The following is a 72089-nucleotide window of genomic DNA, read 5'->3' as shown; positions in this document are numbered from 1 at the left end:
AGTGAGATGCAGTGTTTTTCACCATTACAAGTCGGGAACTGCGAGATATAATGTGAAAGCGCATGAAACCATCGTAATCTTGTAGACAACATTGTAAAGTAGTGAGTAAAACGTTTTCTAACGATAGAAGTGCGAAGGTTATATTAGGTTGTTATGTTAGTTTAAGCTAGGTAGCGTCGTGAAACCACCAAAAAGGACGTAATCTAACGAGATAGTGTTGTTTTTTGCGAGAACGAAACTGCGATAGGTGAAATATTGTGAAAGCACACAAAATGGCATGAACTAGCCACATACTGCGTCTTGTCCCTTTACAAGTGCGAAACTGCTTTATTGTGATATTCTCGTTAAAGCGCATGCAAGCATCGTGAAACCTTAAAGAACGATGTCATTTAGCGAGAGACAGCGTTCTGTACTGCAATAAGTTGGTGAAAAACTGTGAGGTCATGTAAATATCGTAATTGTTAACGAAAACGTGTAATAGAGCGTTTTTAGATACAAGTGCGAACGTTAGGTTAGGTTAAGATATGAACCGTCGTGAAACCGCATTAAACAATGTCACTTAGTGAGATGCAGTGTTTTTCACCATTACAAGTCGGGAACTGCGATATTTAATGTTAAAGCGCTTGCAACCGTCGTTACGTTAGGTTAGGTTAGGTTAGGTTACGTTAGGTTAGGTTAGGTTAGGTTAGGTTAGGTTAGATTAGGTTAGGTTAGGTTGGGTTAGGTTAGGTTGGGTTGGGTTGGGTCAGGTTAGGTTAGGTTAGGTTAAGATATGAACCGTCGTAAAACCGCATTAAACATTGTCACTCAGTGAGATGCAGTGTTTTTCACCATTACAAGTCGGGAACTGCGATATCTAATGTGAAAGCGCTTGCAACCGTCGTTAGGTTAGGTTAGGTTAGGTTAGGTTACGTTAGGTTAGGTTAGGTTAGGTTACGTTAGGTTAGGTTAGGTTAGGTTACGTTAGGTTAGTTTAGGTTAGGTTTGGTTAGGTTAGGTTAGGTTAGGTTGGGTTGGGTTGGGTTGGGTTATGTTGGGTTAGGTTAGGTTAGGTTAGGTTACGTTAAGTTAGGTTAGGTTAGGTTACGTTAGGTTAGGTTAGGTTAGGTAAGGTAAGGTTAGGTTAGGTTAGGTTATGTTAGGTTAGGTTTGGTTAGGTTAGGTTAGGTTAGGTTAGGTTGGGTTAGGTAGTTTAGGTTAGGTTAGGTTGGGTTGGGTTGGGTTGGGTTAGGTTAGGTTAGGTTAGGTTAGGTTAAGATATGAACCGTCGTAAAACCGCATTAAACAATGTCACTTATTTAGATGCAGTGTTTTTCACCTTTACAAGTCGGGAACTGCGATATCTAATGTGAAAGCGCTTGAAACCGTCGTAATGTTGTAGAAAGCAATGTAAAGTAGCGAGTAAAACGTTTTCTAACGATAGAAGTGCGAAGGTTATGTTAGGTTGAGTTATGTTAGTTTAAGCTAGGTAGCGTCGTGAAACCACCAAAAAGGACGTCATCTAACGAGATAGTGTTGTTTTATTGCGAGTACGAAACTGCAACAGGTGAAATGTTGTGAAAGCACACAAAACGGCATGAACAAGCCAGATACTGCGTGTTGTACCGTTACAAGTGCGAAACTGCTATGTTGTGATATTCTCGTTAAAGCGCATGCAAGCATCGTGAAACCTTAAAGAACGATGTCATTTAGCGAGAGACAGCGTTCTGTACTGCAATAAGTTGGTGAAAAACTGTGAGGTCATGTAAATATCGTAATTGTTAACGAAAACGTGTAATAGAGCGTTTTTAGATACAAGTGCGAACGTTAGGTTAGGTTAAGATATGAACCGTCGTAAAACCGCATTAAACAATGTCACTTAGTGAGATGCAGTGTTTTTCACCATTACAAGTCGGGAACTGCGATATCTATTGTGAAAGCGCATGAAACCGTCGTAATGTTGTAGAGAGCATTGTAAAGTAGCGAGTAAAACGTTTTCGAACGATAGAAGTGCGAAGGTTATATTAGGTTGTTATGTTAGTTTAAGCTAGGTAGCGTCGTGAAACCACCAAAAAGGACGTCATCTAACGAGATAGTGTTGTTTTATTGCGAGTACGAAACTGCAACAGGTGAAATGTTGTGAAAGCACACAAAATGGCATGAACTAGCCAGATACTGCGTCTTGTTCCGTTACAAGTGTGAAACTGCTTTATTGTGATATTCTCGTTAAAGCGCATGCAAGTATCGCGAAACTTTAAAAAACGATGTCAATTTACGAGATACAGCGTTCTGTACTGTAATAAGTTGGTGAAAAACTGTGAGGTCATGTAAATATCGTAATTTTGAACGAAACAGTTAAATAGAGCGTTTTTAGATACAAGTGCGAACGTTAGGTTAGGTTAAGATATGAACCGTCGTAAAACCGCATTAAACAATGTCACTAAGTGAGATGCAGTGTTTTTCACCATTACAAGTCGGGAACTGCGATATCAATTGTGAAAGCGCATGAAACCGTCGTAATGTTGTAGAGAGCATTGTAAAGTAGCGAGTGAAATGTTTTCTAACGATAGAAGTGCGAAGGTTATATTAGGTTGTTATGTTAGTTTAAGCTAGGTAGCGTCGTGAAACCACCAAAAAGGACGTCATCTAACGAGATAGTGTTGTTTTATTGCGAATACGAAACTGCAATAGGTGAAATGTTGTGAAAGCACACAAAACGGCATGAACAAGCCAGATACTGCGTGTTGTATCGTTACAAGTGCGAAACTGCTATGTTGTGATATTCTCGTTAAAGCGCATGCACGCATCGTGAAACCTTAAAGAACGATGTCATTTAGCGAGAGACAGCGTTTTGTACTGCAATAAGTTGGTGAAAAACTGTGAGGTAATGCAAATATCTTAAATGTGAACGAAACAGTGTAATAGAGCGTTTTTAGATACAAGTGTGAACGTTAGGTTAGGTTAAGACATGAACCGTCGTAAAACCGCATTAAACAATGTCACTTAGTGAGATGCAGTGTTTTTCACCATTACAAGTCGGGAACTGCGAGATATAATGTGAAAGCGCATGAAACCATCGTAATCTTGTAGACAACATTGTAAAGTAGTGAGTAAAACGTTTTCTAACGATAGAAGTGCGAAGGTTATATTAGGTTGTTATGTTAGTTTAAGCTAGGTAGCGTCGTGAAACCACCAAAAAGGACGTAATCTAACGAGATAGTGTTGTTTTTTGCGAGAACGAAACTGCGATAGGTGAAATATTGTGAAAGCACACAAAATGGCATGAACTAGCCACATACTGCGTCTTGTCCCTTTACAAGTGCGAAACTGCTTTATTGTGATATTCTCGTTAAAGCGCATGCAAGCATCGTGAAACCTTAAAGAACGATGTCATTTAGCGAGAGACAGCGTTCTGTACTGCAATAAGTTGGTGAAAAACTGTGAGGTCATGTAAATATCGTAATTGTTAACGAAAACGTGTAATAGAGCGTTTTTAGATACAAGTGCGAACGTTAGGTTAGGTTAAGATATGAACCGTCGTGAAACCGCATTAAACAATGTCACTTAGTGAGATGCAGTGTTTTTCACCATTACAAGTCGGGAACTGCGATATTTAATGTTAAAGCGCTTGCAACCGTCGTTACGTTAGGTTAGGTTAGGTTAGGTTACGTTAGGTTAGGTTAGGTTAGGTTAGGTTAGGTTAGATTAGGTTAGGTTAGGTTGGGTTAGGTTAGGTTGGGCTGGGTTGGGTCAGGTTAGGTTAGGTTAGGTTAAGATATGAACCGTCGTAAAACCGCATTAAACATTGTCACTCAGTGAGATGCAGTGTTTTTCACCATTACAAGTCGGGAACTGCGATATCTAATGTGAAAGCGCTTGCAACCGTCGTTAGGTTAGGTTAGGTTAGGTTAGGTTACGTTAGGTTAGGTTAGGTTAGGTTACGTTAGGTTAGGTTAGGTTAGGTTACGTTAGGTTAGTTTAGGTTAGGTTTGGTTAGGTTAGGTTAGGTTAGGTTGGGTTGGGTTGGGTTGGGTTATGTTGGGTTAGGTTAGGTTAGGTTAGGTTACGTTAAGTTAGGTTAGGTTAGGTTACGTTAGGTTAGGTTAGGTTAGGTAAGGTAAGGTTAGGTTAGGTTAGGTTATGTTAGGTTAGGTTTGGTTAGGTTAGGTTAGGTTAGGTTAGGTTGGGTTAGGTAGTTTAGGTTAGGTTAGGTTGGGTTGGGTTGGGTTGGGTTAGGTTAGGTTAGGTTAGGTTAGGTTAAGATATGAACCGTCGTAAAACCGCATTAAACAATGTCACTTATTTAGATGCAGTGTTTTTCACCTTTACAAGTCGGGAACTGCGATATCTAATGTGAAAGCGCTTGAAACCGTCGTAATGTTGTAGAAAGCAATGTAAAGTAGCGAGTAAAACGTTTTCTAACGATAGAAGTGCGAAGGTTATGTTAGGTTGAGTTATGTTAGTTTAAGCTAGGTAGCGTCGTGAAACCACCAAATACGACGTCATCTAACGAGATAGTGTTGTTTTATTGCGAGTACGAAACTGCGATAGGTGAAATGTTGTGAAAGCACACAAAACGGCATGAACTAGCCAAATATTGCGTGTTGTACAGTTATAAGTGCGAAACTGCTTGTTGTGATATTCTCGTTAAAGCGCATGCAATCATCGTGAAACCTTAAAGAACGATGTCATTTAGCGAGATACAGCGTTCTGTACTGTAATAAGTTGGTGAAAAACTGTGAGGTAATGCAAATATCTTAAATGTGAACGAAACAGTGTAATAGAGCGTTTTTAGATACAAGTGTGAACGTTAGGTTAGGTTAAGACATGAACCGTCGTAAAACCGCATTAAACAATGTCACTTAGTGAGATGCAGTGTTTTTCACCATTACAAGTCGGGAACTGCGAGATATAATGTGAAAGCGCATGAAACCATCGTAATCTTGTAGACAACATTGTAAAGTAGTCAGTAAAACGTTTTCTAACGATAGAAGTGCGAAGGTTATATTAGGTTGTTATGTTAGTTTAAGCTAGGTAGCGTCGTGAAACCACCAAAAAGGACGTCATCTAACGAGATAGTGTTGTTTTTTGCGAGAACGAAACTGCGATAGGTGAAATATTGTGAAAGCACACAAAATGGCATGAACTAGCCACATACTGCGTCTTGTCCCTTTACAAGTGCGAAACTGCTTTATTGTGATATTCTCGTTAAAGCGCATGCAAGTATCGTGAAACCTTAAAGAACGATGTCATTTAGCGAGATACAGCGTTCTGTACTGCAATAAGTTGGTGAAAAACTGTGAGGTCATGTAAATATCGTAATTCTTAACGAAACAGTGTAATAGAGCGTTTTTAGATACAAGTGCGAACGTTAGGTTGGGTTAAGATATGAACCGTCGTAAAACCGCATTAAACAATGTCACTTAGTGAGATGCAGTGTTTTTCACCATTACAAGTCGGGAACTGCGATATCTATTGTGAAAGCGCATGAAACCGTCGTAATGTTGTAGAGAGCATTGTAAAGTAGCGAGTAAAACGTTTTCGAACGATAGAAGTGCGAAGGTTATATTAGGTTGTTATGTTAGTTTAAGCTAGGTAGCGTCGTGAAACCACCAAAAAGGACGTCATCTAACGAGATAGTGTTGTTTTATTGCGAGTACGAAACTGCAACAGGTGAAATGTTGTGAAAGCACACAAAACGGCATGAACAAGCCAGATACTGCGTGTTGTACCGTTACAAGTGCGAAACTGCTATGTTGTGATATTCTCGTTAAAGCGCATGCAAGCATCGTGAAACCTTAAAGAACGATGTCATTTAGCGAGAGACAGCGTTCTGTACTGCAATAAGTTGGTGAAAAACTGTGAGGTCATGTAAATATCGTAATTGTTAACGAAAACGTGTAATAGAGCGTTTTTAGATACAAGTGCGAACGTTAGGTTAGGTTAAGATATGAACCGTCGTGAAACCGCATTAAACAATGTCACTTAGTGAGATGCAGTGTTTTTCACCATTACAAGTCGGGAACTGCGATATTTAATGTGAAAGCGCTTGCAACCGTCGTTACGTTAGGTTAGGTTAGGTTAGGTTACGTTAGGTTAGGTTAGGTTAGGTTAGGTTAGGTTAGATTAGGTTAGGTTAGGTTGGGTTAGGTTAGGTTAGGTTACGTTAGGTTAGGTAAGGTTAGGTTACAGTAGGTTAGGTTACGTTAGGTTAGGTTAGGTTAGGTTAGGTTAGGTGTGGTTGGGTTGGGTTGGCTTGGGTTGGGTTAGGTTGGGTTAGGTTAGGTTAGGTTACGTTAGGTTAGGTTAGGTTAGGTTACGTTAGGTTAGGTTAGGTTAGGTTAGGTTAGGTTTGGTTAGGATAGGTTAGGTTAGGTTGGGTTGGGTTGGGTTGGGTTATGTTGGGTTAGGTTAGGTTAGGATACGTTAGGTTAGGTTAGGTTAGGTTAGGTTATGTTAGGTTAGGTTTGATTAGGTTAGGTTAGGTTAGGTTAGGTTGGGTTAAGTTAGTTTAGGTTAGGTTAGGTTGGGTTGGGTTGGGTTAGGTTAGGTTAGGTTAGGTTAAGATATGAACCGTCGTAAAATCGCTATAAACAATGTCACTTAGTGAGATGCAGTGTTTTTCACCATTACAAGTCGGGAACTGCGATATCTAATGTGAAAGCGCTTGAAACCGTCGTAATGTTGTAGAAAGCAATGTAAAGTAGCGAGTAAAACGTTTTCTAACGATAGAAGTGCGAAGGTTATGTTAGGTTGAGTTATGTTAGTTTAAGCTAGGTAGCGTCGTGAAACCATTAAAAACGACGTCATCTAACGAGATAGTGTTGTTTTATTGCGAGTACGAAACTGCGGTAGGTGAAATGTTGTGAAAGCACACAAAATGGCATGAACTAGCCAGATACTGCGTCTTGTTCCGTTACAAGTGTGAAACTGCTTTATTGTGATATTCTCGTTAAAGCGCATGCAAGTATCGCGAAACTTTAAAAAACGATGTCAATTTACGAGATACAGCGTTCTGTACTGTAATAAGTTGGTGAAAAACTGTGAGGTCATGTAAATATCGTAATTTTGAACGAAACAGTTAAATAGAGCGTTTTTAGATACAAGTGCGAACGTTAGGTTAGGTTAAGATATGAACCGTCGTAAAACCGCATTAAACAATGTCACTAAGTGAGATGCAGTGTTTTTCACCATTACAAGTCGGGAACTGCGATATCAATTGTGAAAGCGCATGAAACCGTCGTAATGTTGTAGAGAGCATTGTAAAGTAGCGAGTGAAATGTTTTCTAACGATAGAAGTGCGAAGGTTATATTAGGTTGTTATGTTAGTTTAAGCTAGGTAGCGTCGTGAAACCACCAAAAAGGACGTCATCTAACGAGATAGTGTTGTTTTATTGCGAATACGAAACTGCAATAGGTGAAATGTTGTGAAAGCACACAAAACGGCATGAACAAGCCAGATACTGCGTGTTGTATCGTTACAAGTGCGAAACTGCTATGTTGTGATATTCTCGTTAAAGCGCATGCACGCATCGTGAAACCTTAAAGAACGATGTCATTTAGCGAGAGACAGCGTTTTGTACTGCAATAAGTTGGTGAAAAACTGTGAGGTAATGCAAATATCTTAAATGTGAACGAAACAGTGTAATAGAGCGTTTTTAGATACAAGTGTGAACGTTAGGTTAGGTTAAGACATGAACCGTCGTAAAACCGCATTAAACAATGTCACTTAGTGAGATGCAGTGTTTTTCACCATTACAAGTCGGGAACTGCGAGATATAATGTGAAAGCGCATGAAACCATCGTAATCTTGTAGACAACATTGTAAAGTAGTGAGTAAAACGTTTTCTAACGATAGAAGTGCGAAGGTTATATTAGGTTGTTATGTTAGTTTAAGCTAGGTAGCGTCGTGAAACCAACAAAAAGGACGTAATCTAACGAGATAGTGTTGTTTTTTGCGAGAACGAAACTGCGATAGGTGAAATATTGTGAAAGCACACAAAATGGCATGAACTAGCCACATACTGCGTCTTGTCCCTTTACAAGTGCGAAACTGCTTTATTGTGATATTCTCGTTAAAGCGCATGCAAGCATCGTGAAACCTTAAAGAACGATGTCATTTAGCGAGAGACAGCGTTCTGTACTGCAATAAGTTGGTGAAAAACTGTGAGGTCATGTAAATATCGTAATTGTTAACGAAAACGTGTAATAGAGCGTTTTTAGATACAAGTGCGAACGTTAGGTTAGGTTAAGATATGAACCGCCGTGAAACCGCATTAAACAATGTCACTTAGTGAGATGCAGTGTTTTTCACCATTACAAGTCGGGAACTGCGATATTTAATGTTAAAGCGCTTGCAACCGTCGTTACGTTAGGTTAGGTTAGGTTAGGTTACGTTAGGTTAGGTTAGGTTAGGTTAGATTAGGTTAGGTTAGGTTGGGTTAGGTTAGGTTGGGTTGGGTTGGGTCAGGTTAGGTTAGGTTAGGTTAAGATATGAACCGTCGTAAAACCGCATTAAACATTGTCACTCAGTGAGATGCAGTGTTTTTCACCATTACAAGTCGGGAACTGCGATATCTAATGTGAAAGCGCTTGCAACCGTCGTTAGGTTAGGTTAGGTTAGGTTAGGTTACGTTAGGTTAGGTTAGGTTAGGTTACGTTAGGTTAGGTTAGGTTAGGTTACGTTAGGTTAGTTTAGGTTAGGTTTGGTTAGGTTAGGTTAGGTTAGGTTGGGTTGGGTTGGGTTGGGTTATGTTGGGTTAGGTTAGGTTAGGTTAGGTTACGTTAAGTTAGGTTAGGTTAGGTTACGTTAGGTTAGGTTAGGTTAGGTAAGGTAAGGTTAGGTTAGGTTAGGTTATGTTAGGTTAGGTTTGGTTAGGTTAGGTTAGGTTAGGTTAGGTTGGGTTAGGTAGTTTAGGTTAGGTTAGGTTGGGTTGGGTTGGGTTGGGTTAGGTTAGGTTAGGTTAGGTTAGGTTAAGATATGAACCGTCGTAAAACCGCATTAAACAATGTCACTTATTTAGATGCAGTGTTTTTCACCTTTACAAGTCGGGAACTGCGATATCTAATGTGAAAGCGCTTGAAACCGTCGTAATGTTGTAGAAAGCAATGTAAAGTAGCGAGTAAAACGTTTTCTAACGATAGAAGTGCGAAGGTTATGTTAGGTTGAGTTATGTTAGTTTAAGCTAGGTAGCGTCGTGAAACCACCAAATACGACGTCATCTAACGAGATAGTGTTGTTTTATTGCGAGTACGAAACTGCGATAGGTGAAATGTTGTGAAAGCACACAAAACGGCATGAACTAGCCAAATATTGCGTGTTGTACAGTTATAAGTGCGAAACTGCTTGTTGTGATATTCTCGTTAAAGCGCATGCAATCATCGTGAAACCTTAAAGAACGATGTCATTTAGCGAGATACAGCGTTCTGTACTGTAATAAGTTGGTGAAAAACTGTGAGGTAATGCAAATATCTTAAATGTGAACGAAACAGTGTAATAGAGCGTTTTTAGATACAAGTGTGAACGTTAGGTTAGGTTAAGACATGAACCGTCGTAAAACCGCATTAAACAATGTCACTTAGTGAGATGCAGTGTTTTTCACCATTACAAGTCGGGAACTGCGAGATATAATGTGAAAGCGCATGAAACCATCGTAATCTTGTAGACAACATTGTAAAGTAGTCAGTAAAACGTTTTCTAACGATAGAAGTGCGAAGGTTATATTAGGTTGTTATGTTAGTTTAAGCTAGGTAGCGTCGTGAAACCACCAAAAAGGACGTCATCTAACGAGATAGTGTTGTTTTTTGCGAGAACGAAACTGCGATAGGTGAAATATTGTGAAAGCACACAAAATGGCATGAACTAGCCACATACTGCGTCTTGTCCCTTTACAAGTGCGAAACTGCTTTATTGTGATATTCTCGTTAAAGCGCATGCAAGTATCGTGAAACCTTAAAGAACGATGTCATTTAGCGAGATACAGCGTTCTGTACTGCAATAAGTTGGTGAAAAACTGTGAGGTCATGTAAATATCGTAATTCTTAACGAAACAGTGTAATAGAGCGTTTTTAGATACAAGTGCGAACGTTAGGTTGGGTTAAGATATGAACCGTCGTAAAACCGCATTAAACAATGTCACTTAGTGAGATGCAGTGTTTTTCACCATTACAAGTCGGGAACTGCGATATCTATTGTGAAAGCGCATGAAACCGTCGTAATGTTGTAGAGAGCATTGTAAAGTAGCGAGTAAAACGTTTTCGAACGATAGAAGTGCGAAGGTTATATTAGGTTGTTATGTTAGTTTAAGCTAGGTAGCGTCGTGAAACCACCAAAAAGGACGTCATCTAACGAGATAGTGTTGTTTTATTGCGAGTACGAAACTGCAACAGGTGAAATGTTGTGAAAGCACACAAAACGGCATGAACAAGCCAGATACTGCGTGTTGTACCGTTACAAGTGCGAAACTGCTATGTTGTGATATTCTCGTTAAAGCGCATGCAAGCATCGTGAAACCTTAAAGAACGATGTCATTTAGCGAGAGACAGCGTTCTGTACTGCAATAAGTTGGTGAAAAACTGTGAGGTCATGTAAATATCGTAATTGTTAACGAAAACGTGTAATAGAGCGTTTTTAGATACAAGTGCGAACGTTAGGTTAGGTTAAGATATGAACCGTCGTGAAACCGCATTAAACAATGTCACTTAGTGAGATGCAGTGTTTTTCACCATTACAAGTCGGGAACTGCGATATTTAATGTGAAAGCGCTTGCAACCGTCGTTACGTTAGGTTAGGTTAGGTTAGGTTACGTTAGGTTAGGTTAGGTTAGGTTAGGTTAGGTTAGATTAGGTTAGGTTAGGTTGGGTTAGGTTAGGTTAGGTTACGTTAGGTTAGGTAAGGTTAGGTTACAGTAGGTTAGGTTACGTTAGGTTAGGTTAGGTTAGGTTAGGTTAGGTGTGGTTGGGTTGGGTTGGCTTGGGTTGGGTTAGGTTGGGTTAGGTTAGGTTAGGTTACGTTAGGTTAGGTTAGGTTAGGTTACGTTAGGTTAGGTTAGGTTAGGTTAGGTTAGGTTTGGTTAGGATAGGTTAGGTTAGGTTGGGTTGGGTTGGGTTGGGTTATGTTGGGTTAGGTTAGGTTAGGATACGTTAGGTTAGGTTAGGTTAGGTTAGGTTATGTTAGGTTAGGTTTGATTAGGTTAGGTTAGGTTAGGTTAGGTTAGGTTGGGTTAAGTTAGTTTAGGTTAGGTTAGGTTGGGTTGGGTTGGGTTAGGTTAGGTTAGGTTAGGTTAAGATATGAACCGTCGTAAAATCGCTATAAACAATGTCACTTAGTGAGATGCAGTGTTTTTCACCATTACAAGTCGGGAACTGCGATATCTAATGTGAAAGCGCTTGAAACCGTCGTAATGTTGTAGAAAGCAATGTAAAGTAGCGAGTAAAACGTTTTCTAACGATAGAAGTGCGAAGGTTATGTTAGGTTGAGTTATGTTAGTTTAAGCTAGGTAGCGTCGTGAAACCATTAAAAACGACGTCATCTAACGAGATAGTGTTGTTTTATTGCGAGTACGAAACTGCGGTAGGTGAAATGTTGTGAAAGCACACAAAATGGCATGAACTAGCCAGATACTGCGTCTTGTTCCGTTACAAGTGTGAAACTGCTTTATTGTGATATTCTCGTTAAAGCGCATGCAAGTATCGCGAAACTTTAAAAAACGATGTCAATTTACGAGATACAGCGTTCTGTACTGTAATAAGTTGGTGAAAAACTGTGAGGTCATGTAAATATCGTAATTTTGAACGAAACAGTTAAATAGAGCGTTTTTAGATACAAGTGCGAACGTTAGGTTAGGTTAAGATATGAACCGTCGTAAAACCGCATTAAACAATGTCACTAAGTGAGATGCAGTGTTTTTCACCATTACAAGTCGGGAACTGCGATATCAATTGTGAAAGCGCATGAAACCGTCGTAATGTTGTAGAGAGCATTGTAAAGTAGCGAGTGAAATGTTTTCTAACGATAGAAGTGCGAAGGTTATATTAGGTTGTTATGTTAGTTTAAGCTAGGTAGCGTCGTGAAACCACCAAAAAGGACGTCATCTAACGAGATAGTGTTGTTTTATTGCGAATACGAAACTGCAATAGGTGAAATGTTGTGAAAGCACACAAAACGGCATGAACAAGCCAGATACTGCGTGTTGTATCGTTACAAGTGCGAAACTGCTATGTTGTGATATTCTCGTTAAAGCGCATGCACGCATCGTGAAACCTTAAAGAACGATGTCATTTAGCGAGAGACAGCGTTTTGTACTGCAATAAGTTGGTGAAAAACTGTGAGGTCATGTAAATATCGTAATTGTTAACGAAACAGTGTAATAGAGCGTTTTTAGATACAAGTGCGAGCGTTAGGTTAGGTTAAGATATGAACCGTCGTAAAACCGCATTAAACAATGTCACTTAGTGAGATGCAGTGTTTTTCACCATTACAAGTCGGGAACTGCGATATTTAATGTGAAAGCGCTTGCAACCGTCGTTAGGTTAGGTTAGGTTAGGTTAGGTTAGGTTACGTTAGGTTAGGTTAGGTTGGGTTAGGTTAGGTTAGGTTAGATTAGGTTAGGTTAGGTTAGGTTGGGTTAGGTTAGGTTAGGTTACGTTAGGTTAGGTAAGGTTAGGTTACAGTAGGTTAGGTTAGGTTAGGTTAGGTTACGTTAGGTTAGGTTAGGTTAGGTTATGTTAGGTTAGGTTGGGTTGGGTGTGGTTGGGTTGGGTTGGCTTAGGTTGGGTTAGGTTGGGTTAGGTTACGTTAGGTTAGGTTAGGTTAGGTTACGTTAGGTTAGGTTAGGTTAGGTTACGTTAGGTTAGGTTAGGTTAGGTTAGGTTTGGTTAGGATAGGTTAGGTTAGGTTGGGTTGGGTTGGGTTGGGTTGGGTTATGTTGGGTTAGGTTAGGTTAGGTTACGTTAGGTTAGGTTAGGTTAGGTTAGGTTAGGTTATGTTAGGTTAGGTTTGGTTAGGTTATGTTAGGTTAGGTTAGGTTAGATTGGGTTAGGTTAGTTTAGGTTAGGTTAGGTTGGGTTGGGTTGGGTTAGGTTAGGTTAGGTTAGGTTAGGTTAAGATATGAACCGTCGTAAAACCGCATTAAACAATGTCACTTAGTGAGATGCAGTGTTTTTCACCATTACAAGTCGGGAACTGCGATATCTAATGTGAAAGCGCTTGAAACCGTCGTAATGTTGTAGAAAGCAATGTAAAGTAGCGAGTAAAACGTTTTCTAACGATAGAAGTGCGAAGGTTATGTTAGGTTGAGTTATGTTAGTTTAAGCTAGGTAGCGTCGTGAAACCACCAAAAACGACGTCATCTAACGAGATAGTGTTGTTTTATTGCGAGTACGAAACTGCGATATGTGAAATGTTGTGAAAGCACACAAAACGGCATGAACAAGCCAAATACTGCGTGTTGTACCGTTACAAGTGCGAAACTGCTATGTTGTGATATTCTCGCTAAAGCGCATGCAAGCATCGTGAAACCTTAAAGAACGATGTCATTTAGCGAGATACAGCGTTCTGTACTGTAATAAGTTGGTGAAAAACTGTGAGGTCATGCAAATATCTTAAATGTGAACGAAACAGTGTAATAGAGCGTTTTTAGATACAAGTGCGAACGTTAGGTTAGGTTAAGATATGAACCGTCGTAAAACCGCATTAAACAATGTCACTTAGTGAGATGCAGTGTTTTTCACCATTACAAGTCGGGAACTGCGATATCTATTGTGAAAGCGCATGAAACCGTCGTAATGTTGTAGAGAGCATTGTAAAGTAGCGAGTAAAACGTTTTCTAACGATAGAAGTGCGAAGGTTATATTAGGTTGTTATGTTAGTTTAAGCTAGGTAGCGTCGTGAAACCACCAAAAAGGACGTCTTCTAACAAGATAGTGTTGTTTTATTGCGAGTACGAAACTGCAATAGGTGAAATGTTGTGAAAGCACACAAAACGGCATGAACAAGCCAGATACTGCGTGTTGTACCGTTACAAGTGCGAAACTGCTATGTTGTGATATTCTCGTTAAAGCGCATGCAAGCATCGTGAAACCTTAAAGAACGATGTCATTTAGCGAGACACAGCGTTCTGTACTGCAATAAGTTGGTGAAAAACTGTGAGGTCATGTAAATATCGTAATTGTTAACGAAACAGTGTAATAGAGCGTTTTTAGATACAAGTGCGAACGTTAGGTTAGGTTAAGTTATGAACCGTCGTAAAACCGCATTAAACAATGTCACTTAGTGAGATGCAGTGTTTTTCACCATTACAAGTCGGGAACTGCGATATTTAATGTGAAAGCGCTTGCAACCGTCGTTAGGTTAGGTTAGGTTAGGTTAGGTTACGTTAGGTTAGGTTAGGTTAGGTTAGGTTAGGTTAGATTAGGTTAGGTTAGGTTAGGTTGGGTTGGGTGTGTTTGGGTTGGGTTGGCTTGGGTTGGGTTAGGTTGGGTTAGGTTAGGTTTGGTTACGTTAGGTTAGGTTAGGTTAGGTTACGTTAGGTTAGGTTAGGTTAGGTTAGGTTAGGTTTGGTTAGGATAGGTTAGGTTAGGTTGGGTTGGGTTGGGTTGGGTTGGGTTATGTTCGGTTAGGTTAGGTTAGGATACGTTAGGTTAGGTTAGGTTAGCTTAGGTTAGGTTAGGTTATGTTAGGTTAGGTTTGGTTAGGTTAGGTTAGGTTAGGTTGGGTTAGGTTAGTTTAGGTTAGGTTAGGTTGGGTTGGGTTGGGTTGGGTTAGGTTAGGTTAGGTTAGGTTAAGATATGAACCGTCGTAAAACCGCATTAAACAATGTCACTTAGTGAGATGCAGTGTTTTTCACCATTACAAGTCGGGAACTGCGATATCTAATGTGAAAGCGCTTGAAACCGTCGTAATGTTGTAGAAAGCAATGAAAAGTAGCGAGTAAAACGTTTTCTATTGATAGAAGTGCGAAGGTTATGTTAGGTTGAGTTATGTTAGTTTAAGCTAGGTAGCGTCGTGAAACCACCAAAAACGACGTCATCTGATGAGATAGTGTTGTTTTATTCGAGTACGAAACTGCGATAGGTGAAATGTTGTGAAAGCACACAAAACGGCATGAACAAGCCAAATACTGCGTGTTGTACCGTTACAAGTGCGAAACTGCTATGTTGTGATATTCTCGTTAAAGCGCATGCAAGCATCGTGAAACCCTAAAGAACGATGTCATTTAGCGAGATACAGCGTTCTGTACTGTAATAAGTTGGTGAAAAACTGTGAGGTCATGCAAATATCTTAAATGTGAACGAAACAGTGTAATAGAGCGTTTTTAGATACAAGTGCGAACGTTAGGTTAGGTTAAGATATGAACCGTCGTAAAACCGCAATAAACAATGTCACTTAGTGAGATGCAGTGTTTTTCACCATTACAAGTCGGGAACGGCGATATCTAATGTGAAAGCGCTTCAAACCGTCGTAATGTTGTAGAAAGCAATGTAATGTAGCGAGTAAAACGTTTTCTAACGATAGAAGTGCGAAGGTTATGTTAGGTAGAGTTGTGTTAGTTTAAGCTAGGTAGCGTCGTGAAACCACCAAAAACGACGTCATCTAGCGAGATAGTGTTGTTTTATTGCGATTACGAATCTGCGATAGGTGAAATGTTGTGAAAGCACACCAAACGGCATGAACAAGCGAAATACTGCCTGTTGTATCGTTACAAGTGCGAAACTGCTATGTTGTGATATTCTCGTTAAAGCGCATGCAAGCATCGTGAAACCTTAAAGATTGATGTCATTTAGCGAGAGACAGCGTTCTGTACTGTAATAAGTTGGTGAAAAACTGTGAAGTCATGCAAATATCTTAAATGTGAAAGAAACAGTGTAATAGAGCGTTTTTAGATACAAGTGCGAACGTTAGGTTAGGTTAAGATATGAACCGTCGTAAAACCGCATTAAACAATGTCACTAAGTGAGATGCAGTGTTTTTCACTATTACAAGTCGGGAACTGCGACATCTATTGTGAAAGCGCATGAAACTGTCGTAGTGTTGTAGAGAGCATTGTAAAGTAGCGAGTAAAACGTTTTCTAACGATAGAAGTGCGAAGGTTATATTAGGTTGAGTTATGTTAGTTTAAGCTAGGTAGCGTCGTGAAACCACCAAAAAGGACGTCATCTAACGAGATAGTGTTTTTATTGCATGTACGAAACTGTAATAGGTGAAATGTTGTGAAAGCACTTAAAACGGCATGAACAAGCCAGATATTGCGTGTTGTATTGTTACAAGTGCGAAACTGCTATATTGTGATATTCTCGTTAAATCGCATGCAAGCATCGTGAAACCTTAAAGAACGATGTCATTTAGCGAGATACAGCGTTCTGTACTGCAAAAAGTTGGTGAAAAACTGTGAGGTTATGCAAATATCGTAATTTTGAACGAAACAGTTAAATAGAGCGTTTTTAGATACAAGTGCGAACGTTAGGTTAGGTTAAGATATGAACCGTCGTAAAACCGCATTAAACAATGTCACTAAGTGAGATGCAGTGTTTTTCACCATCACAAGTCGGGAACTGCGATATCTATTGTGAAAGCGCATGAAACCGTCGTAATGTTGTAGAGAGCATTGTAAAGTAGCGAGTAAATTGTTTTCTAACAATAGAAGTGCGAAGGTTATATTAGGTTGTTATTTTGATGTTATAAGGGCAGGACCACTCCAGAAAGAATCAGACAGCACGCCAGTGCACAAACACACGTCCAACTTCTATTGTACCCTTCACACATGGACAACCCACACATTACGAAGTTCCTAACACAAAAAACACGCGGCTAAACTAAATGAATAAGTAGAACGTTCGGCCTACAGTTCAGGTCGTCGGGGTAGTAGCCTGGGCCGTCGTTGATGCCCCGTCGGCAACATTCAGTGGCGAAGTCGACGATGGGCGGCGTCGTCACCTGCAGTGACGAAGTCGGGAGACGCAGGGTCGCCGCGTCGAACGCCAGTGGCTCAGCGCCACTGTCGACGAACTGGAGCCGACGACTCACGTGTTCCGGCGGCGGGGAGTTGTGCCCTTGAGCACCTGTAGCCCGCCTCGGAAACCCACGCCAGCCCTCCTGGAACAGCGGCGCAAGGGCAGGTTCAGGCACCCGGCGCCAGCTCTCCACGACCAGCGGGACAAGGACAGGTTCAGGAACCAGGCGCCAGCTCTCCTAGACCGGTCGTCTAGCGGAGGCTGAGCTGTCCACTCGGCTAGTACGAGTGTCGCGACGTGGCCTGGGTCGTACCTATGGGCCAGACGCCCAACGAGGTAGTCCTGCCTCGAACGACGTACTTCGCGCACTGCCGAAGGCACCGGTCACCCACGCTCGAGGCCGCGCCTCACGAGCTCTCGTCTTCCTCGTAGGCACCGCCCGGCACATACACGCACACCTCACATCCTCTTCGCCACCGCACGGCACACTATTGTCGTTTTTTTTTAGTTTCTGTTTCGCGCCCGCGCAGCACATATTATGACATCACCCCCTTTTCCGAGAAAGTTGTTTGCAACTATTCTACTACAAGGGCGCGGGGCGAACGAATGGTCACTGCACTGCACGGTCACTGCACGGTCCCTGCACTGCACTGCATTGTCTTAGGGGTCGCATGTACATAGTAGCAGAATGTTCAGAGAAGGCTGCTTACAGTTCGGTTGGAAAACTACCGTACAAGTAGGGTTGCTATGTCGCAACTAGGAGTCAGCTATTCACGACTGAGGGCTAGTAGTATTAAGAACCACGTTGCTACCTAAACGGCAGTTATGCGCGACTCAAGTAGTCGGCTCCAACATTGTCACAACCTTTGATGTAATGAACTGTGAATGAGTACTCCTGCATAAGGAGACTCCACCTCAACACTCTGTTGTTCACGTGTTTGGCGGAATTTAAGTACTGTAATGGTTGGTGGTCTGACTGAATGACAAAAGGTTTGCCATAGAGGTAAATATGAAATTTTTGCACTGCCCAAACAAGTGCAAGGCATTTCCGTTCTATTGTTGAATAGTGGGTTTCTCGGGGCAATAAATTACGACTTGCGTAAGCAACTGGATGCAGCACCTGGCCCTTTCCCATCTGGAGCAATACTGCGCCCAGGCTTGTATTGGAGGCATCCGTACGAAGAACGAACTCCTTCGAGAGGTCGGGAGCGAGGAGGATGGGAGCATCACCGAGCTTCTTCTTGAGGGCCGTAAATGCTTCCTCTTGATGTGCGCCCCATGAAACAGTGTGGCTTTGTCCCTTTCTTGTAAGGTCCGTCAGCGGCTTGGTCAGTTCGGCGTAGTTCGGTATAAACTTCCTGTAATAGCCGGTCAAGCCAAGAAACGACTGCACTGCTTTCTTGGTTGTAGGTCGTTTTGCGGCAAGAATCTTGTCTAGCGTTTTGAGAAGCGGTTCAACTGTAGTCTCCCCGATTCGATGTCCCAAGAAGGATATGCTTCGCTCTCCTATCTCACATTTACTTGGTTTTATGGTGAGGTGAGCTTGGTTAATTCGTTCAAAAACTTGTCTGAGGGTGTCGATGTGCTCTTGCCAAGTATCGGTCGCAATGATGACATCGTCGAAATAATGGTGAACGTTGTCAACACCACCCAGTACTGATCTCATAAGGCGCGCGAATACTGCTGGCGCCGTTTTAATGCCAAAAGGCATGTAGAGGAAGTGATAGAGCCCAGACATGCTGGAGAAAGCAGTTTTTTCACGACTGTTTGGATCCATCGGTACTTGCCAGTATCCTTTCGTGAAATCAAATTTGGAGAAAAACTGCTTTTGTCCAACAAGTGCAAGAACTACATCGATGCGTGGTATTGGCTCGCAGTCGGGGACCAGAATCTTGTTCAATTCTCTGAAGTCTATGCACAACCTAATCGTGTTGTCCGGTTTCTTCACCACGACAATGGGAGCGTGGTACGGCGACTGAGACCGCTCAATAATACCGAGTTTCAGCATCTCTTGCACTTCCTTTTCTACTCTTTCTTGCAAGGCAAGGGGGATGGGGTACTGCGGAACATGCACAGGCTTATGGGAGGTCAGACGTAGCGAACACTCCACGAGTGCTGTTTTCCCTGGTAAGTCAGAAAAAATGTCCGCATACTCTTGAAAAAGTGCTTGCACATTCTGAACTTGTTCAGCAGTGAGGTGTGGTGATAGCTTGACATCCGTGCTGAACTGCGTGCGATACAAGCTCAATATGGGCATTTGTTTGACTTCGTCTTCTTCTTCGGGGAGATTTTCGTGGAGCTCTGCAACAACTGACACCTGTTGTGGTTCTGTCACTTCGCGCTCTTCGTATTTTTTGAGCATGTTGATATGAAAAATCTTGTTTTTCCCAAACACATCGATGACGTAGTCGACATCATTTTTCCGTTCGATGACTTGGAACGGCCCTTTCCACTGCATTAACAGCTTGTTGGAGTCAGTCGGGAGCAGAATTAAAACCTTGTTGCCTGGGCATAATTTTCTAGGGCGACTTTTCCTGTCATAATAGGTTTTCTGCTTCACACGAGCCTTCTCCAGCTGTTCATGGGCTATCTTGCAAGTCTCCTCTAGGCGATTGCGCAAATCAAAGACGTAGGTGTAAGACGTCCGCGTTTCTGCGTCTAGCCCCTCATTTGTCCACAGTTCTCTCAGCACGGTTAGCGGTCCTCGGACGTGGCGGCCGTAAATGAGCTGAAACGGAGAGAACCCGAGGCTTGTCTGTGGAACTTCCCTATATGCAAAGAGTAGCGGAGCTAGGTACCTGTCCCAAGATCGAGGTCTCTCTTGGCACATTATCTTTAGCATTGTCTTCAGGGTGCCATTAAATTTCTCCACGAGACCGTTCGCCATCGCATGATATGGGGTTGTCTTTAGCATCTTCACGGAGAGAAGCCTGCTAACCTCGTTCATTAATTCTGAGGTAAAACTTGCCCCTTGGTCGGTGACGATTTCCTTTGGCAAGCCGACGCGGGAAAAAATCTCGATGAGTGCTTCCGCAATGTGAACTGCATCGATTGCGGGCAATGCTACAGCGTCAGGATAGCGAGTCGCAAAATCGATAAGTGTCAGAACATATCGGTTCCCACGGTCAGATCTTGGTGAAAATGGGCCGATTAAATCAACCGCGACCCTTTCAAAAGGTGTCCGGATAAGAGGCATGTTGCCTAGTGGTGCGACTCCAACTTTTCCTTTAGGGGTAGTTCTCTGGCACTTGTCGCAAGACTTGACAAAGCGCTTTACGTCTCCGTTCAGGTCAGGCCAATAAAATTCTTCTAGGACACGATCAGTAGTTCTTTTGATGCCTTGGTGTCCCGCCATGATACTGCCATGAGCAATGTCCAGTATGCCTACCCGGAACGCTTTCGGAGTGACCAGCTGTTTAAACGTCCTGCCAGTGACAAGGCGGTAACGTCGATAAAGCAATCCTTTATCTTCGATGAAATCGTAACAGTGGCCCTTTCCCGATTTGAACTCTTTATTCACTTTAGCAAAGACAGCTTTGAGTGTCGGGTCATTTCGCTGTTCCTCGGCGAGTTGGGCTCTGGTAACGTCAGGTAAGAGCGTTGTTGACACGTACAAAGGCCTGATATTTTCTTGACCTTGTTGATTGGCTTTGGTTTTTGCCACGCTTGAAGAAGCAGATCTTGAGGTGACAGGTGACTTGGTCGGGTGTGCTTGCGCAGGTAACTCATCCACCTGGGTATGAGTCGCCTGCTTCCAGTCAGAATCTGGATCGTATGGTCCTCTGACGCCTGGAAGATTTCCCAGCACAAGGTCATAGAGGGGTTGATCCATACAAGCCACTTTCAGCATCCCTGTGAAGTACGGCGTGTTGACTTGTACAATAGCTTCCGGGAGATGGCTAGTTGACCTGTCTAGGAGAACGACACTGATTTTCTTGCCTGTCAGGCACACATCAGGAACGAGCTCCCGTCGGACGATTGCCGTGTTGCATCCCGTATCGCGTAAGACTCGAACCTCTCTTCCTAGCAGCAGACCTTCGACCACTGGCATCCCGTCGGCCAGGAAACGTATGGTACCCTGCACGTTCTTGTCGTCGTGGTGACTTGAGCAAGGAATCTTCTTTCCTGGACGCTTGGCTGTTTTTCTAGCACGAGCCCGGGCAGAGTCAGGTTCGCTAAATGCGCACGAAGAACTCGGTTTGTTGTTCCCATGCTAGTTTCGGCAAGTTTCTGTGACATGTCCCGTTTTACCGCACAACTTGCATTTCAGCATCTGCTTAGGTGGATTGCGGCAGTCAGGAGCCAAATGTCCGAAACGATGACACAGGATACACTTGAGTTGCGGTTTCCGCGACGCTTCGGTAGGCTTTCCACTGGATTCTTTCGCGGGGTCAGGACCTTCTCCTATATTAGTCAAATTCTGCGCCTCAAGGAAGCGATCCGTCAAATTAGCGAGTTCATCTAGTGACTTGCACTCTCGCTCTTTTAAGAAAACAACCAGCTTTGGATGGCAACAACGCAAGAATTGCTCAGAGATTACGTGATCCCTTAGACCTTCATAGGTTTGGGATACGTTTGCCATGTCTATCCAATGGTCGAAATAACTGGTAATTCTTGCTGCTAACTGTCGTCCAGTTTCACCATCTGCTGCTCGTGCTTTCCGAAACTTATCTTGGTAGCCTTGAGCCGTAAACTGAAATCTCTGCAGTAGCGCTTTCTTTACTTTTTGGTAGTCCAGCGAATCAGCGGCAGTCATTCGGCCTATCACGGTTAACGCGTCACCCGTTAGGCACAGGCTAACAGCGAGACCCCATTTTTCTTGCGGCCAATCCTGTCCTGTATCTACGCGCTCGAATCACTGCAGATACGCGTGCAGATCATCGCGTTTCTCGTCAAATACAGGCAGTAACTTCTGCGGATTGAGGGGTGAGGAGGTGCTGGGCGCAGTCAAAGCGTCATTAGCTGCTACAGGCATATTCTGAGCTCCTTCCTGAAGCTTTAGCTTAAGCTGCAGAATTTCACGCTGCCTCTCTTCAGCTTCTTTGGCTGCCTCTCGCTCTGCAGCTCTCTCATCCCTTAGCTTAGCCTGTTGGGCCTCAATCCACTTGTTTAGCTCTGCACCCGAGAACCCTAGTTGGAGCCCTATAGCGGCGAGTTTTTCCAAGTCCATGGTGCAGTCTGAACGTGTGTCTGCCTCGAGCGAAACTATCTTCTTTCCCTGGTTTAACGAGCGGATCCTGGCAGGCTCGCCAGTTTGTGATGTTATAGGGGCAGGACCGCTCCAGAAAGAATCAGACAGCACGCCAGTGCACAAACACACGTCCAACTTCTATTGTACCCTTCACACATGGACAACCCACACATTACGAAGTTCCTAACACAAAAAACACGCGGCTAAACTAAATGAATAAGTAGAACGTTCGGCCTACAGTTCAGGTCGTCGGGGTAGTAGCCTGGGCCGTCGTTGATGCCCCGTCGGCAACATTCAGTGGCGAAGTCGACGATGGGCGGCGTCGTCACCTGCAGTGACGAAGTCGGGAGACGCAGGGTCGCCGCGTCGAACGCCAGTGGCTCAGCGCCACTGTCGACGAACTGGAGCCGACGACTCACGTGTTCCGGCGGCGGGGAGTTGTGCCCTTGAGCACCTGTAGTCCGCCTCGGAAACCCACGCCAGCCCTCCTGGAACAGCGGCGCAAGGGCAGGTTCAGGCACCCGGCGCCAGCTCTCCACGACCAGCGGGACAAGGACAGGTTCAGGAACCAGGCGCCAGCTCTCCTAGACCGGTCGTCTAGCGGAGGCTGAGCTGTCCACTCGGCTAGTACGAGTGTCGCGACGTGGCCTGGGTCGTACCTACGGGCCAGACGCCCAACGAGGTAGTCCTGCCTCGAACGACGTACTTCGCGCACTGCCGAAGGCACCGGTCACCCACGCTCGAGGCCGCGCCTCACGAGCTCTCGTCTTCCTCGTAGACACCGCCCGGCACATACACGCACACCTCACATCCTCTTCGCCACCGCACGGCACACTATTGTCGTTTTTTTTTTAGTTTCTGTTTCGCGCCCGCGCAGCACATATTATGACAGTTATGTTAGTTTAAGCTAGGTAGCGTCGTGAAACCACCAAAAAGGACGTCATCTAACGAGATAGTGTTGTTTTATTGCGAGTACGAAACTGCAATAGGTGAAATGCTGTGAAAGCACACAAAACGGCATGAACAAGTCAGATACTGCGTGTTGTACCGTTACAAGTGCGAAACTGCTATGTTGTGATATTCTCGTTAAAGCGCATACAAGCATCGTGAAACCTTAAAGAACGATGTCATTTAGCAGAGATACAGCGTTCTGTACTGCAATAAGTTGGTGAAAAACTGTGAGGTCATGTAAATATCGTAATTGTTAACGAAACAGTGTAATAGAGCGTTTTTAGATACAAGTGCGAACGTTAGGTTAGGTTAAGATATGAACCGTCGTAAAACCGCATTAAACAATGTCACTTAGTGAGATGCAGTGTTTTTCACCATTACAAGTCGGGAACTGCGATATTTATGTGAAAGCGCTTGCAACCGTCGTTAGCTTAGGTTAGGTTAGGTTAGGTTACGTTAGGTTAAGTTAGGTTAGGTTAGGTTAGATTAGGTTAGGTTAGGTTAGGTTGGGTTAGGTTAGGTTAGGTTACGTTAGGTTAGGTAAGGTTAGGTTACAGTAGGTTAGGTTAGGTTAGGTTACGTTAGGTTATGTTAGGTTAGGTTAGGTAAGGTTAGGTTAGGTTAGGTTGGGTTGGGTGTGGTTAGGTTGGGTTGGCTTGGGTTGGGTTAGGTTGGGTTAGGTTAGGTTAGGTTACGTTAGGTTAGGTTAGGTTAGGTTACGTTAGGTTAGGTTAGGTTAGGTTAGGTTAGGTTTGGTTAGGATAGGTTAGGTTAGGTTGGGTTGAGTTGGGTTGGGTTATGTTGGGTTAGGTTAGGTTAGGTTACGTTAGGTTAGTTTAGGTTAGGTTACGTTAGGTTAGGTTAGGTTAGGTTAGGTCATGTTAGGTTAGATTTGGTTAGGTTAGGTTAGGTTAGGTTGGGTTGGGTTGGGTTCGGTTAGGTTAGGTTAGGTTAGGTTAAGATATGAACCGTCGTAAAACCGCATTAAACAATGTCACTTAGTGAGATGCAGTGTTTTTCACCATTACAAGTCGGGAACTGCGATATCTAATGCGAAAGCGCTTGAAACCATCGCAATGTTGTAGAAAGCAAAGTAAAGTAGCGAGTAAAACGTTTTCTAACGATAGAAGTGCGAAGGTTATGTTAGGTTGAGTTATGTTAGTTTAAGCTAGGTAGCGTCGTGAAACCACCAAAACGACGTCATCTAACGAGATAGTGTTGTTTTATTGCGAGTACGAAACTGCGATAGGTGAAATGTTGTGAAAGCACAATAAACGGCATGAACAAGCCAAATACTGCGTGTTGTACCGTTACAAGTGCGAAACTGCTATGTTGTGATATTCTCGTTAAAGCGCATGCAAGCATCGTGAAACCTTAAAGAACGATGTCATTTAGCGAGATACAGCGTTCTGTACTGTAATAAGTTGGTGAAAAACTTTGAGGTCATGCAAATATCTTAAATGTGAACGAAACAGTGTAATAGAGCGTTTTAGATACAAGTGCGAACGTTAGGTTAGGTTAAGATATAAACCGTCGTAAAACCGCATTAAACAATGTCACTTAGTGAGATGCAGTGTTTTTCACCATTACAAGTCGGGAACTGCAATATCTAATGTGAAAGCGCTTGAAACCGTCGTAATGTTGTAGAAAGCAATGTAATGTAGCGAGTAAAACGTTTTCTAACGATAGAAGTGCGAAGGTTATATTAGGTTGAGTTATGTTAGTTTAAGCTAGGTAGCGTCGTGAAACCACCAAAAAGGACGTCATCTAACGAGATAGTGTTGTTTTATTGCATGTACGAAACTGTAATAGGTGAAATGTTGTGAAAGCACACAAAACGGCATGAACAAGCCAGATATTGCGTGTTGTATCGTTACAAGTGCGAAACTGCTATATTGTGATATTCTCGTTAAAGCGCATGCAAGCATCGTGAAACCTTAATGAACGAAGTCATTTAGCGAGATACAGCGTTCTGTACTGCAAAAAGTTGGTGAAAAACTGTGAGGTTATGCAAATATCGTAATTGTGATATTCTCGTTAAAGCGCATGCAAGCATCGTGAAACCTTAATGAACGAAGTCATTTAGCGAGATACAGCGTTCTGTACTGCAAAAAGTTGGTGAAAAACTGTGAGGTTATGCAAATATCGTAATTGTGAACGAAACAGTGTAATAGAGCGTTTTTAGATACAAGTGCGAATGTTAGGTTAGGTCAAGATATGAACCGTCGTAAAACCGCATTAAACAATGTCACTTTGTGAGATGCAGTGTTTTTCACCACTACAAGTCGAGAACTGCGATATCTAATGTGAAAGCGCATGAAACCGTCGTAATCTTGTAGAAAACATTGTAAAATAGTGAGTAAAACGTTTTCTAACGACAGAAGTGCGAAGGTTTGGTTAGGTTAGGTTAGTTTGAGCTAGGTAGCATCGTGAAACCACCAAAAACGATGTCTTCTAACGAGATAGTGTGGTTTTATTGCGAGTACGAAACTGCGGTAGGTGAAATGTTGTGAAAGCACACAAAATGGCATGAACTAGCCAGATACTGCGTCTTGTTCCGTTACAAGTGGGAAACTGCTTTATTGTGATATTCTCGTTAAAGCGCATGCAAGTATCGTGAAACTTTAAAGAACGATGTCATTTAGCGAGATACAGCGTTCTGTACTGTAATAAGTTGGTGAAAAACTGTGAGGTCGTGTAATTATCGTAATTGTGAACGAAACAGTGTAATAGAGCGTTTTTAGATACAATTTCGAACGTTAGGTTAGGTTAAGATATGAACCGTCGTAAAACCGCATTAAACAATGTCACTAAGTGAGATGCAGTGTTTTTCACCATTACAAGTCGGGAACTGCGATATCTATTGTGAAAGCGCATGAAATCGTCGTAATGTTGTAGAGAGCATTGTAAAATAGCGAGTAAAACGTTTTCTAACGATAGAGGTGCGAAGGTTATATTAGGTTGTTTTGTTAGTTTAAGCTAGGTAGCGTCGTGAAACCACCAAAAAGGACGTCATCTAACGAGATAGTGTTGTTTTATTGCGAGTACGAAACTGTAATAGTTGAAATGTTGTGAAAGCACACAAAATGGCATGAACAAGCCAGATACTGCGTGTTGTACCGTTACAAGTGCGAAACTGCTATGTTGTGATATTCTCGTTAAAGCGCATGCAAGCATCGTGAAACCTTAAAGAACGATGTCATTTAGCGAGATACAGCGTTCTGTACTGCAATAAGTTGGTGAAAAACTGTGAGGTCATGTAAATATCGTAATTGTTAACGAAACAATGTAATAGAGCGTTTTTAGATACAAGTGCGAACGTTAGGTTAGGTTAAGATATGAACCGTCGTAAAACCGCATTAAACAATGTCACTTAGTGAGATGCAGTGTTTTTCACCATTACAAGTCGGGAACTGCGATATTTAATGTGAAAGCGCTTGCAACCGTCGTTAGGTTAGGTTAGGTTAGGTTACGATAGGTTAGGTTAGGTTAGGTTTGGTTAGGTTAGGTTAGGTTAGATTAGGTTAGGTTAGGTTAGGTCGGGTTAGGTTAGGTTAGGTTACGTTAGGTTAGGTAAGGTTAGGTTACAGTAGGTTAGGTTAGGTTAGGTTAGGTTACGTTAGGTTAGGTTAGGTTAGGTTAGGTTAGGTTAGGTAAGGTTAGGTTCGGTTGGGTTGGGTGTGGTTGGGTTGGGTTGGGTGTGGTTAGGTTAGGTTAGGTTAGGTTAGGTTAGGTTAGGTTAGGTTAGGTTTGGTTAGGTTAGGTTAGGTTGGGTTGGGTTGGGTTATGTTGGGTTAGGTTAGGTTAGGTTACGTTCGGTTAGGTTAGGTTAGGTTACGTTAGGTTAGGTTACGTTAGGTAAGGTTAGGTTAGGTTAGGTTAGGTTATGTTAGGTTAGGTTTGGTTAGGTTAGGTTAGGTTAGGTTAGGTTGGGTTAGGTTAGGTTAGGTTGGGTTGGGTTGGGTTAGGTTAGGTTAGGTTAGGTTAAGATATGAACCGTCGTAAAACCGCATTAAACAATGTCACTTAGTGAGATGCAGTGTTTTTCACCATTACAAGTCGGGAACTGCAGTATTTATTGTGAAAGCGCTTGAAACCGTCGTAATGTTGTAGAAAGCAATGTAAAGTAGCGAGTAAAACGTTTTCTAACGATAGAAGTGCGAAGGTTATGTTAGGTTGAGTTATGTTAGTTTAAGCTAGGTAGCTTCGTAAAACCACCAAAAACGACGTCATCTAACGAGATAGTGTTGTTTTATTGCGAGTACGAAACTGCGATAGGTGAAGTTGTGAAAGCACACAAAACGGCATGAACAAGCCAAATACTGCGTGTTGTACCGTTAAAAGTGCGAATCTTCTATGTTGTGATATTCTCGTTTAAGCGCATGCAAGCATCGTGAAACCTTAAAGAATGAGGTCATTTAGCGAGAGACAGCGTTCTGTACTGTAATAAGTTGGTGAAAAACTGTGAGGTCATGCAAATATCTTAAATGTGAAAGAAACAGTGTAATAGAGCGTTTTTAGATACAAGTGCGAACGTTAGGTTAGGTTAAGATATGAACCGTCGTAAAACCGCATTAAACAATGTCACTAAGTGAGATGCAGTGTTTTTCACCATTACAAGTCGGGAACTGCGATATCTATTGTGAAAGCGCATGAAACTGTCGTAGTGTTGTAGAGAGCATTGTAAAGTAGCGAGTAAAACGTTTTCTAACGATAGAAGTGCGAAGGCTATATTAGGTTGAATTATGTTAGTTTAAGTTAGGTAGCGTCGTGAAACCACCAAAAAGGACGTTATCTAACGAGATAGTGTTGTTTTATTGCATGTACGAAACTGTAACAGGTGAAATGTTGTGAAAGCACACAAAACGACATGAACAAGCCAGATATTGCGTGTTGTACCGTTACAAGTGCGAAACTGCTATATTGTGATATTCTCGTTAAAGCGCATGCAAGCATCGTGAAACCTTAAAGAACGATGTCATTTAGCGAGATACAGCGTTCTGTACTGCAATAAGTTGGTGAAAAACTGTGAGGTTATGCAAATATCGTAATTGTGAACAAAACAGTGTAATTGAGCGTTTTTAGATACAAGTGCGAATGTTAGGTTAGGTTAAGATATGAACCGTCGTAAAACCGCATTAAACAATGTCACTTTCTGAGATGCAGTGTTTTTCACCATTACAAGTCGGGAACTGCGAGATCTGATGTGAAAGCGCATGAAACCATCGTAATCTTTAGAAAACATTGTGAAGTAGTGAGTAAAACGTTTTCTAACGATAGAAGTGCGAAGCTTAGGTTAGGTTAGGTTAGTTTGAGCTAGGTAGCATCGTGAAACCACCAAAAACGATGTCATCTAAAGAGATAGTGTTGTTTTTTGCGAGTACGAAACTGCGGTAGGTGAAATGTTGTGAAAGCACACAAAATGGCATGAACTAGCCAGATACTGCGTCTTGTTCCGTTACAAGTGCGAAACTGCTTTATTGTGATATTCTCGTTAAAGCGCATGCAAGTATCGTGAAACTTTAAAGAACGATGTCATTTAGTGAGATACAGCGTTCTGTACTGTAATATGTTGGTGAAAAACTGTGAGGTCGTGTAATTATCGTAATTGTGAACGAAACAGTGTAATAGAGTGTTTTTAGATACAAGTGCGAACGTTAGGTTAGGTTAAGATATGAACCGTCGTAAAACCGCATTAAACAATGTCACTAAGTGAGATGCAGTGTTTTTCACCATTACAAGTCGGGAACTGCGATATCTATTGTGAAAGCGCATGAAATCGTCGTAATGTTGTAGAGAGCATTGTAAAATAGCGAGTAAAACGTTTTCTAACGATAGAAGTGCGAAGGTTATATTAGGTTGTTTTGTTAGTTTAAGCTAGGTAGCGTCGTGAAACCACCAAAAAGGACGTCATCTAACGAGATAGTGTTGTTTTATTGCGAGTACGAAACTGTAATAGGTGAAATGTTGTGAAAGCACACAAAATGGCATGAACAAGCCAGATACTGCGTGTTGTACTGTTACAAGTGCGAAACTGCTATGTTGTGATATTCTCGTTAAAGCGCATGCAAGCATCGTGAAACCTTAAAGAACGATGTCATTTAGCGAGATACAGCGTTCTGTACTGCAATAAGTTGGTGAAAAACTGTGAGGTCATGTAAATATCGTAATTGTTAACGAAACAATGTAATAGAGCGTTTTTAGATACAAGTGCGAACGTTAGGTTAGGTTAAGGTATGAACCGTCGTAAAACCACGTTAAACAATGTCACTTAGTGAGATGCAGTGTTTTTCACCATTACAAGTCGGGAACTGCGAAATTTAATGTGAAAGCGCTTGCAACCGTCGTTAGGTTAGGTTAGGTTAGGTTAGGTTAGGTTACGTTAGGTTAGGTTAGGTTAGGTTTGGTTAGGTTAGGTTAGGTTAGATTAGGTTAGGTTAGGTTAGGTCGGGTTAGGTTAGGTTAGGTTACGTTAGGTTAGGTAAGGTTAGGTTACAGTAGGTTAGGTTAGGTTAGGTTAGGTTACGTTAGGTTAGGTTAGGTTAGGTTAGGCTAGGTAAGGTTAGGTTAGGTTGGGTTGGGTGTGGTTGGGTTGGGTTGGGTTGGGTTAGGTTAGGTTAGGTTAGGTTACGTTAGGTTAGGTTAGGTTAGGTTAGGTTTAGTTAGGTTAGGTTAGGTTGGGTTGGGTTGGGTTGGGTTATGTTGGGTTAGGTTAGGTTAGGTTACGTTCGGTTAGGTTAGGTTAGGTTACGTTAGGTTAGGTTACGTTAGGTAAGGTTAGGTTAGGTTAGGTTAGGTTATGTTAGGTTAGGTTTGGTTAGGTTAGGTTAGGTTAGGTTAGGTTGGGTTAGGTTAGGTTAGGTTGGGTTGGGTTGGGTTAGGTTAGGTTAGGTTAGGTTAGGTTAAGATATGAACCGTCGTAAAACCGCATTAAACAATGTCACTTAGTGAGATGCAGTGTTTTTCACCATTACAAGTCGGGAACTGCGATATTTATTGTGAAAGCGCTTGAAACCGTCGTAATGTTGTAGAAAGCAATGTAAAGTAGCGAGTAAAACGTTTTCTAACGATAGAAGTGCGAAGGTTATGTTAGGTTGAGTTATGTTAGTTTAAGCTAGGTAGCTTCGTAAAACCACCAAAAACGACGTCATCTAACGAGATAGTGTTGTTTTATTGCGAGTACGAAACTGCGATAGGTGAAGTTGTGAATGCACACAAAACGGCATGAACAAGCCAGATATTGCGTGTTGTACCGTTACAAGTGCGAAACTGCTATATTGTGATATTTTTGTTAAAGCGCATGCAAGCATCGTGAAACCTTAAAGAACGATGTCATTTAGCGAGATACAGCGTTCTGTACTGCAATAAGTTGGTGAAAAACTGTGAGATAATGCAAATATCATAATTGTGAACGAAACAGTGTAATAGAGCGTTTTTAGATACAAGTGCGAATATTAGGTTAGGTTAAGATATGAACCGTCGTAAAACCGCATTAAACAATGTCACTTTGTGAGATGCAGTGTTTTTCACCACTACAAGTCGGGAACTGCGATATCTAATGTGAAAGCGCATGAAACCGTCGTAATCTTGTAGAAAACATTGTAAAGTAGTGAGTAAAACGTTTCCTAACGACAGAAGTGCGAAGGTTAGGTTAGGTTAGGTTAGTTTGAGCTAGGTAGCATGGTGAAAGCACCAAAAACGATGTCTTCTAACGAGATAATGTGGTTTTATTGCGAGTACGAAACTGCGGTAGGTGAAATGTTGTGAAAGCACACAAAATGGCATGAACTAGCCAGATACTGCGTCTTGTTCCGTTACAAGTGCGAAACTGCTTTATTGTGATATTCTCGTTAAAGCGCATGCAAGTAACGTGAAACTTTAAAGAACGATGTCATTTAGCGAGATACAGCGTTCTGTACTGTAATAAGTTGGTGAAAAACTGTGAGGTCTTGCAAATATCTTAAATGTGAAAGAAACAGTGTAATAGAGTGTTTTCAGATACAAGTGCGAACGTTAGGTTAGGTTAAGATATGAACCGTCGTAAAACCGCATTAAACAATGTCACTAAGTGAGATGCAGTGTATTTCACCATTACAAGTTGGGAACTGCGATATCTATTGTGAAAGCGCATGAAACTGTCGTAGTGTTGTAGGGAGCATTGTAAAGTAGCTAGTAAAACGTTTTCTAACGATAGAAGTGCGAAGGTTATATTAGGTTGAGTTATGTTAGTTTAAGCTAGGTAGCGTCGTGAAACCACCAAAAACGACGTCATCTAACGAGATAGTGTTGTTTTATTGCATGTACGAAACTGTAACAGGTGAAATGTTGTGAAAGCACACAAAACGACATGAACAAGCCAGATATTGCGTGTTGTACCGTTACAAGTGCAAAACTGCTATATTGTGATATTTTTGTTAAAGCGCATGCAAGCATCGTGAAACCTTAAAGAACGATGTCATTTAGCGAGATACAGCGTTCTGTACTGCAATAAGTTGGTGAAAAACTGTGAGATAATGCAAATATCATAATTGTGAACGAAACAGTGTAATAGAGCGTTTTTAGATACAAGTGCGAATGTTAGGTTAGGTTAAGATATGAACCGTCGTAAAACCGCATTAAACAATGTCACTTTGTGAGATGCAGTGTTTTTCACCACTACAAGTCGGGAACTGCGATATCTAATGTGAAAGCGCATGAAACCGTCGTAATCTTGTAGAAAACATTGTAAAGTAGTGAGTAAAACGTTTTCTAACGACAGAAGTGCGAAGGTTAGGTTAGGTTAGGTTAGTTTGAGCTAGGTAGCATGGTGAAACCACCAAAAACGATGTCTTCTAACGAGATAGTGTGGTTTTATTGCGAGTACGAAACTGCGGTAGGTGAAATGTTGTGAAAGCACACAAAATGGCATGAACTAGCCAGATACTGCGTCTTGTTCCGTTACAAGTGCGAAACTGCTTTATTGTGATACTCTCGTTAAAGCGCATGCAAGTAACGTGAAACTTTAAAGAACGATGTCATTTAGCGAGATACAGCGTTCTGTACTGTAATAAGTTGGTGAAAAACTGTGAGGTCTTGCAAATATCTTAAATGTGAAAGAAACAGTGTAATAGAGTGTTTTCAGATACAAGTGCGAACGTTAGGTTAGGTTAAGATATGAACCGTCGTAAAACCGCATTAAACAATGTCACTAAGTGAGATGCAGTGTATTTCACCATTACAAGTTGGGAACTGCGATATCTATTGTGAAAGCGCATGAAACTGTCGTAGTGTTGTAGGGAGCATTGTAAAGTAGCTAGTAAAACGTTTTCTAACGATAGAAGTGCGAAGGTTATATTAGGTTGAGTTATGTTAGTTTAAGCTAGGTAGCGTCGTGAAACCACCAAAAACGACGTCATCTAACGAGATAGTGTTGTTTTATTGCATGTACGAAACTGTAACAAATGAAATGTTGTGAAAGCACACAAAACGACATGAACAAGCCAGATATTGCGTGTTGTACCGTTACAAGTGCGAAACTGCTATATTGTGATATTCTCGTTAAAGCGCATGCAAGCATCGTGAAACCTTAAAGAACGATGTCATTTAGCGAGATACAGCGTTCTGTACTGCAATAAGTTGGTGAAAAACTGTGAGGTTATGCAAATATCGTAATTGTGAACAAAACAGTGTAATTGAGCGTTTTTAGATACAAGTGCGAATGTTAGGTTAGGTTAAGATATGAACCGTCGTAAAACCGCATTAAACAATGTCACTTTCTGAGATGCAGTGTTTTTCACCATTACAAGTCGGGAACTGCGAGATCTGATGTGAAAGCGCATGAAACCATCGTAATCTTTAGAAAACATTGTGAAGTAGTGAGTAAAACGTTTTCTAACGATAGAAGTGCGAAGCTTAGGTTAGGTTAGGTTAGTTTGAGCTAGGTAGCATCGTGAAACCACCAAAAACGATGTCATCTAAAGAGATAGTGTTGTTTTTTGCGAGTACGAAACTGCGGTAGGTGAAATGTTGTGAAAGCACACAAAATGGCATGAACTAGCCAGATACTGCGTCTTGTTCCGTTACAAGTGCGAAACTGCTTTATTGTGATATTCTCGTTAAAGCGCATGCAAGTATCGTGAAACTTTAAAGAACGATGTCATTTAGTGAGATACAGCGTTCTGTACTGTAATATGTTGGTGAAAAACTGTGAGGTCGTGTAATTATCGTAATTGTGAACGAAACAGTGTAATAGAGCGTTTTTAGATACAAGTGCGAACGTTAGGTTAGGTTAAGATATGAACCGTCGTAAAACCGCATTAAACAATGTCACTAAGTGAGATGCAGTGTTTTTCACCATTACAAGTCGGGAACTGCGATATCTATTGTGAAAGCGCATGAAATCGTCGTAATGTTGTAGAGAGCATTGTAAAATAGCGAGTAAAACGTTTTCTAACGATAGAAGTGCGAAGGTTATATTAGGTTGTTTTGTTAGTTTAAGCTAGGTAGCGTCGTGAAACCACCAAAAAGGACGTCATCTAACGAGATAGTGTTGTTTTATTGCGAGTACGAAACTGTAATAGGTGAAAAATGTTGTGAAAGCACACAAAATGGCATGAACAAGCCAGATACTGCGTGTTGTACTGTTACAAGTGCGAAACTGCTATGTTGTGATATTCTCGTTAAAGCGCATGCAAGCATCGTGAAACCTTAAAGAACGATGTCATTTAGCGAGATACAGCGTTCTGTACTGCAATAAGTTGGTGAAAAACTGTGAGGTCATGTAAATATCGTAATTGTTAACGAAACAATGTAATAGAGCGTTTTTAGATACAAGTGCGAACGTTAGGTTAGGTTAAGGTATGAACCGTCGTAAAACCACGTTAAACAATGTCACTTAGTGAGATGCAGTGTTTTTCACCATTACAAGTCGGGAACTGCGAAATTTAATGTGAAAGCGCTTGCAACCGTCGTTAGGTTAGGTTAGGTTAGGTTAGGTTAGGTTACGTTAGGTTAGGTTAGGTTAGGTTTGGTTAGGTTAGGTTAGGTTAGATTAGGTTAGGTTAGGTTAGGTCGGGTTAGGTTAGGTTAGGTTAGGTTACGTTAGGTTAGGTAAGGTTAGGTTACAGTAGGTTAGGTTAGGTTAGGTTAGGTTACGTTAGGTTAGGTTAGGTTAGGTTAGGCTAGGTAAGGTTAGGTTAGGTTGGGTTGGGTGTGGTTGGGTTGGGTTGGGTTGGGTTAGGTTAGGTTAGGTTAGGTTACGTTAGGTTAGGTTAGGTTAGGTTTAGTTAGGTTAGGTTAGGTTGGGTTGGGTTGGGTTGGGTTATGTTGGGTTAGGTTAGGTTAGGTTACGTTCGGTTAGGTTAGGTTAGGTTACGTTAGGTTAGGTTACGTTAGGTAAGGTTAGGTTAGGTTAGGTTAGGTTATGTTAGGTTAGGTTTGGTTAGGTTAGGTTAGGTTAGGTTAGGTTGGGTTAGGTTAGGTTAGGTTGGGTTGGGTTGGGTTAGGTTAGGTTAGGTTAGGTTAGGTTAAGATATGAACCGTCGTAAAACCGCATTAAACAATGTCACTTAGTGAGATGCAGTGTTTTTCACCATTACAAGTCGGGAACTGCGATATTTATTGTGAAAGCGCTTGAAACCGTCGTAATGTTGTAGAAAGCAATGTAAAGTAGCGAGTAAAACGTTTTCTAACGATAGAAGTGCGAAGGTTATGTTAGGTTGAGTTATGTTAGTTTAAGCTAGGTAGCTTCGTAAAACCACCAAAAACGACGTCATCTAACGAGATAGTGTTGTTTTATTGCGAGTACGAAACTGCGATAGGTGAAGTTGTGAATGCACACAAAACGGCATGAACAAGCCAGATATTGCGTGTTGTACCGTTACAAGTGCGAAACTGCTATATTGTGATATTTTTGTTAAAGCGCATGCAAGCATCGTGAAACCTTAAAGAACGATGTCATTTAGCGAGATACAGCGTTCTGTACTGCAATAAGTTGGTGAAAAACTGTGAGATAATGCAAATATCATAATTGTGAACGAAACAGTGTAATAGAGCGTTTTTAGATACAAGTGCGAATATTAGGTTAGGTTAAGATATGAACCGTCGTAAAACCGCATTAAACAATGTCACTTTGTGAGATGCAGTGTTTTTCACCACTACAAGTCGGGAACTGCGATATCTAATGTGAAAGCGCATGAAACCGTCGTAATCTTGTAGAAAACATTGTAAAGTAGTGAGTAAAACGTTTTCTAACGACAGAAGTGCGAAGGTTAGGTTAGGTTAGGTTAGTTTGAGCTAGGTAGCATGGTGAAAGCACCAAAAACGATGTCTTCTAACGAGATAATGTGGTTTTATTGCGAGTACGAAACTGCGGTAGGTGAAATGTTGTGAAAGCACACAAAATGGCATGAACTAGCCAGATACTGCGTCTTGTTCCGTTAAAAGTGCGAAACTGCTTTATTGTGATATTCTCGTTAAAGCGCATGCAAGTAACGTGAAACTTTAAAGAACGATGTCATTTAGCGAGATACAGCGTTCTGTACTGTAATAAGTTGGTGAAAAACTGTGAGGTCTTGCAAATATCTTAAATGTGAAAGAAACAGTGTAATAGAGTGTTTTCAGATACAAGTGCGAACGTTAGGTTAGGTTAAGATATGAACCGTCGTAAAACCGCATTAAACAATGTCACTAAGTGAGATGCAGTGTATTTCACCATTACAAGTTGGGAACTGCGATATCTATTGTGAAAGCGCATGAAACTGTCGTAGTGTTGTAGGGAGCATTGTAAAGTAGCTAGTAAAACGTTTTCTAACGATAGAAGTGCGAAGGTTATATTAGGTTGAGTTATGTTAGTTTAAGCTAGGTAGCGTCGTGAAACCACCAAAAACGACGTCATCTAACGAGATAGTGTTGTTTTATTGCATGTACGAAACTGTAACAGGTGAAATGTTGTGAAAGCACACAAAACGACATGAACAAGCCAGATATTGCGTGTTGTACCGTTACAAGTGCAAAACTGCTATATTGTGATATTTTTGTTAAAGCGCATGCAAGCATCGTGAAACCTTAAAGAACGATGTCATTTAGCGAGATACAGCGTTCTGTACTGCAATAAGTTGGTGAAAAACTGTGAGATAATGCAAATATCATAATTGTGAACGAAACAGTGTAATAGAGCGTTTTTAGATACAAGTGCGAATGTTAGGTTAGGTTAAGATATGAACCGTCGTAAAACCGCATTAAACAATGTCACTTTGTGAGATGCAGTGTTTTTCACCACTACAAGTCGGGAACTGCGATATCTAATGTGAAAGCGCATGAAACCGTCGTAATCTTGTAGAAAACATTGTAAAGTAGTGAGTAAAACGTTTTCTAACGACAGAAGTGCGAAGGTTAGGTTAGGTTAGGTTAGTTTGAGCTAGGTAGCATGGTGAAACCACCAAAAACGATGTCTTTTAACGAGATAGTGTGGTTTTATTGCGAGTACGAAACTGCGGTAGGTGAAATGTTGTGAAAGCACACAAAATGGCATGAACTAGCCAGATACTGCGTCTTGTTCCGTTACAAGTGCGAAACTGCTTTATTGTGATACTCTCGTTAAAGCGCATGCAAGTAACGTGAAACTTTAAAGAACGATGTCATTTAGCGAGATACAGCGTTCTGTACTGTAATAAGTTGGTGAAAAACTGTGAGGTCTTGCAAATATCTTAAATGTGAAAGAAACAGTGTAATAGAGTGTTTTCAGATACAAGTGCGAACGTTAGGTTAGGTTAAGATATGAACCGTCGTAAAACCGCATTAAACAATGTCACTAAGTGAGATGCAGTGTATTTCACCATTACAAGTTGGGAACTGCGATATCTATTGTGAAAGCGCATGAAACTGTCGTAGTGTTGTAGGGAGCATTGTAAAGTAGCTAGTAAAACGTTTTCTAACGATAGAAGTGCGAAGGTTATATTAGGTTGAGTTATGTTAGTTTAAGCTAGGTAGCGTCGTGAAACCACCAAAAACGACGTCATCTAACGAGATAGTGTTGTTTTATTGCATGTACGAAACTGTAACAGGTGAAATGTTGTGAAAGCACACAAAACGACATGAACAAGCCAGATATTGCGTGTTGTACCGTTACAAGTGCGAAACTGCTATATTGTGATATTCTCGTTAAAGCGCATGCAAGCATCGTGAAACCTTAAAGAACGATGTCATTTAGCGAGATACAGCGTTCTGTACTGCAATAAGTTGGTGAAAAACTGTGAGGTTATGCAAATATCGTAATTGTGAACAAAACAGTGTAATTGAGCGTTTTTAGATACAAGTGCGAATGTTAGGTTAGGTTAAGATATGAACCGTCGTAAAACCGCATTAAACAATGTCACTTTCTGAGATGCAGTGTTTTTCACCATTACAAGTCGGGAACTGCGAGATCTGATGTGAAAGCGCATGAAACCATCGTAATCTTTAGAAAACATTGTGAAGTAGTGAGTAAAACGTTTTCTAACGATAGAAGTGCGAAGCTTAGGTTAGGTTAGGTTAGTTTGAGCTAGGTAGCATCGTGAAACCACCAAAAACGATGTCATCTAAAGAGATAGTGTTGTTTTTTGCGAGTACGAAACTGCGGTAGGTGAAATGTTGTGAAAGCACACAAAATGGCATGAACTAGCCAGATACTGCGTCTTGTTCCGTTACAAGTGCGAAACTGCTTTATTGTGATATTCTCGTTAAAGCGCATGCAAGTATCGTGAAACTTTAAAGAACGATGTCATTTAGTGAGATACAGCGTTCTGTACTGTAATATGTTGGTGAAAAACTGTGAGGTCGTGTAATTATCGTAATTGTGAACGAAACAGTGTAATAGAGCGTTTTTAGATACAAGTGCGAACGTTAGGTTAGGTTAAGATATGAACCGTCGTAAAACCGCATTAAACAATGTCACTAAGTGAGATGCAGTGTTTTTCACCATTACAAGTCGGGAACTGCGATATCTATTGTGAAAGCGCATGAAATCGTCGTAATGTTGTAGAGAGCATTGTAAAATAGCGAGTAAAACGTTTTCTAACGATAGAAGTGCGAAGGTTATATTAGGTTGTTTTGTTAGTTTAAGCTAGGTAGCGTCGTGAAACCACCAAAAAGGACGTCATCTAACGAGATAGTGTTGTTTTATTGCGAGTACGAAACTGTAATAGGTGAAATGTTGTGAAAGCACACAAAATGGCATGAACAAGCCAGATACTGCGTGTTGTACTGTTACAAGTGCGAAACTGCTATGTTGTGATATTCTCGTTAAAGCGCATGCAAGCATCGTGAAACCTTAAAGAACGATGTCATTTAGCGAGATACAGCGTTCTGTACTGCAATAAGTTGGTGAAAAACTGTGAGGTCATGTAAATATCGTAATTGTTAACGAAACAATGTAATAGAGCGTTTTTAGATACAAGTGCGAACGTTAGGTTAGGTTAAGATATGAACCGTCGTAAAACCACGTTAAACAATGTCACTTAGTGAGATGCAGTGTTTTTCACCATTACAAGTCGGGAACTGCGAAATTTAATGTGAAAGCGCTTGCAACCGTCGTTAGGTTAGGTTAGGTTAGGTTAGGTTAGGTTACGTTAGGTTAGGTTAGGTTAGGTTTGGTTAGGTTAGGTTAGGTTAGATTAGGTTAGGTTAGGTTAGGTCGGGTTAGGTTAGGTTAGGTTACGTTAGGTTAGGTAAGGTTAGGTTACAGTAGGTTAGGTTAGGTTAGGTTAGGTTACGTTAGGTTAGGTTAGGTTAGGTTAGGTTAGGTAAGGTTAGGTTAGGTTGGGTTGGGTGTGGTTGGGTTGGGTTGGGTTGGGTTAGGTTAGGTTAGGTTAGGTTACGTTAGGTTAGGTTAGGTTAGGTTAGGTTTAGTTAGGTTAGGTTAGGTTGGGTTGGGTTGGGTTGGGTTATGTTGGGTTAGGTTAGGTTAGGTTACGTTCGGTTAGGTTAGGTTAGGTTACGTTAGGTTAGGTTACGTTAGGTAAGGTTAGGTTAGGTTAGGTTAGGTTATGTTAGGTTAGGTTTGGTTAGGTTAGGTTAGGTTAGGTTAGGTTGGGTTAGGTTAGGTTAGGTTGGGTTGGGTTGGGTTAGGTTAGGTTAGGTTAGGTTAGGTTAAGATATGAACCGTCGTAAAACCGCATTAAACAATGTCACTTAGTGAGATGCAGTGTTTTTCACCATTACAAGTCGGGAACTGCGATATTTTGTGAAAGCGCTTGAAACCGTCGTAATGTTGTAGAAAGCAATGTAAAGTAGCGAGTAAAACGTTTTCTAACGATAGAAGTGCGAAGGTTATGTTAGGTTGAGTTATGTTAGTTTAAGCTAGGTAGCTTCGTAAAACCACCAAAAACGACGTCATCTAACGAGATAGTGTTGTTTTATTGCGAGTACGAAACTGCGATAGGTGAAGTTGTGAATGCACACAAAACGGCATGAACAAGCCAGATATTGCGTGTTGTACCGTTACAAGTGCGAAACTGCTATATTGTGATATTTTTGTTAAAGCGCATGCAAGCATCGTGAAACCTTAAAGAACGATGTCATTTAGCGAGATACAGCGTTCTGTACTGCAATAAGTTGGTGAAAAACTGTGAGATAATGCAAATATCATAATTGTGAACGAAACAGTGTAATAGAGCGTTTTTAGATACAAGTGCGAATGTTAGGTTAGGTTAAGATATGAACCGTCGTAAAACCGCATTAAACAATGTCACTTTGTGAGATGCAGTGTTTTTCACCACTACAAGTCGGGAACTGCGATATCTAATGTGAAAGCGCATGAAACCGTCGTAATCTTGTAGAAAACATTGTAAAGTAGTGAGTAAAACGTTTTCTAACGACAGAAGTGCGAAGGTTAGGTTAGGTTAGGTTAGTTTGAGCTAGGTAGCATGGTGAAACCACCAAAAACGATGTCTTCTAACGAGATATTGTGGTTTTATTGCGAGTACGAAACTGCGGTAGGTGAAATGTTGTGAAAGCACACAAAATGGCATGAACTAGCCAGATACTGCGTCTTGTTCCGTTACAAGTGCGAAACTGCTTTATTGTGATATTCTCGTTAAAGCGCATGCAAGTAACGTGAAACTTTAAAGAACGATGTCATTTAGCGAGATACAGCGTTCTGTACTGTAATAAGTTGGTGAAAAACTGTGAGGTCTTGCAAATATCTTAAATGTGAAAGAAACAGTGTAATAGAGTGTTTTCAGATACAAGTGCGAACGTTAGGTTAGGTTAAGATATGAACCGTCGTAAAACCGCATTAAACAATGTCACTAAGTGAGATGCAGTGTATTTCACCATTACAAGTTGGGAACTGCGATATCTATTGTGAAAGCGCATGAAACTGTCGTAGTGTTGTAGGGAGCATTGTAAAGTAGCTAGTAAAACGTTTTCTAACGATAGAAGTGCGAAGGTTATATTAGGTTGAATTATGTTAGTTTAAGCTAGGTAGCGTCGTGAAACCACCAAAAACGACGTCATCTAACGAGATAGTGTTGTTTTATTGCATGTACGAAACTGTAACAGGTGAAATGTTGTGAAAGCACACAAAACGACATGAACAAGCCAGATATTGCGTGTTGTACCGTTACAAGTGCGAAACTGCTATATTGTGATATTCTCGTTAAAGCGCATGCAAGTATCGTGAAACTTTAAAGAACGATGTCATTTAGTGAGATACAGCGTTCTGTACTGTAATAAGTTGGTGAAAAACTGTGAGGTCGTGTAATTATCGTAATTGTGAACGAAACAGTGTAATAGAGCGTTTTTAGATACAAGTGCGAACGTTAGGTTAGGTTAAGATATGAACCGTCGTAAAACCACGGTAAACAATGTCACTAAGTGAGATGCAGTGTTTTTCACCATTACAAGTCGGGAACTGCGAAATTTAATGTGAAAGCGCTTGCAACCGTCGTTAGGTTAGGTTAGGTTAGGTTAGGTTAGGTTACGTTAGGTTAGGTTAGGTTAGGTTTGGTTAGGTTAGGTTAGGTTAGATTAGGTTAGGTTAGGTTAGGTCGGGTTAGGTTAGGTTAGGTTACGTTAGGTTAGGTAAGGTTAGGTTACAGTAGGTTAGGTTAGGTTAGGTTAGGTTACGTTAGGTTAGGTTAGGTTAGGTTAGGTTAGGTAAGGTTAGGTTAGGTTGGGTTGGGTGTGGTTGGGTTGGGTTGGGTTGGGTTAGGTTAGGTTAGGTTAGGTTACGTTAGGTTAGGTTAGGTTAGGTTTGGTTAGGTTAGGTTAGGTTGGGTTGGGTTGGGTTGGGTTATGTTGGGTTAGGTTAGGTTAGGTTACGTTCGGTTAGGTTAGGTTAGGTTACGTTAGGTTAGGTTACGTTAGGTAAGGTTAGGTTAGGTTAGGTTAGGTTATGTTAGGTTAGGTTGGGTTAGGTTAGGTTAGGTTGGGTTGGGTTGGGTTAGGTTAGGTTAGGTTAGGTTAGGTTAAGATATGAACCGTCGTAAAACCGCATTAAACAATGTCACTTAGTGAGATGCAGTGTTTTTCACCATTACAAGTCGGGAACTGCGATATTTATTGTGAAAGCGCTTGAAACCGTCGTAATGTTGTAGAAAGCAATGTAAAGTAGCGAGTAAAACGTTTTCTAACGATAGAAGTGCGAAGGTTATGTTAGGTTGAGTTATGTTAGTTTAAGCTAGGTAGCTTCGTAAAACCACCAAAAACGACGTCATCTAACGAGATAGTGTTGTTTTATTGCGAGTACGAAACTGCGATAGGTGAAGTTGTGAAAGCACACAAAACGGCATGAACAAGCCAAATACTGCGTGTTGTACCGTTAAAAGTGCGAATCTTCTATGTTGTGATATTCTCGTTAAAGCGCATGCAAGCATCGTGAAACCTTAAAGAATGATGTCATTTAGCGAGAGACAGCGTTCTGTACTGTAATAAGTTGGTGAAAAACTGTGAGGTCATGCAAATATCTTAAATGTGAAAGAAACAGTGTAATAGAGCAAATTTTAGATACAAGTGCGAACGTTAGGTTAGGTTAAGATATGAACCGTCGTAAAACCGCATTAAACAATGTCACTAAGTGAGATGCAGTGTTTTTCACCATTACAAGTCGGGAACTGCGATATCTATTGTGAAAGCGCATGAAACTGTCGTAGTGTTGTAGAGAGCATTGTAAAGTAGCGAGTAAAACGTTTTCTAACGATAGAAGTGCGAAGGTTATATTAGGTTGAGTTATGTTAGTTTAAGCAAGGTAGCGTCGTGAAACCACCAAAAAGGACGTTATCTAACGAGATAGTGTTGTTTTATTGCATGTACGAAACTGTAATAGGTGAAATCTTGTGAAAGCACACAAAACAGCATGAACAAGCCAGATATTGCGTTTTGTACCGTTACAAGTGCAAAACTGCTATATTGTGATATTTTTGTTAAAGCGCATGCAAGCATCGTGAAACCTTAAAGAACGATGTCATTTAGCGAGATACAGCGTTCTGTACTGCAATAAGTTGGTGAAAAACTGTGAGATAATGCAAATATCATAATTGTGAACGAAACAGTGTAATAGAGCGTTTTTAGATACAAGTGCGAATGTTAGGTTAGGTTAAGATATGAACCGTCGTAAAACCGCATTAAACAATGTCACTTTGTGAGATGCAGTGTTTTTCACCACTACAAGTCGGGAACTGCGATATCTAATGTGAAAGCGCATGAAACCGTCGTAATCTTGTAGAAAACATTGTAAAGTAGTGAGTAAAACGTTTTCTAACGACAGAAGTGCGAAGGTTAGGTTAGGTTAGGTTAGTTTGAGCTAGGTAGCATGGTGAAACCACCAAAAACGATGTCTTCTAACGAGATAGTGTGGTTTTATTGCGAGTACGAAACTGCGGTAGGTGAAATGTTGTGAAAGCACACAAAATGGCATGAACTAGCCAGATACTGCGTCTTTTTCCGTTACAAGTGCGAAACTGCTTTATTGTGATATTCTCGTTAAAGCGCATGCAAGTAACGTGAAACTTTAAAGAACGATGTCATTTAGCGAGATACAGCGTTATGTACTGTAATAAGTTGGTGAAAAACTGTGAGGTCTTGCAAATATCTTAAATGTGAAAGAAACAGTGTAATAGAGTGTTTTCAGATACAAGTGCGAACGTTAGGTTAGGTTAAGATATGAACCGTCGTAAAACCGCATTAAACAATGTCACTAAGTGAGATGCAGTGTATTTCACCATTACAAGTTGGGAACTGCGATATCTATTGTGAAGGCGCATGAAACTGTCGTAGTGTTGTAGGGAGCATTGTAAAGTAGCTAGTAAAACGTTTTCTAACGATAGAAGTGCGAAGGTTATATTAGGTTGAGTTATGTTAGTTTAAGCTAGGTAGCGTCGTGAAACCACCAAAAACGACGTCATCTAACGAGATAGTGTTGTTTTATTGCATGTACGAAACTGTAACAGGTGAAATGTTGTGAAAGCACACAAAACGACATGAACAAGCCAGATATTGCGTGTTGTACCGTTACAAGTGCGAAACTGCTATATTGTGATATTCTCGTTAAAGCGCATGCAAGCATCGTGAAACCTTAAAGAACGATGTCATTTGGCGAGATACAGCGTTCTGTACTGTAATAAGTTGGTGAAAAACTGTGAGGTCGTGTAATTATCGTAATTGTGAACGAAACAGTGTAATAGAGCGTTTTTAGATACAAGTGCGAACGTTAGGTTAGGTTAAGATATGAACCGTCGTAAAACCGCATTAAACAATGTCACTAAGTGAGATGCAGTGTTTTTCACCATTACAAGTCGGGAACTGCGATATCTATTGTGAAAGCGCATGAAATCGTCGTAATGTTGTAGAGAGCATTGTAAAATAGCGAGTAAAACGTTTTCTAACGATAGAAGTGCGAAGGTTATATTAGGTTGTTTTGTTAGTTTAAGCTAGGTAGCGTCGTGAAACCACCAAAAAGGACGTCATCTAACGAGATAGTGTTGTTTTATTGCGAGTACGAAACTGTAATAGGTGAAATGTTGTGAAAGCACACAAAATGGCATGAACAAGCCAGATACTGCGTGTTGTACTGTTACAAGTGCGAAACTGCTATGTTGTGATATTCTCGTTAAAGCGCATGCAAGCATCGTGAAACCTTAAAGAACGATGTCATTTAGCGAGATACAGCGTTCTCTACTGCAATAAGTTGGTGAAAAATTGTGAGGTCATGTAAATATCGTAATTGTTAACGAAACAATGTAATAGAGCGTTTTTAGATACAAGTGCGAACGTTAGGTTAGGTTAAGATATGAACCGTCGTAAAACCACGTTAAACAATGTCACTTAGTGAGATGCAGTGTTTTTCACCATTACAAGTCGGGAACTGCGAAATTTAATGTGAAAGCGCTTGCAACCGTCGTTAGGTTAGGTTAGGTTAGGTTAGGTTAGGTTACGTTAGGTTAGGTTAGGTTAGGTTTGGTTAGGTTAGGTTAGATTAGGTTAGGTTAGGTTAGGTCGGGTTAGGTTAGGTTAGGTTACGTTAGGTTAGGTAAGGTTAGGTTACAGTAGGTTAGGTTAGGTTAGGTTAGGTTACGTTAGGTTAGGTTAGGTTAGGTTAGGTTAGGTTAGGTTAGGTAAGGTTAGGTTAGGTTGGGTTGGGTGTGGTTGGGTTGGGTTGGGTTGGGTTAGGTTAGGTTAGGTTAGGTTAGGTTACGTTAGGTTAGGTTAGGTTAGGTTTGGTTAGGTTAGGTTAGGTTGGGTTGGGTTGGGTTGGGTTATGTTGGGTTAGGTTAGGTTAGGTTACGTTCGGTTAGGTTAGGTTAGGTTACGTTAGGTTAGGTTACGTTAGGTAAGGTTAGGTTAGGTTAGGTTAGGTTATGTTAGGTTAGGTTTGGTTAGGTTAGGTTAGGTTAGGTTGGGTTAGGTTAGGTTAGGTTGGGTTGGGTTGGGTTAGGTTAGGTTAGGTTAGGTTAGGTTAAGATATGAACCGTCGTAAAACCGCATTAAACAATGTCACTTAGTGAGATGCAGTGTTTTTCACCATTACAAGTCGGGAACTGCGATATTTATTGTGAAAGCGCTTGAAACCGTCGTAAAGTTGTAGAAAGCAATGTAAAGTAGCGAGTAAAACGTTTTCTAACGATAGAAGTGCGAAGGTTATGTTAGGTTGAGTTATGTTAGTTTAAGCTAGGTAGCTTCGTAAAACCACCAAAAACGACGTCATCTAACGAGATAGTGTTGTTTTATTGCGAGTACGAAACTGCGATAGGTGAAGTTGTGAAAGCACACAAAACGGCATGAACAAGCCAAATACTGCGTGTTGTACCGTTAAAAGTGCGAATCTTCTATGTTGTGATATTCTCGTTAAAGCGCATGCAAGCATCGTGAAACCTTAAAGAATGATGTCATTTAGCGAGAGACAGCGTTCTGTACTGTAATAAGTTGGTGAAAAACTGTGAGGTCATGCAAATATCTTAAATGTGAAAGAAACAGTGTAATAGAGCGTTTTTAGATACAAGTGCGAACGTTAGGTTAGGTTAAGATATGAACCGTCGTAAAACCGCATTAAACAATGTCACTTTGTGAGATGCAGTGTTTTTCACCATTACAAGTCGGGAACTGCGAGATCTAATGTGAAAGCGCATGAAACCATCGTAATCTTGTAGAAAACAATTTAAAGTAGTGAGTAAAACGTTTTCTAACGATAGAAGTGCGAAGGTTAGGTTAGGTTAGGTTAGTTTGAGCTAGGTAGCATCGTGAAACCACCAAAAACGATGTCATCTAACGAGATAGTGTGGTTTTATTGCGAGTACGAAACTGCGGTAGGTGAAATGTTGTGAAAGCACACAAAATGGCATGAACTAGCCAGATACTGCGTCTTGTTCCGTTACAAGTGCGAAACTGCTTTATTGTGATATTCTCGTTAAAGCGCATGCAAGTAACGTGAAACTTTAAAGAACGATGTCATTTAGCGAGATACAGCGTTCTGTACTGTAATAAGTTGGTGAAAAACTGTGAGGTCGTGTAAATATCGTAATTGTGAAAGAAACAGTGTAATAGAGCGTTGTTAGATACAAGTGCGAACGTCAGGTTAGGTTAAGATATGAACCGTCGTAAAACCGCAATAAACAATGTCACTTTGTGAGATGCAGTGTTTTTCACCATTACAAGTCGGGAACTGCGAGATCTAATGTGAAAGCGCATGAAACCATCGTAATCTTGTAGAAAACATTGTAAAGTAGTGAGTAAAACGTTTTCTAACGATAGAAGTGCGAAGGTTAGGTTAGGTTAGGTTAGTTTGAGCTAGGTAGCATCGTGAAACCACCAAAAACGATGTCATCTAACGAGATAGTGTTGTTTTTTGCGAGTACGAAACTGCGATAGGTGAAATATTGTGAAAGCACACAAAATGGCATGAACTAGCCAGATACTGCGTCTTGTGCCGTTACAAGTGCGAAACTGCTTTATTGTGATATTCTCGTTAAAGCGCATGCAAGTATCGCGAAACTTTAAAGAACGATGTCAATTAGCGAGATACAGCGTTCTGTACTCTAATAAGTTGGTGAAAAACTGTGAGGTCATGTAATTATCGTAATTTTGAACGAAACAGTTAAATAGAGCGTTTTTAGATACAAGTGCGAACGTTAGGTTAGGTTAAGATATGAACCGTCGTAAAATCGCATTAAACAATGTCACTAAGTGAGATGCAGTGTTTTTCACCATTACAAGCCGGGAACTGCGATATCTAATGTGAAAGCGCTTGAAACCATCGTAATGTTGTAGAAAGCAATGTAAAGTAGCGAGTAAAACGTTTTATACCGATAGAAGTGCGAAGGTTATGTTAGGTTGAGTTATGTTAGTTTAAGCTAGGTAGCGTCGTGAAACCACCAAAAACGACGTCATCTAACGAGATAGTGTTGTTTTATTGCGATTACGAAACTGCGATAGGTGAAATGTTGTGAAAGCACACCAAACGGCATGAACAAGTCAATTACTGCGTGTTGTACCGTTACAAGTGCGAAACTGCTATGTTGTGATATTCTCGTTAAAGCGCATGCAAGCATCGTGAAACCTTAAAGAATGATGTCATTTAGCGAGAGACAGCGTTCTGTACTGTAATAAGTTGGTGAAAAACTGTGAGGTCTTGCAAATATCTTAATTGTGAAAGAAACAGTGTAATAGAGCGTTTTCAGATACAAGTGCGAACGTTAGGTTAGGTTAAGATATGAACCGTCGTAAAACCGCATTAAACAATGTCACTAAGTGAGATGCAGTGTATTTCACCATTACAAGTTGGGAACTGCGATATCTATTGTGAAAGCGCATGAAACTGTCGTAGTGTTGTAGGGAGCATTGTAAAGTAGCTAGTAAAACGTTTTCTAACGATAGAAGTGCGAAGGTTATATTAGGTTGAGTTATGTTAGTTTAAGCTAGGTAGCGTCGTGAAACCACCAAAAACGACGTCATCTAACGAGATAGTGTTGTTTTATTGCATGTACGAAACTGTAACAGGTGAAATGTTGTGAAAGCACACAAAACGACATGAACAAGCCAGATATTGCGTGTTGTACCGTTACAAGTGCGAAACTGCTATATTGTGATATTCTCGTTAAAGCGCATGCAAGCATCGTGAAACCTTAAAGAACGATGTCATTTAGCGAGATACAGCGTTCTATACTGCAATAAGTTGGTGAAAAACTGTGAGGTTATGCAAATATCGTAATTGTGAACAAAACAGTGTAATTGAGCGTTTTTAGATACAAGTGCGAATGTTAGGTTAGGTTAAGATATGAACCGTCGTAAAACCGCATTAAACAATGTCACTTTCTGAGATGCAGTGTTTTTCACCATTACAAGTCGGGAACTGCGAGATCTGATGTGAAAGCGCATGAAACCATCGTAATCTTTAGAAAACATTGTGAAGTAGTGAGTAAAACGTTTTCTAACGATAGAAGTGCGAAGCTTAGGTTAGGTTAGGTTAGTTTGAGCTAGGTAGCATCGTGAAACCACCAAAAACGATGTCATCTAAAGAGATAGTGTTGTTTTTTGCGAGTACGAAACTGCGATAGGTGAAATATTGTGAAAGCACACAAAATGGCATGAACTAGCCAGATTTTGCGTCTTGTGCCGTTACAAGTGCGAAACTGCTTTATTGTGATATTCTCGTTAAAGCGCATGCAAGTATCGCGAAACTTTAAAGAACGATGTCAATTAGCGAGATACAGCGTTCTGTACTGTAATAAGTTGGTGAAAAACTGTGAGGTCATGTAAATATCGTAATTTTGAACGAAACAGTTAAATAGAGCGTTTTTAGATACAAGTGCGAACGTTAGGTTAGGTTAAGATATGAACCGTCGTAAAACCGCATTAAACATTGTCACTTAGTGAGATGCAGTGTGTTTCACCATTACAAGTCGGGAACTGCAATATCTAATGTGAAAGCGCTTGAAATCGTCGTAATGTTGTAGAAAGCAATGTAAAGTAGCGAGTAAAACGTTTTCTAACGATAGAAGTGCGAAGGATATGTTAGGTGGAGTTATGTTAGTTTAAGCTAGGTAGCGCCGTGAAACCACCAAAAACGACGTCATCTAACGAGATAGTGTTGTTTTATTGCGATTACGAATCTGCGATAGGTGAAATGTTGTGAAAGCACACCAAACGGCATGAACAAGCCAAATACTGCGTGTTGTACCGTTACAAGTGCGAAACTGCTATGTTGTGATATTCTCGTTAAAGCGCATGCAAGCATCGTGAAACCTTAAAGAACGATGTCATTTAGCGAGATACAGCGTTCTGTACTGTAATAAGTTGGTGAAAAACTGTGAGGTCATGCAAATATCTTAAATGTGAACGAAACAGTGTAATAGAGCGTTTTTGGATACAAGTGCGAACGTTAGGTTAGGTTAAGATATGAACCGTCGTAAAACCGCATTAAACAATGTCACTAAGTGAGATGCAGTGTTTTTCACCATTACAAGTCGGGAACTGCGATATCTATTGTGAAAGCGCATGAAATCGTCGTAATGTTGTAGAGAGCATTGTAAAATAGCGAGAAAAACGTTTTCTAACGATAGAAGTGCGAAGGTTATATTAGGTTGTTTTGTTAGTTTAAGCTAGGTAGCGTCGTGAAACCACCAAAAAGGACGTCATCTAACGAGATAGTGTTGTTTTATTGCGAGTACGAAACTGCAATAGGTGAAATGTTGTGAAAGCACACAAAATGGCATGAACTAGCCAGATACTGCGTCTTGTGCCGTTACAAGTGCGAAACTGCTTTATTGTGATATTCTCGTTAAAGCGCATGCAAGTATCGCGAAACTTTAAAGAACGATGTCAATTAGCGAGATACAGCGTTCTGTACTGTAATAAGTTGGTGAAAAACTGTGAGGTCATGTAAATATCGTAATTTTGAACGAAACAGTTAAATAGAGCGTTTTTAGATACAAGTGCGAACGTTAGGTTAGGTTAAGATATGAACCGTCGTAAAACCCCATTAAACAATGTCACTAAGTGAGATGCAGTGTTTTTCACCATTACAAGTTGGGAACTGCGATATCTATTGTGAAAGCGCATGAAACTGTCGTAGTGTTGTAGGGAGCATTGTAAAGTAGCTAGTAAAACGTTTTCTAACGATAGAAGTGCGAAGGTTATATTAGGTTGAGTTATGTTAGTTTAAGCTAGGTAGCGTCGTGAAACCACCAAAACGACGTCATCTAACGAGATAGTGTTGTTTTATTGCGAGTACGAAACTGCGATAGGTGAAATGTTGTGAAAGCACACAAAACGGCATGAACAAGCCAAATACTGCATGTTGTACCGTTACAAGTGCGAAACTGCTATGTTGTGATATTCTCGTTAAAGCGCATGCAAGCATCGTGAAACCTTAAAGAACGATGTCATTTAGCGAGATACAGCGTTCTGTACTGTAATAAGTTGGTGAAAAACTGTGAGGTCATGCAAATATCTTAAATGTGAACGAAACAGTGTAATAGAGCGTTTTTGGATACAAGTGCGAACGTTAGGTTAGGTTAAGATATGAACCGTCGTAAAACCGCATTAAACAATGTCACTAAGTGAGATGCAGTGTTTTTCACCATTACAAGTCGGGAACTGCGATATCTATTGTGAAAGCGCATGAAATCGTCGTAATGTTGTAGAGAGCATTGTAAAATAGCGAGAAAAACGTTTTCTAACGATAGAAGTGCGAAGGTTATATTAGGTTGTTTTGTTAGTTTAAGCTAGGTAGCGTCGTGAAACCACCAAAAAGGACGTCATCTAACGAGATAGTGTTGTTTTATTGCGAGTACGAAACTGCAATAGGTGAAATGTTGTGAAAGCACACAAAACGGCATGAACAAGCCAGATACTGCGTGTTGTACCGTTACAAGTGCGAAACTGCTATGTTGTGATATTCTCGTTAAAGCGCATGCAAGCATCGTGAAACCTTAAACAACGATGTCATTTAGCGAGATACAGCGTTCTGTACTGCAATAAGTTGGTGAAAAACTGTGAGGTCATGTAAATATCGTAATTGTTAACGAAAGAATGTAATAGAGCGTTTTTAGATACAAGTGATGATGTCGCCTTACGTGCGTCTACTTGTGCAGGTTTAGGCGTGGTTATTCGCGGACGCAGCAGCGGCCTATGTTATTGCTGGACAACACTATCAATGGACCCCGATGAAGAATGCGCACCAGCCCTCGAAGGAACTCAACCACTGCGCAACTAGATCATCGCCAGTGGCGTCAACGATGCTGTGCCACGTGGACTTCGTCGACTGCGCACCCCCGTGGAGCACGATGACGTTCTCCTCCTCCCCGATAGCAAGCTGCCCGGAGCATATAAAAGCAAGGGCCATGGTCTCGACCTTCAGTGGACGCGGCAGCAACGCCGTGATGATGTCGCCTTACGTTCGTCTACTTGTGCAGGTTGGTGATCGAAAGTATGGTTTTCGTAGTAACTGTACCTGCCTGATTGTGCTGCCGTGTCCACACACTGTTCTTGGTTGCTTAAATGACTGTGTTTCAGTTGTAAGCCTGTTACTGAAGTTGTCCGGTGACGTAGAGGAAAATCCTGGGCCCGAGGTTGAAAAAATGCTGGAGGAAATATTAAGTAACCAGACTAAACTACTAGCAAAAGTTAATGAAATTCAGGCCAAGCAGACATCTACGGATGCCAGCATTTCTGACATGCATGTTAGGCTCCAGACTATTGAAAAACAACTTGAAGGGTTGGGTGAAATACAGAGCCGGCTTACAATGATAGAATCAAGTGTTGGTCGCCATGACAGTGAATTGACGGCTCTTGCCAGGCAGATCGATGACTTAGATAATCGTTCTAGACGCAACAACCTTATGGTACGCGGAGTGGAAGAAGAAGAATTTGAGGATGAGGCAGTACTCTTAAGTAAGGTGAATGACGATATCTTTGACAAACTACTTGGCTCAAAGTGTAGCTCCATTGAGAGAATTCACAGTCTAGGAAAGAAAATACCTGGAAGAATCCGTCCGGTCATCTTGAAAGTAGGAGACTTCAGGGACAAAACCAAAATACTGAAAAACTGCCGCAACCTCAAGGGGACGCAATTCAGTATCAGCGAAGATTACTCTAAACGAGTAGTTGAAATCAGAAAACAACTATGGATTTCATCAGCGGATGAAAGAGCAAAGGGAGCAAAGGTTAAACTAATCATCGATAAATTGAAAGTAAACAACGTTCTCTATGGCTGGAATGAGGCTACCAACGAGCGATTCAGGTATGCTAGCCCAGGTATTACCAGCTCTGACTGACGCAAATCGAGACCGACCGCATCTGTTAAGGTTATTAATGTAAACGCCAGAAGTTTGCTGAATAAAACTGATGCAGTTGAAGCCGCAATCCTGGAGCATGAACCGGATATAATGGTCGTAACAGAGACTTGGTTACACACGGATGTAGCAGATTTTGAAGTAACACCTACAGGTTACACAATTGTTAGAAAAGACCGGCAAGGAAGAGGTGGTGGTGTTGCGTTTCATATTAAAGACAACATTAGGTTTTCAGTGTGGGATGATAACTATGACATAGAAATGTTGTGGATTAGGTGTGGGTTCAGCGAGCGAACTGTGTATATTGGAGGGATTTATAGAGCGCCGAATTCCTCTCTTGATATAATCGCAAAGCTAAGAAATTTTATGGATTCTAATTTTAGCCTCCAAGATAACATATTATTATTAGGGGACTTCAATCTTCCGGATATTAATTGGCTATCCCAGTCTCCTGGATCGGAACAGGTTGCAAGTGCTGAGCAACTACTGGAGCTGGCATTCTGTTACGGGCTAACGCAAACTGTCACTGAATTTACTCGGATAGGGACTACAAGGTCATCTATCCTTGATTTGGTTTTTGTGTCCCCAAAGCTGTTGCCGTTACTCAGCCGTTGTGAAGTTGTAGAAGGCCTATCCGACCACAGAATGGTAGTAACACACCTAGCATTGTCCCCAGAAACCTTGGGTAAACCCACACTTAGCACTGTATTGAATTTTATGGCGGCTGATGATGTGTCTATTTTAGACTTTCTTGAAAGGTTCTTTGATGAATTTCAGGTCCTTTACAACACTGACTGCAGCACTGATAGGCTATGGCATTTCGTTTCAATTGTTGTAGGGAAGTGCATGTACCTAGGATTAGAAAACGCATTTGTAAAACCAATCCCTGGATTACCAGAGAAATCATTCACACAAAAAGAAAACTAAAACGGAAACGGAAATCTTGTGCAAAAAATTGTACCCCTGAAGGAATAGCTTGCATTTCTTCAATGAGACAAGAACTGAAACGTCTGATCAAGCAGTCCAAGGATCGGTTTTTCAATGTGACATTGACGAAATACTTGAAGGAAGCCCCCTCAAGGTTTTGGCGCTTTGTAACTCCCCCAGCAAGCTCTCCGAGGCCACCTGAAATTACTCAACAACGTGTTGATGATTTCAATTCTTTTTTCGCTTCTGTGTTTACTCATGATAATGGCATTTTGCCCGAGTTTTCTACGTCACCATTGCAGCGGCCGATCGATGATGTGGTAATTAGCGAAGAGGGTGTCCTAAATCTTTTACTTAATATAAATACAAGAAAAACCCCCGGCCCTGATGGTATACCAAACGAATTTCTGTACAGATACGCTGAATGGGCGGCTCGCTTCCTTACAAAAATATTTCAGTCGTCCCTGCGCCGTGGCTCTTTCCCACTAGCGTGGAAGCAGGCTAAAATTACCCCTGTTCACAAAGGTGGCTCCTCTCGGGACGTGCACAACTACCGTCCTATTTCGCTTATCAGTACATGTTCTAAGATACTCGAGCACATTATTAACAAACACTTGATGTCCTATCTTGATACGCACAATCTATTATCTTCGAAGCAGCATGGCTTCCGCCGAGGCTTATCTACAACAACTCAGTTAATCGAATTTGTTCATGATCTTTCAAAAACAATCAATTTGCGTGGTCAAATTGATGTGGTATATTTGGATTTCGCAAAGGCATTTGATAAAGTATCGCACTCAAAGCTACTGTTTAAAATTGACAAAACGTTTCAAAATAATCACTTGACAAAATGGTTTTCATCCTATCTCAGCTGCCGTCAGCAGTTTGTTCAAATAAAAAATAAACAGTCTAGAGCAGTTGCAGTGAATTCTGGAGTTCCCCAGGGGAGCGTGCTGGGTCCCCTTTTATTTTTGTTATATATAAATGATCTACCAAACCGCGTTACGGTCCCGATAAGGTTGTTTGCCGATGACTGTGTTGTTTATAGCAGAATCGAGACTGAATATGACCAAGTTAATCTAAACAACAATCTTCAAAAAATAAAGGATTGGTGCGAAGAATGGCAAATGAGTTTGAACACAGAAAAAACCGTCGTTATGACTATAACTAGAAAGAAAGCACCTCTAGATTACAACTACCAGATTGGCAATGCTTTCCTCAAGCGTGTACAAAACTATAAATATCTTGGGTTATGGTTCACGCCCGACCTCCGGTGGAACACTCATGTTGATAATGTATGCTCCAGGGCTACCAAGGCATTGTATAGCCTTAGACGTAACCTTTATACCGCCACATCTGATATAAAGTGTCTTGCTTACAAAACTCTTGTCAGACCTATTATCGAATAATCTAAAATTGTCTGGGACCCTTACACAAAGACAAACTGCAATAAAATAACAAAAATACAGCGACTTGGTGCGAGATTTATTTTTAATAAATATCGCCAACATCATTCTCCTACTGAACTCTGTAAAAAAGCTGGACTGGATAGTCCTGAACTTAGGACGAGAATTGAGCGTCTGAAATTCCTCTTCCAGGTAATTCATAATCATTTTAAACTAAACTATTCAGATTACTTCCAGGTCAACACACAAGAACACTCCAGACATCGCCAAAATATGTATATACCACCCCTAGTCCCCCGTAACGATTGCTTTAGGTTCAGTTACTTTCCACGTGCTATTGAAGATTGGAATATGCTGCCAGAGTCTATAATTGGTTGTTCCTCGCTTACATCATTTGAACAGAATCTAAAACGTTTATTTTCCGAATAACAGTGACATATGTTTTTTTTTGGCGTGTGTGTGTACTTTTTGTTGGTTGCATGATTCTGCAGTAGTTGTCTTTCAAATCTTCAGCGCGGTGCAAAAGTGCCGCCTCAAATGCGTCATGTGCTGTTCTGCGCGTATGTATTGCATCGCATGTGTGTTCCATTTATGTATGCTATGTATAACTTCGAGTTGCTGGTCACAATAATACCGAGAAATTATCTCGAGACCTGTACGGTACTTCTTTTTGCAAATAATTGTTTGTACTTCCACCCTGTAACGGCCCACTTCTGGGCTAACAGTATAAATAAATGAAATGAAATGAAATGAAGTGCGAACGTTAGGTTAGGTTAAGATATGAACCGTCGTAAAACCGCATTAAACAATGTCACTTAGTGAGATGCAGTGTTTTTCACCATTACAAGTCGGGAACTGCGATATTTAATGTGAAAGCGCTTGCAACCGTCGTTAGGTTAGGTTAGGTTAGGTTAGGTTAGGTTACGTTAGGTTAGGTTAGGTTAGGTTTGGTTAGGTTAGGTTAGGTTAGATTAGGTTAGGTTAGGTTAGGTCGGGTTAGGTTAGGTTAGGTTACGTTAGGTTAGGTAAGGTTAGGTTACAGTAGGTTAGGTTAGGTTAGGTTAGGTTACATTAGGTTGGGTTAGGTTAGGTTAGGTTAGGTAGGGTTAGGTTAGGTTGGGTTGGGTGTGGTTGGGTTGGGTTGGGTTGGGTTAGGTTGGGTTAGGTTAGGTTAGGTTAGGTTAGGTTACGTTAGGTTAGGTTAGGTTAGGTTTGGTTAGGTTAGGTTAGGTTGGGTTGGGTTGGGTTGGGTTATGTTGGGTTAGGTTAGGTTAGGTTACGTTCGGTTAGGTTAGGTTAGGTTAGGTTGGGTTAGGTTAGGTTGGGTTGGCTTGGGTTAGGTTAGGTTAGGTTAGGTTAGGTTAGGTTAAGATATGAACCGTCGTAAAACCGCTATAAACAATGTCACTTAGTGAGATGCAGTGTTTTTCACCATTACAAGTCGGGAACTGCGATATTTATTGTGAAAGCGCTTGAAACCGTCGTAATGTTGTAGAAAGCAATGTAAAGTAGCGAGTAAAACGTTTTCTAACGATAGAAGTGCGAAGGTTATGTTAGGTTGAGTTATGTTAGTTTAAGCTAGGTAGCGTCGTAAAACCACCAAAAACGACGTCATCTAACGAGATAGTGTTGTTTTATTGCGAGTACGAAACTGCGATAGGTGAAGTTGTGAGAGCACACAAAACGGCATGAACAAGCCAAATACTACGTCTTGTTCCGTTACAAGTGCGAAACTGCTTTATTGTGATATTCTCGTTAAAGCGCATGCAAGTAACGTGAAACTTTAAAGAACGATGTCATTTAGCGAGATACAGCGTTCTGTACTGTAATAAGTTGGTGAAAAACTGTGAGGTCGTGTAAATATCGTAATTGTGAAAGAAACAGTGTAATAGAGCGTTGTTAGATACAAGTGCGAACGTCAGGTTAGGTTAAGATATGAACCGTCGTAAAACCGCAATAAACAATGTCACTTTGTGAGATGCAGTGTTTTTCACCATTACAAGTCGGGAACTGCGAGATCTAATGTGAAAGCGCATGAAACCGTCGTAATCTTGTAGAAAACATTGTAAAGTAGTGAGTAAAACGTTTTCTAACGACAGAAGTGCGAAGGTTAGGTTAGGTTAGGTTAGTTTGAGCTAGGTAGCATCGTGAAACCACCAAAAACGATGTCTTCTAACGAGATAGTGTGGTTTTATTGCGAGTACGAAACTGCGGTAGGTGAAATGTTGTGAAAGCACACAAAATGGCATGAACTAGCCAGATACTGCGTCTGGTTCCGTTACAAGTGCGAAACTGCTTTATTGCGATATTCTCGTTAAAGCGCATGCAAGTATCGTGAAACTTTAAAGAACGATGTCATTTAGCGAGATACAGCGTTCTGTACTGTAATAAGTTGGTGAAAAACTGTGAGGTCGTGTAAATATCGTAATTGTGAACGAAACAGTGTAATAGATCGTTTTTAGATACAAGTGCGAACGTTAGGTTAGGTTAAGATATGAACCGTCGTAAAACCGCATTAAACAATGTCACTAAGTGAGATGCAGTGTTTTTCACCATTCCAAGTCGGGAACTGCGATATCTATTGTGAAAGCGCATGAAATCGTCGTAATGTTGTAGAGAGCATTGTAAAATAGCGAGTAAAACGTTTTCTAACGATAGAAGTGCGAAGGTTATATTAGGTTGTTTTGTTAGTTTAAGCTAGGTAGCGTCGTGAAACCACCAAAAAGGACGTCATCTAACGAGATAGTGTTGTTTTATTGCAAGTACGAAACTGCAATAGGTGAAATGTTGTGAAAGCACACAAAACGGCATGAACAAGCCAGATACTGCGTGTTGTACCGTTACAAGTGCGAAACTGCTATGTTGTGATATTCTCGTTAAAGCGCATGCAAGCATCGTGAAACCTTAAAGAACGATGTCATTTAGCGAGATACAGCGTTCTGTACTGCAATAAGTTGGTGAAAAACTGTGAGGTCATGTAAATATCGTAAATGTTAACGAAACAATGTAATAGAGCGTTTTTAGATACAAGTGCGAACGTTAGGTTAGGTTAAGATATGAACCGTCGTAAAACCGCATTAAACAATGTCACTTAGTGAGATGCAGTGTTTTTCACCATTACAAGTCGGGAACTGCGATATTTAATTTGAAAGCGCTTGCAACCGTCGTTAGGTTAGGTTAGGTTAGGTTACGTTAGGTTAGGTTAGGTTAGGTTAGGTTTGGTTAGGTTAGGTTAGGTTAGATTAGGTTAGGTTAGGTTAGGTCGGGTTAGGTTAGGTTACGTTAGGTTAGGTAAGGTTAGGTTACAGTATGTTAGGTTAGGTTAGGTTAGGTTAGGTTAGGTTAGGTTGGGTTGGGTGTGGTTGGGTTTGGTTGGGTTGGGTTAGGTTGGGTTAGGTTAGGTTAGGTTAGGTTACGTTAGGTTAGGTTAGGTTTGGTTAGGTTAGGTTAGGTTAGGTTGGGTTGGGTTGGGTTGGGTTATGTTGGGTTAGGTTAGGTTACGTTCGGTTAGGTTAGGTTAGGTTACGTTAGATTAGGTTAGGTTAGGTAAGGTTAGGTTAGGTTATGTTAGGTTAGGTTTGGTTGGGTTAGGTTAGGTTAGGTTAGGTTGGGTTAGGTTAGGTTGGGTTGGGTTGGGTTGGGTTAGGTTAGGTTAGGTTAGGTTAGGTTAAGATATGAACCGTCGTAAAACCGCATTAAACAATGTCACTTAGTGAGATGCAGTGTTTTTCACCATTACAAGTCGGGAACTGCGATATTTATTGTGAAAGCGCTTGAAACCGTCGTAATGTTGTAGAAAGCAATGTAAAGTAGCGAGTAAAACGTTTTCTAACGATAGAAGTGCGAAGGTTATGTTAGGTTGAGTTATGTTAGTTTAAGCTAGGTAGCGTCGTAAAACCACCAAAAACGACGTCATCTAACGAGATAGTGTTGTTTTATTGCGAGTACGAAACTGCGATAGGTGAAGTTGTGAAAGCACACAAAACGGCATGAACGAGCCAAATACTGCGTGTTGTATCGTTAATTGTGCGAATCTTCTATGTTGTGATATTCTCGTTAAAGCGCATGCAAGCATCGTGAAACCTTAAAGAACGATGTCATTTAGCGAGATACAGCGTTCTGTACTGCAATAAGTTGGTGAAAAACTGTGAGGTCATGTAAATATCGTAATTGTTAACGAAACAATGTAATAGAGCGTTTTTAGATACAAGTGATGATGTCGCCTTACGTGCGTCTACTTGTGCTGGTTTAGGCGTGGTTATTCGCGGACGCAGCAGCGGCCTATGTTATTGCTGGACAACACTATCAATGGACCCCGATGAAGAATGCGCACCAGCCCTCGAAGGAACTCAACCACTGCGCAACTAGATCATCGCCAGTGGCGTCAACGATGCTGTGCCACGTGGACTTCGTCGACTGCGCACCCCCGTGGAGCACGATGACGTTCTCCTCCTCCCCGATAGCAAGCTGCCCGGAGCATATAAAAGCAAGGGCCATGGTCTCGACCTTCAGTGGACGCGGCAGCAACGCCATGATGATACGGCCTTACGTGCGTCTACTTGTGCAGGTTTTGGCGTGGTTCTTCGCGGACGCAGCAGCGGCCTATGTTATTGCTGGACAACACTATCAATGGACCCCGATGAAGAATGCGCACCAGCCCTCGAAGGAACTCAACCACTGCGCAACTAGATCATCGCCAGTGGCGTCAACGATGCTGTGCCACGTGGACTTCGTCGACTGCGCATCCCCGTGGAGCACGATGACGTTCTCCTCCTCCCCGATAGCAAGCTGCCCGGAGCATATAAAAGCAAGGGCCATGGTCTCGACCTTCAGTGGACGCGGCAGCAACGCCGTGATGATGTCGCCTTACGTGCGTCTACTTGTGCAGGTTGGTGATCGAAAGTATGGTTTTCGTAGTAACTGTACCTGCCTGATTGTGCTGCCGTGTCCACACACTGTTCTTGGTTGCTTAAATGACTGTGTTTCAGTTGTAAGCCTGTTACTGAAGTTGTCCGGTGACGTAGAGGAAAATCCTGGGCCCGAGGTTGAAAAAATGCTGGAGGAAATATTAAGTAACCAGACTAAACTACTAGCAGAAGTTAATGAAATTCAGGCCAAGCAGACATCTACGGATGCCAGCATTTCCGACATGCATGTTAGGCTCCAGACTATTGAAAAACAACTTGAAGGGTTGGGTGAAATACAGAGCCGGCTTACAATGATAGAATCAAGTGTTGGTCGCCATGACAGTGAATTGACGGCTCTTGCCAGGCAGATCGATGACTTAGATAATCGTTCTAGACGCAACAACCTTATGGTACGCGGAGTGGAAGAAGAAGAATTTTAAGATGAGGCAGTACTCTTATGTAAGGTGAATGACGATATCTTTGACAAATTACTTGGCTCAAAGTGTAGTTCCATTGAGAGAATTCACCGTCTAGGAAAGAAAATACCTGGAAGAATCCGTCCGGTCATCTTGAAAGTAGGAGACTTCAGGGACAAAACCAAAATACTGAAAAACTGCCGCAACCTCAAGGGGACGCAATTCAGTATCAGCGAAGATTACTCTAAACGAGTAGTTGAAATTAGAAAACAACTATGGATTTCATCAGCGGATGAAAGAGCAAAGGGAGCAAAGGTTAAACTAATCATCGATAAATTGAAAGTAAACAACGTTCTCTATGGCTGGAATGAGGCTACCAACGAGCGATTCAGGTATGCTAGCCCAGGTATTACCAGCTCTGACTGACGCAAATCGAGACCGACCGCATCTGTTAAGGTTATTAATGTAAACGCCAGAAGTTTGCTGAATAAAGCTGATGCAGTTGAAGCCGCAATCCTGGAGCATGAACCGGATATAATGGTCGTAACAGAGACTTGGTTACACACGGATGTAGCAGATTTTGAAGTAACACCTACAGGTTACACAATTGTTAGAAAAGACCGGCAAGGAAGAGGTGGTGGTGTTGCGTTTCATATTAAAGACAACATTAGGTTTTCAGTGTTGGATGATAACTATGACATAGAAATGTTGTGGATTAGGTGTGGGTTCAGCGAGCGAACTGTGTATATTGGAGGGATTTATAGAGCGCCGAATTCCTCTCTTGATATAATCGCAAAGCTAAGAAATTTTATGGATTCTAATTTTAGCCTCCAAGATAACATATTATTATTAGGGGACTTCAATCTTCCGGATATTAATATGCTATCCCAGTCTCCTGGATCGGAACAGGCTGCAAGTGCTGAGCAACTACTGGAGCTGACATCCTGTTACGGGCTAACGCAAACTGTCACTGAATTTACTCAGATAGACTACAAGGTCATCTATCCTTGATTTGGTTTTTGTGTCCCCAAAGCTGTTGCCGTTACTCAGCCGTTGTGAAGTTGTAGAAGGCCTATCCGACCACAGAATGGTAGTAACACACCTAGCATTGTCCCCAGACACCTTGGGTAAACCCACACTTAGCACTGTATTGAATTTTATGGCGGCTGATGATGTGTCTATTTTAGACTTTCTTGAAAGGTCCTTTGATGAATTTCAGGTCCTTTACATCACTGACTGCAGCACTGATAGGCTATGGCATTTCTTTTCAATTGTTGTAGGGAAGTGCATGTACCTAGGATTAGAAAACGCATTTGTAAAACCAATCCCTGGATTACCAGAGAAATCATTCACACTAAAAGAAAACTAAAACGGAAACGGAAATCTTGTGCAAAAAATTGTACCCCTGAAGGAATAGCTTGCATTTCTTCAATGAGACAAGAACTGAAACGTCTGATGAAGCAGTCCAAGGATCGGTTTTTCAATGTGACATTGACGAAATACTTGAAGGAAGCCCCCTCAAGGTTTTGGCGCCTTGTAACTCCCCCAGCAAGCTCTCCGAGGCCACCTGAAATCACTCAACAACGTGTTGATGATTTCAATTCTTTTTTCGCTTCTGTGTTTACTCATGATAATGGCATTTTGCCCGAGTTTTCTACGTCACCATTGCAGCGGCCGATCGATGATGTGGTAATTAGCGAAGAGGGTGTCCTAAATCTTTTACTTAATATAAATACAAGAAAAACCCCCGGCCCTGATGGTATACCAAACGAATTTCTGTACAGATACGCTGAATGGGCGGCTCGCTTCCTTACAAAAATATTTCAGTCGTCCCTGCGCAGTGGCTCTTTCCCACTAGCGTGGAAGCAGGCTAAAATTACCCCTGTTCACAAAGGTGGCTCCTCTCGGGACGTGCACAACTACCGTCCTATTTCGCTTATCAGTACATGTTCTAAGATACTCGAGCACATTATTAACAAACACTTGATGTCCTATCTTGATACGCACAATCTATTATCTTCGAAGCAGCATGGCTTCCGCCGAGGCTTATCTACAACAACTCAGTTAATCGAATTTGTTCATGATCTTTCAAAAACAATCAATTTGCGTGGTCAAACTGATGTGGTATATTTGGATTTCGCAAAGGCATTTGATAAAGTATCGCACTCAAAGCTACTGTTTAAAATTGACAAAACGTTTCAAAATAATCACTTGACAAAATGGTTTTCATCCTATCTCAGCTGCCGTCAGCAGTTTGTTCAAATAAAAAATAAACAGTCTAGAGCAGTTGCAGTGAATTCTGGAGTTCCCCAGGGGAGCGTGCTGGGTCCCCTTTTATTTTTGTTATATATAAATGACCTACCAAACCGCGTTACGGTCCCGATAAGGTTGTTTGCCGATGACTGTGTTGTTTATAGCAGAATCGAGACTGAACATGACCAAGTTAATCTAAACAACAATCTTCAAAAAATAAAGGACTGGTGCGAAGAATGGCAAATGAGTTTGAACACAGAAAAAACAGTCTTTATGACTATAACTAGAAAAAAAGCACCTCTAGATTACAACTACCAGATTGGCAATGCTTTCCTCAAGCGTGTACAAAACTATAAATATCTTGGGTTATGGTTCACGCCCGACCTCCGGTGGAACACTCATATTGATAATGTATGCTCCAGGGCTACCAAGGCATTGTATAGCCTAAGACGTAACCTTTATACCGCCACATCTGATATAAAGTGTCTTGCTTACAAAACTCTTGTCAGACCTATTATCGAATATTCTAAAATTGTCTGGGACCCTTACACAAAGACAAACTGCAATAAAATAACAAAAATACAGCGACTTGGTGCGAGATTTATTTTTAATAAATATCGCCGACATCATTCTCCTACTGAACTCTGTAAAAAAGCTGGACTGGATAGTCCTGAACTTAGGACGAGGATTGAGCGTCTGAAATTCCTCTTCCAGGTAATTCATAATCATTTTAAACTAAACTATTCAGATTACTTCCAGGTCAACACACAAGAACACTCCAGACATCGCCATAATATGTATATACCACCCCTAGTCCCACGTAACGATTGCTTTAAGTTCAGTTACTTTCCACGTGCTATTGAAGATTGGAATATGCTGCCAGAGTCTATAATTGGTTGTTCCTCGCTTACATCATTTGAACAGAATCTAAAACGTTTATTTTCCGAATAACAGTGACATATGTTTTTTTTTTGGCGTGTGTGTGTACTTTTTGTTGGTTGCATGATTCTGCAGTAGTTGTCTTTCAAATCTTCAGCGCGGTGCAAAAGTGCCGCCTCAAATGCGTCATGTGCTGTTCTGCGCGTATGTATTGCATCGCATGTGTGTTCCATTTATGTATGCTATGTATAACTTCGAGTTGCTGGTCACAATAATACCGAGAAATTATCTCGAGACCTGTACGGTACTTCTTTTTGCAAATAATTGTTTGTACTTCCACCCTGTAACGGCCCACTTCTGGGCTAACAGTATAAATAAATGAAATGAAATGAAATGAAGTGCGAACGTTAGGTTAGGTTAAGATATGAACCGTCGTAAAACCGCATTAAACAATGTCACTTAGTGAGATGCAGTGTTTTTCACCATTACAAGTCGGGAACTGCGATATTTAATGTGAAAGCGCTTGCAACCGTCGTTAGGTTAGGTTAGGTTAGGTTAGGTTAGGTTAGGTTAGGTTAGATTAGGTTAGGTTAGGTTAGGTTGGGTTAGGTTAGGTTACGTTAGGTTAGGTAAGGTTAGGTTACAGTAGGTTAGGTTAGGTTAGGTTAGGTTACATTAGGTTAGGTTAGGTTAGGTTAGGTAAGGTTAGGTTAGGTTGGGTTGGGTGTGGTTGGGTTGGGTTGGGTTAGGTTGGGTTAGGTTAGGTTAGGTTAGGTTGGGTTAGGTTAGGTTAGGTTAGGTTAGGTTTGGTTAGGTTAGGTTAGGTTGGGTTATGTTGGGTTAGGTTAGGTTAGGTTACGTTCGGTTAGGTTAGGTTACGTTAGGTTAGGTTAGGTAAGGTTAGGTTAGGTTAGGTTAGGTTATGTTAGGTTAGGTTTGGTTAGGTTAGGTTAGGTTAGGTTGGGTTAGGTTAGGTTGGGTTGGCTTGGGTTAGGTTAGGTTAGGTTAGGTTAGGTTAGGTTAAGATATGAACCGTCGTAAAACCGCATTAAACAATGTCACTTAGTGAGATGCAGTGTTTTTCACCATTACAAGTCGGGAACTGCGATATTTATTGTGAAAGCGCTTGAAACCGTCGTAATGTTGTAGAAAGCAATGTAAAGTAGCGAGTAAAACGTTTTCTAACGATAGAAGTGCGAAGGTTATGTTAGGTTGAGTTATGTTAGTTTAAGCTAGGTAGCGTCGTAAAACCACCAAAAACGACGTCATCTAACGAGATAGTGTTGTTTTATTGCGAGTACGAAACTGCGATAGGTGAAGTTGTGAAAGCACACAAAACGGCATGAACAAGCCAAATACTGCGTGTTGTACCGTTATAAGTGCGAATCTTCCATGTTGTGATATTCTCGTTAAAAAGCATGCAAGCATCGTGAAACCTTAAAGAATGATGTCATTTAGCGAGAGACAGCGTTCTGTACTGTAATAAGTTGGTGAAAAACTGTGAGGTCATGCAAATATCTTAAATGTGAAAGAAACAGTGTAATAGAGCGTTTTTAGATACAAGTGCGAACGTTAGGTTAGGTTAAGATATGAACCGTCGTAAGACCGCATTAAACAATGTCACTAAGTGAGATGCAGTGTTTTTCACCATTACAATTTGGGAACTGCGATATCTATTGTGAAAGCGCATGAAACTGTCGTAGTGTTGTAGAGAGCATTGTAAAGTAGCGAGTAAAACGTTTTCTAACGATAGAAGTGCGAAGGTTATATTAGGTTAGGTTAGGTTAGTTTGAGCTAGGTAGCATGGTGAAACCACCAAAAACGATGTCATCTAACGAGATAGTGTGGTTTTATTGCGAGTACGAAACTGCGGTAGGTGAAATGTTGTGAAAGCACACAAAATGGCATGAACTAGCCAGATACTGCGTCTTGTTCCGTTACAAGTGCGAAACTGCTTTATTGTGATATTCTCGTTGAAGCGCATGCAAGTAACGTGAAACTTTAAAGAACGATGTCATTTAGCGAGATACAGCGTTCTGTACTGTAATAAGTTGGTGAAAAACTGTGAGGTCGTGTAAATATCGTAATTGTGAAAGAAACAGTGTAATAGAGCGTTGTTAGATACAAGTGCGAACGTCAGGTTAGGTTAAGATATGAACCGTCGTAAAACCGCAATAAACAATGTCACTTTGTGAGATGCAGTGTTTTTCACCATTACAAGTCGGGAACTGCGAGATCTAATGTGAAAGCGCATGAAACCATCGTAATCTTGTAGAAAGCATTGTAAAGTAGTGAGTAAAACGTTTTCTAACGATAGAAGTGCGAAGGTTAGGTTAGGTTAGGTTAGTTTGACCTAGGTAGCATCGTGAAACCACCAAAAACGATGTCATCTAACGAGATAGTGTTTTTTTTGCGAGTACGAAACTGCGATAGGTGAAATATTGTGAAAGCACACAAAACGGCATGAACAAGCCAGATACTGCGTGTTGTACCGTTACAAGTGCGAAACTGCTATGTTGTGATATTCTCGTTAAAGCGCATGCAAGCATCGTGAAACCTTAAAGAACGATGTCATTTAGCGAGATACAGCGTTCTGTACTGCAATAAGTTGGTGAAAAACTGTGAGGTCATGTAAATATCGTAAATGTTAACGAAACAATGTAATAGAGCGTTTTTAGATACAAGTGCGAACGTTAGGTTAGGTTAAGATATGAACCGTCGTAAAACCGCATTAAACAATGTCACTTAGTGAGATGCAGTGTTTTTCACCATTACAAGTCGGGAACTGCGATATTTAATTTGAAAGCGCTTGCAACCGTCGTTAGGTTAGGTTAGGTTAGGTTACGTTAGGTTAGGTTAGGTTAGGTTAGGTTTGGTTAGGTTAGGTTAGGTCGGGTTAGGTTAGGTTACGTTAGGTTAGGTAAGGTTAGGTTACAGTAGGTTAGGTTAGGTTAGGTTAGGTTAGGTTAGGTTAGGTAAGGTTAGGTTAGGTTGGGTTGGGTGTGGTTGGGTTGGGTTGGGTTAGGTTGGGTTAGGTTAGGTTAGGTTAGGTTACGTTAGGTTAGGTTAGGTTTGGTTAGGTTAGGTTAGGTTAGGTTGGGTTGGGTTGGGTTGGGTTATGTTGGGTTAGGTTAGGTTAGGTTACGTTCGGTTAGGTTAGGTTAGGTTACGTTAGGTTAGGTTAGGTTAGGCAAGGTTAGGTTAGGTTAGGTTATGTTAGGTTAGGTTTGGTTAGGTTAGGTTAGGTTAGGTTAGGTTGGGTTAGGTTAGGTTAGGTTGGGTTGGGTTGGGTTAGGTTAGGTTAGGTTAGGTTAGGTTAGGTTAAGATATGAACCGTCGTAAAACCGCATTAAAAAATGTCACTTAGTGAGATGCAGTGTTTTTCACCATTACAAGTCGGGAACTGCGATATTTATTGTGAAAGCGCTTGAAACCGTCGTAATGTTGTAGAAAGCAATGTAAAGTAGCGAGTAAAACGTTTTCTAACGATAGAAGTGCGAAGGTTATGTTAGGTTGAGTTATGTTAGTTTAAGCTAGGTAGCGTCGTAAAACCACCAAAAACGACGTCATCTAACGAGATAGTGTTGTTTTATTGCGAGTACGAAACTGCGATAGGTGAAGTTGTGAAAGCACACAAAACGGCATGAACAAGCCAAATACTGCGTGTTGTATCGTTAAAAGTGCGAATCTTCTATGTTGTGATATTCTCGTTAAAGCGCATGCAAGCATCGTGAAACCTTAAAGAACGATGTCATTTAGCGAGATACAGCGTTCTGTACTGCAATAAGTTGGTGAAAAACTGTGAGGTCATGTAAATATCGTAATTGTTAACAAAACAATGTAATAGAGCGTTTTTAGATACAAGTGATGATGTCGCCTTACGTGCGTCTACTTGTGCAGGTATAGGCGTGGTTATTCGCGGACGCAGCAGCGGCCTATGTTATTGCTGGACAACACTATCAATGGACCCCGATGAAGAATGCGCACCAGCCCTCGAAGGAACTCAACCACTGCGCAACTAGATCATCGCCAGTGGCGTCAACGATGCTGTGCCACGTGGACTTCGTCGACTGCGCACCCCCGTGGAGCACGATGACGTTCTCCTCCTCCCCGATAGCAAGCTGCCCGGAGCATATAAAAGCAAGGGCCATGGTCTCGACCTTCAGTGGACGCGGCAGCAACGCCGTGATGATACGGCCTTACGTGCGTCTACTTGTGCAGGTTTTGGCGTGGTTCTTCGCGGACGCAGCAGCGGCCTATATTATTGCTGGACAACACTATCAATGGACCCCGATGAAGAATGCGCACCAGCCATCGAAGGAACTCAACCACTGCGCAACTAGATCATCGCCAGTGGCGTCAACGATGCTGTGCCACGTGGACTTCGTCGACTGCGCACCCCCGTGGAGCACGATGACGTTCTCCTCCTCCCCGATAGCAAGCTGCCCGGAGCATATAAAAGCAAGGGCCATGGTCTCGACCTTCAGTGGACGCGGCAGCAACGCCGTGATGATGTCGCCTTACGTGCGTCTACTTGTGCAGGTTGGTGATCAAAAGTATGGTTTTCGTAGTAACTGTACCTGCCTGATTGTGCTGCCGTGTCCACACACTGTTCTTGGTTGCTTAAATGACTGTGTTTCAGTTGTAAGCCTGTTACTGAAGTTGTCCGGTGACGTAGAGGAAAATCCTGGGCCCGAGGTTGAAAAAATGCTGGAGGAAATATTAAGTAACCAGACTAAACTACTAGCAAAAGTTAATGAAATTCAGGCCAAGCAGACATCTACGGATGCCAGCATTTCCGACATGCATGTTAGGCTCCAGACTATTGAAAAACAACTTGAAGGGTTGGGTGAAATACAGAGCCGGCTTACAATGATAGAATCAAGTGTTGGTCGCCATGACAGTGAATTGACGGCTCTTGCCAGGCAGATCGATGACTTAGATAATCGTTCTAGACGCAACAACCTTATGGTACGCGGAGTGGAAGAAGAAGAATTTGAGGATGAGGCAGTACTCTTAAGTAAGGTGAATGACGATATCTTTGACAAATTACTTGGCTCAAAGTGTAGTTCCATTGAGAGAATTCACCGTCTAGGAAAGAAAATACCTGGAAGAATCCGTCCGGTCATCTTGAAAGTAGGAGACTTCAGGGACAAAACCAAAATACTGAAAAACTGCCGCAACCTCAAGGGGACGCAATTCAGTATCAGCGAAGATTACTCTAAACGAGTAGTTGAAATTAGAAAATAACTATGGATTTCATCAGCGGATGAAAGAGCAAAGGGAGCAAAGGTTAAACTAATCATCGATAAATTGAAAGTAAACAACGTTCTCTATGGCTGGAATGAGGCTACCAACGAGCGATTCAGGTATGCTAGCCCAGGTATTACCAGCTCTGACTGACGCAAATCGAGACCGACCGCATCTGTTAAGGTTATTAATGTAAACGCCAGAAGTTTGCTGAATAAAGCTGATGCAGTTGAAGCCGCAATCCTGGAGCATGAACCGGATATAATGGTCGTAACAGAGACTTGGTTACACACGGATGTAGCAGATTTTGAAGTAACACCTACAGGTTACACAATTGTTAGAAAAGACCGGCAAGGAAGAGGTGGTGGTGTTGCGTTTCATATTAAAGACAACATTAGGTTTTCAGTGTTGGATGATAACTATGACATAGAAATGTTGTGGATTAGGTGTGGGTTCAGCGAGCGAACTGTGTATATTGGAGGGATTTATAGAGCGCCGAATTCCTCTCTTGATATAATCGCAAAGCTAAGAAATTTTATGGATTCTAATTTTAGCCTCCAAGATAACATATTATTATTAGGGGACTTCAATCTTCCGGATATTAATTGGCTATCCCAGTCTCCTGGATTGGAACAGGTTGCAAGTGCTGAGCAACTACTGGAGCTGACATCCTGTTACGGGCTAACGCAAACTGTCACTGAATTTACTCGGATAGGGACTACAAGGTCATCTATCCTTGATTTGGTTTTTGTGTCCCCAAAGCTGTTGCCGTTACTCAGCCGTTGTGAAGTTGTGTAAGGCCTATCCGACCACAGAATGGTAGTAACACACCTAGCATTGTCCCCAGACACCTTGGGTAAACCCACACTTAGCACTGTATTGAATTTTATGGCGGCTGATGATGTGTCTATTTTAGACTTTCTTGAAAGGTCCTTTGATGAATTTCAGGTCCTTTACATCACTGACTGCAGCACTGATAGGCTATGGCATTTCTTTTCAATTGTTGTAGGGAAGTGCATGTACCTAGGATTAGAAAACGCATTTGTAAAACCAATCCCTGGATTACCAGAGAAATCATTCACACAAAAAGAAAACTAAAACGGAAACGGAAATCTTGTGCAAAAAATTGTACCCCTGAAGGAATAGCTTGCATTTCTTCAATGAGACAAGAACTGAAACGTCTGATGAAGCAGTCCAAGGATCGGTTTTTCAATGTGACATTGACGAAATACTTGAAGGAAGCCCCCTCAAGGTTTTGGCGCTCTGTAACTCCCCCAGCAAGCTCTCCGAGGCCACCTGAAATTACTCAACAACGTGTTGATGATTTCAATTCTTTTTTCGCTTCTGTGTTTACTCATGATAATGGCATTTTGCCCGAGTTTTCTACGTCACCATTGCAGCGGCCGATCGATGATGTGGTAATTAGCGAAGAGGGTGTCCTAAATCTTTTACTTAATATAAATACAAGAAAAACCCCCGGCCCTGATGGTATACCAAACGAATTTCTGTACAGATACGCTGAATGGGCGGCTCGCTTCCTTACAAAAATATTTCAGTCGTCCCTGCGCAGTGGCTCTTTCCCACTAGCGTGGAAGCAGGCTAAAATTACCCCTGTTCACAAAGGTGGCTCCTCTCGGGACGTGCACAACTACCGTCCTATTTCGCTTATCAGTACATGTTCTAAGATACTCGAGCACATTATTAACAAACACTTGATGTCCTATCTTGATACGCACAATCTATTATCTTCGAAGCAGCATGGCTTCCGCCGAGGCTTATCTACAACAACTCAGTTAGTCGAATTTGTTCATGATCTTTCAAAAACAATCAATTTGCGTGGTCAAACTGATGTGGTATAATTGGATTTCGCAAAGGCATTTGATAAAGTATCGCACTCCAAGCTACTGTTTAAAATTGACAAAACGTTTCAAAATAATCACTTGACAAAATGGTTTTCATCCTATCTCAGCTGCCGTCAGCAGTTTGTTCAAATAAAAAATAAACAGTCTAGAGCAGTTGCAGTGAATTCTGGAGTTCCCCAGGGGAGCGTGCTGGGTCCCCTTTTATTTTTGTTATATATAAATGACCTACCAAACCGCGTTACGGTCCCGATAAGGTTGTTTGCCGATGACTGTGTTGTTTATAGCAGAATCGAGACTGAACATGACCAAGTTAATCTAAACAACAATCTTCAATGAATAAAGGATTGGTGCGAAGAATGGCAAATGAGTTTGAACACAGAAAAAACAGTCTTTATGACTATAACTAGAAAGAAAGCACCTCTAGATTACAACTACCAGATTGGCAATGCTTTCCTCAAGCGTGTACAAAACTATAAATATCTTGGGTTATGGTTCACGCCTGACCTCCGGTGGAACACTCATATTGATAATGTATGCTCCAGGGCTACCAAGGCATTGTATAGCCTTAGACGTAACCTTTATACCGCCACATCTGATATAAAGTGTCTTGCTTACAAAACTCTTGTCAGACCTATTATCGAATATTCTAAAATTCTCTGGGACCCTTACACAAAGACAAACTGCAATAAAATAACAAAAATACAGCGACTTGGTGCGAGATTTATTTTTAATAAATATCGCCGACATCATTCTCCTACTGAACTCTGTAAAAAAGCTGGACTGGATAGTCCTGAACTTAGGACGAGGATTGAGCGTCTGAAATTCCTCTTCCAGGTATTTCATAATCATTTTAAACTAAACTATTCAGATTACTTCCAGGTCAACACACAAGAACACTCCAGACATCGCCATAATATGTATATACCACCCCTAGTCCCACGTAACGATTGCTTTAAGTTCAGTTACTTTCCACGTGCTATTGAAGATTGGAATATGCTGCCAGAGTCTATAATTGGTTGTTCCTCGCTTACATCATTTGAACAGAATTTAAAACGTTTATTTTCCGAATAACAGTGACATATGTTTTTTTTTGGCGTGTGTGTGTACTTTTTGTTGGTTGCATGATTCTGCAGTAGTTGTCTTTCAAATCTTCAGCGCGGTGCAAAAGTGCCGCCTCAAATGCGTCATGTGCTGTTCTGCGCGTATGTATTGCATCGCATGTGTGTTCCATTTATGTATGCTATGTATAACTTCGAGTTGCTGGTCACAATAATACCGAGAAATTATCTCGAGACCTGTACGGTACTTCTTTTTGCAAATAATTAATTGTACTTCCACCCTGTAACGGCCCACTTCTGGGCTAACAGTATAAATAAATGAAATGAAATGAAGTGCGAACGTTAGGTTAGGTTAAGATATGAACCGTCGTAAAACCGCATTAAACAATGTCACTTAGTGAGATGCAGTGTTTTTCACCATTACAAGTCGGGAACTGCGATATTTAATGTGAAAGCGCTTGCAACCGTCGTTAGGTTAGGTTAGGTTAGGTTAGGTTACGTTAGGTTAGGTTAGGTTAGGTTTGGTTAGGTTAGGTTAGGTTAGATTAGGTTAGGTTAGGTTAGGTCGGGTTAGGTAAGGTTAGGTTACGTTAGGTTAGGTAAGGTTAGGTTGCAGTAGGTTAGGTTAGGTTAGGTTAGGTTACATTAGGTTAGGTTAGGTTAGGTAAGGTTAGGTTAGGTTGGGTTGGGTGTGGTTGGGTTGGGTTGGGTTGGGTTAGGTTGGGTTAGGTTAGGTTAGGTTAGGTTACGTTAGGTTAGGTTAGGTTAGGTTGGGTTGGGTTGGGTTATGTTGGGTTAGGTTAGGTTAGGTTACGTTCGGTTAGGTTAGGTTAGGTTACGTTAGGTTAGGTTAGGTTAGGTAAGGTTAGGTTAGGTTAGGTTAGGTTATGTTAGGTTAGGTTTGGTTAGGTTAGGTTAGGTTGGGTTGGCTTGGGTTAGGTTAGGTTAGGTTAGGTTAGGTTAGGTTAAGATATGAACCGTCGTAAAACCGCATTAAACAATGTCACTTAGTGAGATGCAGTGTTTTTCACCATTACAAGTCGAGAACTGCGATATTTATTGTGAAAGCGCTTGAAACCGTCGTAATGTTGTAGAAAGCAATGTAAAGTAGCGAGTAAAACGTTTTCTAACGATAGAAGTGCGAAGGTTATGTTAGGTTGAGTTATGTTAGTTTAAGCTAGGTAGCGTCGTAAAACCACCAAAAACGACGTCATCTAACGAGATAGTGTTGTTTTATTGCGAGTACGAAACTGCGATAGGTGAAGTTGTGAAAGCACACAAAATGGCATGAACAAGCCAAATACTGCGTGTTGTACCG

This window comes from Rhipicephalus microplus, unplaced genomic scaffold, assembly GCF_043290135.1.
Source record: "Rhipicephalus microplus isolate Deutch F79 unplaced genomic scaffold, USDA_Rmic scaffold_29, whole genome shotgun sequence".
NCBI classification, from domain to species: Eukaryota; Metazoa; Arthropoda; class Arachnida; order Ixodida; family Ixodidae; genus Rhipicephalus; species Rhipicephalus microplus.
This window is presented reverse-complemented; position numbering follows the sequence as displayed.